Source organism: Callionymus lyra, chromosome 17, assembly GCF_982586985.1.
Source record: "Callionymus lyra chromosome 17, fCalLyr1.hap1.1, whole genome shotgun sequence".
NCBI lineage: Eukaryota > Metazoa > Chordata > Actinopteri > Syngnathiformes > Callionymidae > Callionymus > Callionymus lyra.
The window spans coordinates 17,203,963-17,276,051 of record NC_141834.1 but is presented as its reverse complement, the minus strand read 5'-3'; the positions used below and the strand labels follow the sequence as shown (position 1 = coordinate 17,276,051).

Sequence of the window (72,089 nt, the reverse complement as noted above, 5' to 3'; positions counted from 1 at the left end):
GCTAAATATACAATTTTAATCACAACAGCGAGGGAGTAAAAAAAAAAAAAGAAGTACACCCGAGTAAATGTCCCATTGTTTCACTCTTCAGCGACTAATAATCTCTCTCAGACACCCACCCGATTCCTTCCCTGTCTCTTCTTCTCTGCCTCTAATGAGCTGTGGTCTGTTATCAGTCATTACAGGAAGCCTGATTATTCGACTGGCATTCTGCACACGCTCGCACAGAACTTCCTGAAGGTGACCTTTTCCACGTCGCCATAGAAACCGTCTCTCTCTTTGCTCCGAGATGCTCATGTTGTTCACACACAAGCGAGCGAGATAAGGGAACGCTTTCTTCCAAACATAGGGGCATTAGTATGCCGCGACGCGATGCCGGAGACATGTTATTCCGGAATTGACATGCCTGATTATTTCACCTCTCCTTTCCAGGTAGATTTGAACCCGCGGGTGATTAGAAAACAACCTCATGTCTCATGCATTATATTAGGGAAAAGATTAAAAAGCATAAGGAAATCTCAAAGAGAGAAATGCATTATTAATTTGTGCCATTGGTTTGATCCCGTTTACGAGAATACGACAGACAGCATAGATTGAAGATACTTCTTTTATTTAAGCAATTGTGGAAATAAATAAATGTAAATGAATACGTTGTATACCGCCACCTGTATTTTGTAAAGTGGTACTGCAAATTATCAAACCAAAACACAAGTTTTGGCTGCTTCATTTTAATAAAAAAATAATATCCTTCTGCTTCTACCAGTGTAGTTTTAAGACAAAAAAAAGTGATTTTCAAACCATTTGACCAAATTTCAACTTTATACTTGTGTAAATGTATGGAAATTTTCATGAGAGTACTGATTACAAATTGTTTACATTTTAAAAAACGTAAATAAATAACAAAAAATAAACATACAAATGAAAAACTTTCAACGCTCATCCACTCTTAAAGATGATTACAATGATTGTCATATTAAAAGACGTGGGTGAATTTAAGGTGACATACGATTAGACTTTTTTTTTAAATTACTTTAATCATTTTTGTTTCACAGAATATTTAATTTTTCCACTGAAGGAATAAAAACCAAATCTCAATATCAGAATCATTTTAGTTTAGACTTTTTTAAATCTCCTACATCAATTTGTGGACAAGAGCAAATGTCAATTTAGCTGCAGATTGATATTTATTTATTATTTGGTTATGCAAGGTTTTTATTACACTTTTTAATTATGCAACTCATTTACAACCAGAAAGTTGTGAAACTGTGACGTATTTAATAAGCGTTGCAAACATCGTAAAAGCTGATCCAGTTTGACAGAAAATTCCTTTTTTTTTTTAATCTTTTGAATATGAACCGAATATGTGCACAAATTTAAAACGCAACCATAAAAGTCATTTACACCTGAAGCTTCATCAACAACCAAGAGAAATCTGGATTCACAACAAAAAAACAAGAAAACGCTTTCGAAATAAATGTATTACCTGTTTATATGATATATGGTCAATACATTCTTAAAGTAAAGCAAATTACAAATTAAATATGATGGATGGAGGCTCATATACATCTCAATATAAACGGAGACAAACAAGTTTAATTAATAATATATAACCTGATTTAAAAGCCATTGTATTTTGAAGGTTAAACAAATTGCTTTTATTTTTATTGTTAAAATCTTGACATTAAACTAATTTGATGTGACAGTTTCACTCCCACGGCACGATGGTGATGAAATGGAACATATTAGTCAGTAATGAGGATTAATTAGGCTGTAAAAATGGAGGTAAAAACTATTCAAAAATACAAATTAAACAGTGCTGAATATGAATTGAACGTCTCATGTAAACTCAATGCAAAGCCTGGATTAGCCAGTGCTACATTAGCATGTAGCATCCAAACAAGCAAGATAAAAAAAAAGTTCTAAAAACGGATTTAAAAGGGAATTCCTGAGACCATTAGTTACACAATGGAACCATCACCAACATCCTCAAAAATAACATTAACACAATATGCACAACATTGCTCAACCACAATGATTTTTAGCAAAAGGTATGTTAGCAAACGTTAGCCAAGCTGCTAACCTATGCTAATGCATGAAAAACAAAATGTCCTACCTGGTGATGCTGTTTCTTCTTCAGGTATTTCCACCTTTTTTGGGGCTTTTACTCCAAAAGTTCCTTTTTCAAAACCAGCCGATAATGTTTTTATTGTCCATGTGTGTAGTTTAAATGCTTATTTTAAGCTTTTTTTTCTCCAATATCTCCTGTTAGGAGCAGCCATGTTTGACACAGGAGAGCCACAGGTGTGCATGAACTGCAATCAGTGGATCAGGGTTTCAAAATAAAAGCAAAGGTAAATCTGAAAAAATATGAGCAATAAGACACAAAGATCGACACACTAGTAATGCCGTGAAATACTTAAAGGTTTTTTTTTATTAGTCAAGATGGAAAAAAGAGAGAATTCTTTTAAGAACAAGCTTTTATTCTCTTATCTGTTCATTTATCAGGTGTTTCCTTCTGGAAGTGGAGCGCCGAGCTCTGTGCGCGTCATCGCAGGTGCTAAAAATAGACAGCGCCGGAATGTGACGGGAATCCTTAAGGAAAATGTCAGACGCCAGTATGGATGACTCAGTCCTTCCCCTCGGAGCCCCCCTACCTGAGTCAGCCGATCGCCGATCAATAAATCAATGCGTCCATTCATGCGTCCATTCATTAGTTACTGTGGTGATGGAAGTGTGGCCCCGGAGTAGAAATGCAGTCCCTTGGTGTGACCTTTGAGGTCAATAATCATGTTCTTGGTCTTGAATTTGTATTTATATTGAATAATTATCAGCTCAAAGTAGAATCAGAGAAGAAGACGGTTGTTATGGCTCTTTTGTTGTTATCTTTGTCTCTGTGAGGGCCTCTTTACCTCGGTTGCTGCCCCCTCGATGATGAGATGTAAATATGTTTTTTTTATATATATATATATATATATATATATATATATATATATATATATATATATATGTATTCATAGCTAGTGTGAAAAGCTAAAACAGAGTAAATGAGATGTGTTCTAGATCACTATTTTATTTTAATTTGTTTCCATAACAAATTATTTTGTTTGTATGTTCTCACTGTATTATACAAGTCTCTTATTTTTTCATCTCTATTTATATGTATTTAATTTATTTTTGTGTGTACTGTCATCACCACAAACATTCCTGTGTTGTTTTCACAACACTCGCAATAAATCTGTTTTTCACCGCGGACCAGTTTATGTCAGCATTATTGTTAATGTACTAAAATTTTGTTAAAATAAATTATGCAGGGTCGGCTCATGTTACATCAGACAAACCTATCTTAACCTAACCAATTTTCAGTAATAATCAATATATCAGAAATTATATCATTCATTTTCTTCTTTCTTTTAATCCAGGTAATAAATGTTACTCGTCCCTTGACTTGAGATTTGGAACCTTTGAACAATATTATTTACAAAACGTGGAATTTAAAAAAAAATGTTTTTAATGATTAATACGAATATTTAAATGTTTGAACATAACATTTGGGGTCTTTTTTACTAATACCTTTAATTAAATAAGAAGATTTAGTTTGGATCGTGATGGTATACGTTGTGTATATGTTTATTTATTTTATATTATTTATATGCCAACTGTAATTTACGAATTTAATTATATTTTATTTCGTTTTTTTTTGTTTGTTTTTTTATATAGACACACCACAAAAAAATGTCATGTTTTGGCAATAAACGTTTTTTTTTCTTCTTTTTATTTTGATATATCAAAGATAAAAACGGCAAAAACAACAACAACAAATAACCACCAACAATATCCACGGAGGGATCCTATGCAGGTTCTCTATTCATGCATCCGAGCTTGAATGAACGCGTGACACAAACCTCTCCTGGCGCTTTATTTATGTTCGCCATTGACTCATGGTGTCATGGACGCGGGCGCATGCGCGCTGGAGCCTGGACGGGGCGAGGGAGCGTAGAGTGATGGGAACCGGCTGAAGGATCAGCAGCGAGCGTTCATCTCCGCGCAGGTAAATTCTTATTTTTTCTTTAAATAATTCACTCCATTTACGACACTTTCAGAGATATTTGTACGGTTTCATTCTGGTCACATGATGAAGGGTCGCGTGCATCGATGACATCACAGTGTCACCTTGCACATCTGGAGAAAAATAACAATATTTTCATTTATTTTATTTTGAATATGCAATTGAATTTCCTCAAAATCCATGTGTATCGCCTTAAATTCAGCATCTCTGGTTAATCCCGTTATTGTTGGGGGTGAAATTGTGAATCGAGTTTGGTGTTCTATTTATATTTGGAGGGGGGGGGGCGCGCATGGACACTGTGTTTTCACATGAGCGTCATTTATGACGTGTGTTTTCCTGCTGCCCTGGGTGGTGGGGGGGAGGTTGTAATGGCGCCCAGCAACCATGGACCAGTTCCTGGTTACACGAGGAAAAACCTTTATTACTTTGATGTGTTTACAATCTTTCAATAGAACATCTAGTTTGGATTCATTGTGCGACCCATTCAAAGGCACAATGTCACTGTGCGCTGAGGGCATCCACGCGATTCTGGTTTTAATTCCAGGGAAAAAAACAAAAAACCTTGTAGTACATGTTGCGTATGGACTATTGTTGATACTTAAAGTATAAATATTTATAAATAAACTGTTTATATAGTGTGGAAAAAAATGTGAAGGTCATTTGAAAGTATTTTAAATATATCTTATTATCCAAAAAATACATTTTGTTTGATATATTTAAATCCTACATTTTTTCTTCAGCTGTAAGTTACTCCATAGAGAATTTGCATTATTTGAACAAAAAATAAAAATAAATAAAAATAATAAATATGTTATTAAAATAGAATAATATGCAAAAAACTTCTCAGGACTTTTAAATTCATTAAATTAATGTATACAGTATTTTACTGATATAATAAAAGTATTAATAAACAACAATATGTACAGTATTTAGTGTTTCAGGTAATAAAAAATAATAATAATTAAAATATTAAAACTAATAATTCTTTTTTTTTGTTTTAAAAGATATATACTGAATATTTGCATTAGGTTTTTAAATGATAAATAAATAAATAAAATTGACTAGGAATCGTAAAAGCATATGTTTTCCTTACTTTTGGGAGAGACACATTCTTTACAAAAATAATAAATACATAAAAAATAAATGTATTTGTTGTACATATATAAACAACATGAATTGTTATAGAGACATTAAAATAACTATGGTGTATATGGTGTACAGTATATAATACTTTTAAACATACTATATATACTCAGAATATATATAAGGTTTGGAATAAAAATAAAGAAACAGACACCAAAATGAAAACCAAAAATGAATAAAAAAAGAATCTATTAACATTTATTTATCGTTCTTTGAGGATAGCTTCGTTAGAGGTACCCTATTTTATTTTTAATGTATTTGTTAACATTTAAAAACAACAAACATTATTACGGAGACATTAATATATTAATAGGAAATGATGAAATGTATATCTTTTTTTTTATATACAATTTAAAAAAGTCTTCCCTAGATTCTGGAGCTACTATAGATGTTATATCTTAAACATAAACATCTGAATTCTTGATGGACAGAATCAATCGAAGCATCTTAAAAAAAACGCCTCAGCGGGATGTTCCTGCCGAACTAGGCCCCATTATTAGCCTCTATAAATAGCATCTAATTGTTCGAACTGCAACTGGTGCGTGTTCATCTGTCAGGAAACGAGGTTCAGCGGTGACCTGGACAAGGGTTTTTAAGCACCTGCTGACCCCAGCGCAGACCAAGAACAATGATTAAATGGATGAGAGGATGAAAATATATATGAATCAGTCCTAGTAAGGGGGGCAGAAAGCCTATATTTGTGGTATTAATAAGTTCAAGTGACGCTTGTTTTTTTTTCCAAGTACAGAACACTTAATTAAAAATGTATGAAAAACAAAATTATTATTTGAGACGGCGAGTAAACAGCTGCGAGGGAGACGCATCGTTCATTTTAATCCACTAAGACAAGTGAGCCTTTGTTGTGTTATGTAACCGCCCCCAGTGCGTGAGCCAGGAGGAAATCTCAAGGTTGTCGGAAAGCGTTTGGGTCGTCGCGTGAAAGTGTGCAGTCATGCAGTCCGACTCACTGTCTCCGTTGACCTCCGACAGGTAGACAGATGTGAAGGATGACTTCCTGCGCAGAGATTTGTGGCTCGGAGCACAGCGAGCAAGCGCAGGCCAGCAGGAACTACCAGCAGTACGGGGTCCGCTCCTACTTACACCAGGTAGAACACACACCGAGGGGTAGGGGGAGGGGGGTCCCGATTCCTTTCACTAAAACGACACTTTACAACCCTAGTTCTACGAGGAGTGCACCGCTTCCATCTGGGAGCGCGATGAAGATTTTCAGATTCAGAGATCGCCGAGTAGGTGGAGCTCTTTACTCTGGAAGGTAAACGGAAGCCGCCGCCACCGACTCCAGTGAGAGTTGGTATGACTGAAAGAAAAACGTTTCTATTCCAGGTCTGTCTCGCGTTCGGCACTCTGATCCTGTTCGCTGGCTTCGTCGTCTTTCTGGTCGGCTACACAACCCCAACCAGGACGGAAGCATTCGGTGAAGCGGATCTCCTTTTCGTCGACAGGTAGTGAAGGAAAACCATTACATACTTTCTTCAATGTACTAAGGCGTCTTTAAAATGTTCATGGTAGTTCGAAGGACATTTCTTCAAACTATACGTTAAACCACAGGTGTCGAACTGGTCCAGAAAGGGCTGAGAAGGTGCAGGTTTTGGATCCAACCAGTCAAGTAAATGTAGTTGAACCAATGAAAAGTCTGAAGACAGTAACCAGTTGATTGTCAGTCAGGTGATGCTGGCTTAAGTCGACACCTGATTCGTTAACTCCTGTTTGCTTGACTAGTTGGAAACAAAAACCTGCACCGTCTCGGCCCTTTTCTGGATCAGTTTCCCAGACTCCCCCTGCCCTAAACCATCGGTATCTTCTTATGTATTCACCTAAAATAACCTTTTATGAAAAACCATTCTCAACCTAAATACTTGTTTTTAACTTTACCAGATTCTTATCATTATTGTACCCACATCACCCAATCTTCTAATAGCCATTACTTACTTACTAGTTCAATAGCAGCTAAAGTCGAAGCAAAGATGACCAGACCTGTTCCCTTCCTACGAACAATCCTCGTGAAGGAACGGGTTACTATGCCAACAACAAAATGATCTCACCCTTGTGACCTTGTTTTGTCTTGAAGCCTTTTTCAGGTTGGAATTTGTAACACCTTCCTATACCTGAGCTGAAACCTCAGGCGGTTTATCTGACTTTAGGATTACACTTCTTTCACACTAGCTTATTTGAGAGTCTTGCATTTCCTCCTACCTTGGGTTTTAACCAGATGAGTCTCCGTTTCTTTCCTTTAACCAATCGGCCAAAGTCCAGGAGAAGCACACATATTTACTTTTGAACACAACCCAAATGCTTCTGGTGGAACCACTGTGTAAGGGAAGGATCCATAAACCCCAAGAGGAAAATCTTCTTTCAGTTTTCCATATCAATAAGTGTTCTCCACAGTTACCTACATTTAATCTTTATGTCAGTTTAACCATGAACTTCATTGGTTGCCCTGTGGGGAAAATGATACTGGCCTATTGAATCTTAATTTTTATACCAAATTACAATATGTGAGGGAAGTACAGTCCGTCAGTGTCAAACGTCATACTTCCTTAGAGGATTCAGCAGGGTGGAGCCACCAAAATGCAAGGAGTAGGTATCCAGATGGCTGTCAGTGAAAAACTAGCCCCACCAGAGTTGCATAAACATCGAGCATCAAATTTTCAAAATTCCATTTTTCACCTTCATAAATCCAAAAAAGAACAAGGCCTCTCCCTGCCTCCCATTTTATCACAGCTATCTTTGTCTTTCACCGTTTAGAGAAAGGGGGTTCCCTCTTCCACTTTAACCTATCTTGTCTTTTTTCCTTTTACTCAATATCTTAATTTCCAAAATTCACTTATCGCAATATCTCTTTAAATAAGACGGTTACCTGAAACCCACTAATCTATCCGGTTATGTGTATAAGTTGAAAAGTACCAAGGGTGGTGCCCTGTGCCATCCCATATCCGATTCCTCTCTCAAATAGCCAAAAGGAAACACTAAACCTTCTACCCTGCTTAGAGAGCCTTTATAACAGGACCAAAGGTACTCCCTTGTGGCACACCATAAATTATAATTAGTTCCATTGACTGGACGCTCCTAGCTACATCTCTGGGGATTGTTCCGGTTTCCATTGACAAGAATGTCTATCTTCAACAGCCACGCCGTCAGCTTCAACCAAGCTTTGGACGTGTGCAAGCTAACCGGTGCTGTCCTCTTCTGTGTGGGGGGGACCTCCATGGCGGTCGGTCTATTGCTGTCTGCCTTTGCCAAAAGCTACTCCAAAGAAGAACTGTACCTGCAGCAGAAGTTTAAGGAGCGGCTGGCCGATCTACACGCTACAGTCGGTGAGTCCAGACGAGTCGAGCGAAAAGATCAATGCCGGGCCGAGCAGATGCCAATAACGGTTCTGTCGCAGGTACCCCTATCATGAGAGCGCCGACCCCCGGGGAGGGAAAGGTGCCGGTCACGCTATCCAAAATCCAGAACATCCAGCCAGTGAAGTCCGAGACTTGACACCAGCTACGAAGTGAAGACGTGTGCGAGTGTAGCGTGTGTGCGCAAAAAAAGTGTGAATGTATACACAAGTGTTTTGTTATCCACCTCTGAAAGGTCAGCTTACATAAGTGATTGTTCGTGTCGCTCCGCTTGCCGTGTGTTTGAAGCTCGATTAGAGAGCCCGTGAGGCTGAAGACTCAGCTCGACAAAGCACACCACGGCAACAATCACACAGACCACAGCCGCCGAACAACATCAGCGTCGTTTTCACAGACCATTTTGTCTCGCAGCGCGTCGAGGGGAAGCGACCGCCGGAGGGTGCGGAGAACATTGTCATGTGTTATTATTGATGATAAGCTCCCGTTTCTCAGCTGATGATCAAAGCGCCGAAAACACAACACACATTATCTTGGATCGACGACGGCAGAGAGGAACAGATTACACTGTGTTTACATGCAAGGAAGCGAGATCCTGACAACATGCCGCGCTTTTTTAACACTACTTTTAGCGAAGGCAGATCTTTCATCACAAATCGACGTCATATCCTTGACTACCCTTGTCCAAGAAGGACGTACTGAATCCATCCACATGTCACACGTGAAAGTCGAGCTGCTACAAAGGAACCACAATGTGACCGTGTTATATAACAATCATGCTAAGAACACATTAACATTCATTAACACACTAGAAGACAGTTCTAATTATAACTAAAAATGCAATAACTTTCCCACGCTCAAAGGAAAACCTCATTAACAACATGAGTTATGATCATGAATTCAATCTTAATATATATAAATATCATTTAATTTGATGTTAGATCACTTTATAGGATAGTTTTAATTCATTCACTTGAACATTTTAGTAGATTTTCCTCCATCTTTCACTTAAAAAAGGAGGAAAACCAAAATAAATCTATACATTTCCTCAGCAAAAAATTAAATAATGTATTTTTTTGGCATAGATTTATCTTTAAAGAATTTCTCTTGAATATTTATTTTGTTAATCAGAGCTAAATCTTAAGTTCAGAAGGAAAAAAAAGCAAATGTAAAATTGCAATACTTCTCTAACAGAGCTATATATGATATACTAAATTTAAAATCACACCTAGATGACCTTCCTTGTCGCTCTTCTGTTCGGAGAACATTCATTTTAGATGTGCCACGTGTGGAACTGCAACTCTCCGTAGACGAAGGCGTTGACTGTACGAAGGCGTGTCTGTGGTCAGAGTAGGTTAATGTTCTGATTTGTAGTTTCATGCTGTGAGCTTTATTTTGAAATCCATTAATGGTCAGAGGTGTGTTGTGACATCAATAAAAAAAAAAGTTTCTCCCAGGTTATCTGTTTGTTTTTTTCATTTTTCTACGGATTATTATCGTTTTATTTGGGGACAGAATACATTGACGTCCCTCTGGTGGTGGGATGCCATCATTACACACATCAAGTTAAACAAAGAGCGTTTGTTTAGTCAATAAACATTTCAAATCCGACTTTAATTAACTGTTCATTTATTCTGTTGTATTAGATTTGTAATAGAATTTCAGGATAATAGCTAAGAAAACCAAAGCTAACACTCGTGAAACTTGAGTTAGCCGTTAGCTATCAGTATTTTATTGCTTTAAATAAAAAAATAAAATAAAGTTGCCTATTTAGCGTTCAATTCTGTAGAAACACTTTCATCTAAAGGGAGGCCGCTGGGTCCCAAATCGCACACTTCTACGAGTGCACTGGTTTATAGTATACATTAAGACAGTGCACGTACTTGGCCAGTGTGCCAATATTTTGTCTCAAATCAAACTTTGTCGCTACACACTTAGCGGAAATGACGCAATAGCTTCTTCTTCTACTACTTTTTTATTACTGATCGCAACCGGAAGTTGAAACACTATTGCCCACACTTGACAGCACTTTTTGCTAATTGAAACAAGTTCTTAGGTTGTTTAATTGTGTTATTATTGTTGTGTTGTTTTGTGGTAAAATAAGTGTTTTCTCAAGACATTTATATCAGTATCTGATCCGAAAAAGTATCGTCAAAGACGTATCTTTTGTTTAGCGTCATCTACGTCACTAAGATGGCGGCCGTCGAGGGTGGAAAGTGTCCATCGATCCACACTTAATTTTCGGGCCAATTGAGTGCTCATTGCGCACTACATTTTCGCACACTGCTCATTGGGACGCACTTGTGCACTCAAAATATTAAGTGTAAGTGAAGAAGTGCGCGATTTGGGGCACACACCCAGCGATCAAACTTAAGCTAGCAGTAACAGTTAGCGTCTAGCTCCAAGCTTTATTTTGAATTTGTCGTTCATCTTTGAGTATAAATTAATTTATATTTTTCTAATGTTTTTGACCTGATCTATGTGAAATTGTTGTTGAAAATAACACACTCTGTTAAACATTGACCCGGAAAGGTGGAAATAGTCGGTTAAACAAGTTAAACACCGTTAAACAAGTCACATGATGGTGTTTCCAAATGCATTGTGGGAGTTTTTGCTCATGTTTTGCCCACAAGCCACAAGTACATGACCGAAATGGAATCAAATCACAAAAGGAACCCTCAAAAGATCAAACTTTACATCAACATTTACCATTTATTGATATTTCTTTTAGATATTTGTTGGTTCCACACAACAGATTCAATTAAATGAGTATTCTGTGCTTTTTAATTGAGGTTTTGAATGTTTCATAAAAGCATCAGAAGAGGCTTTTACTGTAATCAATCAGGAGGGTCGTTTTAAAGAGGGCGAGGCACAGGAGGGTGTCGGCGCTACTCACAACCTTATTAACACACCCACAACACACACACGCACACACACACTTGCAGGGTCCACCGGAGGAGATAAAAGAGAATTAATGGTAAGTCCAGAAATAGCTCTGTAAAGGATCATCACCTCGAGACCAGTCAGCGACGGTGACTCATACGTAGCCTCCCACCCCCTCACGCGTCGCTCTCTCCTTCTGGCCCACCATGTTGTGTACTTCCTCCTCAGGGGGTGGTGGTGGTGGGCGGGGGGGGGAAATGTTGTTGAACAAAAAGGATGTTTTGAGTTGCCGCTTGTGCTGTCGACATTTATTTTTAACAAGCTACTGACGGCGGACGAGGATTAGTGTCCCTCTGTGGCCCCGGCTAGTTAAAGCAGCGAACAACACCAACATCAATATCATTACTGTTGTGGTCTGGACTGGAAATAATGAGCGCTTCCTTAATGGGTTTGTGACCCGGGCGCACTTCTTCTTCTCGCCTTTTTAAATCTGAATCGGTAAGCTGGAATTTCTCAGGGAAAGCCTTGTTTTTAATTAAAAGCTCCTCAGATACACATAAAGGTTTTCTATGTTTAGATGTTCTCAGAAGGTTGAGCGCCCGAGGGCAGCACAAGGTAGATGAATCCCAAAACTAATTTGATAATTTAATAAAGGTTTGTTCAGTTAAAAAAAACAACACTTCAATTAAAACTTGTGATGTGTCTCAAATAGCATACTTGCGTACTTATTAGTATTTTTAGTGCATAAGTGCGTCACAATTCTTAGTATGCAAAATGTAGAGCGCCATGCACACTAAATTGTCACTAAAACGTCCTCAAAACTGAATATGGATCGATGGACACTTTCTACCCAAAACAACCGCCATCTTAGTGACGTTGACGTTGTAAACTTATACTTACAGGTGCATTTTCAGCAGCAGTAGGAGGATGACACGTGCTGATACTGGCGTAAATATTTCACTAATATTTATTTTCTCATATTTCTTGATCCAAACAAAACGTGCTGCCAGCAGGTGGTGATAGTGTTCCTTCAGCTGGTTGCAATCATCGTTAATTAGTAGTAGAAGAAGATTTTGCGTCATTTACGGTTAATGCCTAGCGGCAGTGTTTGATTTGAATTTTCGTACTAGTAAGTACTATCCTGATGCATACTAACCGCCAGTGAACTAAGGACTCATCTGGATTTTGGCCCTTTTTTCCACTGTACAGTTCCTATTCAATTCACTAGCGGTGGGCGGAGCCAACTTAAAATGGCACCGCGAAACATCAGCAACCAGACACATAGAAAAAAACATCAAGAAAAAAAAGAGCGTTTGTTTGTTGTTTTGGGGATTTGCCCTGATGACCAATCAGTGGTCGGCAGTTGGTCTGTGTCAACTTTTTAGTCCGACCTCGGCTAGTTTTGGTGCCATCTGGAGCAGGTACTGAAAGTAGTATCTTCTTAGTCGTACCATGATGGTGGAAACGCAACACAAATAGTAGTTGCGTAAGACGTGAGCCGTGGGGAAAAGTGGCCATTTAAATATTGAAGTAAGAATAAAAAAAAAAGGATTTTCCCTGCAGTGTCTGGACTCTTTCTAATATACAGATTAAGATGTTTTGGCAACCTGGAGAGATTTCTAAATAGAATGACTCCTTGTATCTCTGTATCAAGAGGCCAGTGGTGTTGAAGCCACCGGGTTGACCCAGATCCCACTGGAGGTTGACCTGGGAATATGTCAGTATTCTTCCAGAAGATGGCGGATGTTTCAGGAAAGAGGAAAGTCCTGGAATCGTTGATGACCTTGGATAAGTCAAAGGACTTCTTGAAACCAAGAATCTTGTCCTGTGTTGCAGAATTTATTCTTTTATTTCTTGGGTTTCTTAAAAAAAACCTGGCTGTAATGAAAAAACTTTTAATTTGGTAGCTGCTGTAGTAGTCTTTTGCTGACGTTAATACAATTTTGTTTTCAACTGAAATGGGTGTAACATCATGATGGTACCTGAACAGTCTAAAGGGGAGCACTAGCGATGGTCTGATGAAGCTTCATGAACCATCAAAGTAATTTTCAGAGTCCACTAGATGGCGTCTCTGCACTATTTTCCTTTGTTTTGAACGTGTAGTGTGAAGTGGTCTAATGAAAAATCATTTTTAAACTGATGGCGCCACCTACTGACCTCCAAACAACATGCTTCATGAAGCTTCGTCGGCACTCGTTTTGAGTTAATGGCTACAGTATTAAAAAGTGTTTTATTTGAGGTTGCCGATTGTAAGAGAAGAAGAAATCAATCCTACTACTAACGCCATCTGTGGATGTTTTATTTCGCACCGGTCGACGCTAACGACAAAAGAGTGATGACAAAACTGAGACAAATGAACTACAAACGTTGTCACCCTTTATTTGTGTATCTTTTCACCTCATTTTTAATTGAGTTCGCCCGTCTCGGTCACGAACCGCCGCTGATAAATACGACGGCGGTTCGTGACCGCGGCTTCTCGCGACTGCTGTTTACGGCATTAGCGTCGAAAGCCCAAACACCTCGTTTTTCATTTAGTAACCATTAATAAGTCCGACCTTTTCGCTCCGACTACTAACTGCTCCTGCTATTATCTAGATGGTGCGATAATTACGGCGAGAAACAAACGACACGGAGGTTGGACGCGGCGGCTTTTTGTTTGCATACAAGTCGGTCACAGGTTGTGTTTATTCTCGTGGTTTGAACTATCTTTGTTACAAAAACTTGAATACAAAATAATTAAAAAGCACTTAATGAATAACAGTATATGTCAACTATTGGAAAGTCGGGGAATAAACATTTGACGAAGTCTAAAAATATTCAGGTATTGCTTTTCTATTCCTTGATGACTTTGATGTCTTTTTCCGCGTCACTCTCTCCCCCGCTGACCTCTCCGTTCTCCCGCCTCTCTTCCGCCATCCCCTCTTTTGTTTTGCCGTCCTCCTGGTTACCGTTGCTACACTCGTCCCTCTCGTCGGCCTCGTTATCCGACTCGTTCTTCTCCGGCTCGTTTCCTTTCTCTTCCTCCCCCGTGTCTACATCATTAACTTCGCCGCCGCCGCCGCTCTCGCCGTCAAACGCTTGCTTCTGTTGCTCGGCACTTTTGTCTTGATCATCCCTTTCTAGCCCCTCGTCTTCCCTTTCTTCAGCCTCCTCTCTAACCTCCTCCTTCACTTCTCCTTTAACCGACTCCTTCTCTTCGAGCACGGATGCTTCTTCTTCCTTTTCATCACTCGGCTGTTCCTCGTCCTCCTTTGCCGCTTCTTCGGTTTCATTATTCGTCTCGTCATTTTGCTCCTTTTTGTCATCCGAAGTGACTTCTTCTTCTATGGTGACTTCGGCTGAGGCCTCCTCCTCCTTCTCCTCATCCTCCTCTTCCTCCTCCTCTTCATCCTCCACAGGCTTCTCACCAGTTTCCTCAGAGGGATTATCGTCAGATGCAGGTTTCTGTGACACAATTAAAGGAATAGATTTGTAGATCAGAGCGAAAAAAAAAACACAAACACCCACAAATGAAACGTATTTAATCCAAATATCTTGTTACTTTACTTGAATATTGAGCCTTTAGATTACATTCAAAGCCGATAGAATTCCCTAGGACAGACTATAACATGGCATGACTTCTTGAATATTGTAATATATATATGTAATACACGTTTCTATTAGGTGTGTGTATTGGCAAGAATCTAGCAGTACGTGTCACAATGCAGGGACAACGATACGATAAATTGTGATATATATACAATGATATATATACAAAGGAACATTTAATTAAATGTTTATGGATCCACTTATTTAAATAAAATTAATATTCAAACAAAAATAATAACTTTTTCAGCATTTAATTTTGTGCAACACACATCAATAGGAATGTGTATGGACAAGAATCTGTCGATACGATACAGGGGCAAAGATGCGATATATGGTGATACCGTAGGAACACGGATATATGTGTAGTATTGTCCAGTACTTGACTCTGGTGTTGCAATTTTACAGACCACATGACTCTTGACGAAGTCGTAACTGCTTTAATTTGTTTTGAAACCAAAATATGTCCAAACATCAGCTTCAAAAGCTTCGTGAGTCACTGTATCCTCTCGTCCTTAGTTTAATTGCAACAGAAAAAGGAACGACGTGAATACTTGTAAATATTCAAGCCGAAAATGAAAGAAACAAATGTATATATACACATTTATATATATATATATATATATATATAGATAGGTATATGTTTTATTTTATTTTACATGTACTGTCAAACACTTATTTGGTATCGTGGAAAAGAATATTGCGATGTTTTCTAACACTAGTTTCTTAATATTATACTCAATTCATTAATTTAGTTAAGTAGTAGTTGTAGTACCAGATTTATTCATAAGAAAAATTATAAAATTGAAAAAAACAACAACTAATATCACAATTTCTAGATTATTTGTTTGTAATAGTAGCAAATAATGCAGTAATAGATCATTTAAAAGTAGAATCATTTTAAACTTAATTTATATAATTAACAGATTTAGTGAATTTATCCAACGTTGAGTTGGGACGCAGCAGCTCTAATCTTAGTATCTCATAGGTGACTGAGGTTCTCACCCAAGTTATATGAATACTTATTATATTATATTACTACATTTTTTTTGTTTTGTTTAGAACGCATCCACAACCGGAACCGGATGCAAAGGAAATTTAAAAGTAGACAAACAGGAAACGTGTCAATCTCAGGGTGAAACTTGGCTCTTCATGAGTTTTAGAAATTTGTCTCAACATTCACCAAAATCTAGATGACCTTTTTTTGCAGGTTGACACATCGCGACAAGTTGTTGAAAAGGATTATTTCGGATTATCAAGACGGGAGGAAACGCAAATGGATGTTGTTGCTTCAATGTGAAAAAATAATTTGACTTGAGGTGAAAAGTACTTAGTAGTACTGATGGTCTGATGAAGCTTCATGAAGCAGTGTCATTATTTTCAGAGCCACTAGATGGCGTCTCTGCACACTTTTATTTTGTTTTGAACAACTGTTCTTATGAAACATCACATCATTTTTAAAATGATGGCGCCACCTACTGACGTGTAAACATCATGAAACTGTTTCACGAAGCTTCATCAGCCCTTCACTCCTTTTTTTTACGTATTTTTTTTAAGTTTTAAGCCTCAAACAGTAAAATATTTCTATTATTTCCAACTAATTTAGGGGTTAGTTTGGTTTGTGTTTTGACAATTATTGGCCAATTACTGTTTTTAAAATGTCACCTCATTGCAAAAAAAGGGTTTTGACTCCCTAGTCTGGAGTCCTGACTCCACCACTGATAATAAAATAGTTAACTTAGCTTTTTTCTTTGTAAAATTGGCAATACTCATGATTCAAAAGCCAAAACATGTCTAAGGATATCTGCTCTCATCATGTGTGTGTGTGTATATATATATATATATATATATATATATATATATATATATATATATGAGAAGCAGATGGAGTGCAGAAATGCTCCTCCCATGATGCAACACTAATAGACTCAGGGACCCATTCATTCCTCGCGCTATTAGACTTTATAATTCTGAGTTTGGCTTTGCTTTGTGCTGGAAAAACAATTTCCCGAAGGAGACCTTCAGAGGGATCAATAAAGTTTATCCATCCATCCATCCATCCATCTATCTATCCATCTATCCATCTATCCATCTATCTATCTATCTATCTATCTATCTATCTATCTATCTATCTATCCATCTATCCATCTATCCATCTATCCATCTATCCATCCATCCATCTATCTATCCATCTATCTATCCATCTATCCATCCATCTATCCATCTATCCATCTATCTATCCATCCATCCATCCATCTATCTATCTATCCATCTATCCATCTATCCATCCATCTATCCATCTATCCATCCATCTATCCATCTATCCATCTATCCATCCATCTATCCATCTATCCATCTATCCATCTATCCATCCATATATCCATATATCCATCTATCTACTGTATCATAGAAGCCTTTAAATATATATATTTTGTAAATGAACAAAAAAAAACATACCTGGTCGTCTGGTTCGTCTGGTTCGTCTGGTTCATCGTCTTGGACGGACTTCTCCGTCTTCTCCTCGTCAACCTTCAACTGTGGCTCGTCTAAAGGAACACATGGAGAAAAATCACATGAGGAATCAAAAATCAATTTTCTTTCACCGTCATCCTGCAGGAAGGAATTCAGAAAAAGTTCAAACTCTCTCTCGTCAGAGACGCCAAATATTCAAAGCAGTCGTTTTAACATCAACGGGGGAAAAAAAAAGTACAACAAAAAAAAAAAATAAAAAGGCACTTTGAAAAGAAGCTTAGAATCTTTGAGTCGCTGGCTGGAATTCAAAAGGACATAATTTTGTTTATCCTCTCCTCCAGCGACGTGTCCTTGAGCAAGGCTTAATAGCTCTTGGCGACATCATATGGCAGCTTTCACCCATTTGGGTATTATTAAACTGTAAATATTACACCCCCTTTATTCCCATCTCACAAGTTTAATGACCTCATATTGTTTAAAAATGCAAATGACCGATTGCAGAATCTCTAAAATACTTTTTTTTTTGGGGTGGGGGGAGGATTTAAATGCGTTAAATAATTTTGTTCATCCCTCATTAAGAAAGTTGTTTATTACGTGATTAAGGAGGTGAATATGGAGAAGGTGGCACAAGACTGACACCTCGTGGCGAAGAGATGGAAATGCATCAAGAGAGAAATAAATGCCAAAAGAAAGCAACATTTAAAAATACTTTAAATGCGTTAATTATGTCTTAATGTAACGCTTTATTCGAAGATAAATGTTCTGCAAGTATCTCTCAATTTTTTAATCATGATAAGAACAGAATGATATTTATAATAAAAAAAGTAAATAGCTGCTTAAAGAATCCACTAAAGTAGTTTTGAAGGTTATATAAAAACGCTAGAGGATTTCTACACATCACTTTTTCGCTGTTCATCAGCCAGGTAAGTAAAGAAAAAAAAAAAAAAGTCTGTAGCCCTGACTCCACCACCGCATAGAGGCAAATCCTTCCATTTTTCTTAAATATCGATGATAAATTTAGCTTATTTGGTAGCACAGAGGGATGGAGAAAGTAGAATGTGTTCAGATTATCTAACTAAACTTTCTTAGGTTTCCTAAGGCACTCTGGTTTCCTCTCATGGTGCAAAGAAAAAGGGTTAATTGACTGTTAATTGTGTGTAGGTTTTAAGAGGTTGTTGGGTCCTTCGATGACCTGTCCGTGTCCTCTACCTAACTAGCTGGGACAGCCTCAGGGCCCGTCATGACCTCATTAAAGGACTTAAGTCAATTTATCAATTAATTTAATGAGCATTTAAAGAAAAGTATCTTAAGAGATTACTTTCATTTTCGCTGTCTTGAAAATAACCTTAAAAATCTGTACAAAAACTTTTAAGTCATGATTAATTATTTAAATGTATATATAAGGTTAGAAAAAACTTGAAGAAATAATAATAATATCAAATCTATTGGAAAAATGATCTACAAAATAATAAAGATAGAAACTTATGGAAAGTACATATTAAAATAAAACTCAGTCTATCTTGACACTTTTCATACAAATGATTTTTGTTGTTTCAAAACCACAACTTCTTTTATGTTTAATCAATATATCTTGGCTCGATAGATAATGCCTGTGACACAGCTTTGCCACATCAAGAAGGGTAATATTTTTACACGTATAATAATGTAGATTTCCAGGATTTTATTTAATCCAAATTAAATTGATTTATTGATTGATATACATTTATTATTCTCACATTTTTATTTGTTTCAATAGTATATCACGACACACATCTTAAAAACAATAAATAATAACCATTATAAAAAAAAGCATTATAAAAATAAGTAAAACAACAATAATACATTAAAAATAATAAATAATAATATTAAATAAAACATTATAAATAATATATTAACAACAATAAATATTTATAATGTTAGCATCTTTTAGACAAATAATCTAACTGAACTTAACTCTTTTGGAGTTATTTAGTTTAAACATTTATTTATTATTCATCCTCTGTCATTGCAATGTTTTCATTCCTATTTAAGTCATTGAATTTTTTTTCCCTCAGATCCTTTCTCCCAGCACGTTTTTTTATGACCATTTTACAAATGGTATGTCTGTAATTAAAGTCTTAAATATTAATCAAAATGATGTTTAATAGTGATGTGCTGATGAAGCTTCATGAAGCAGTGTCATGAAGATCGATTTCTATCCTCTGGTCCGTGTTCAGGAACCATCAGTAGATTCTGATCCACAGACCTCAGAGCACGGAGGATCAGGAAAAATGTGAGTTCTTCTACTAGAGCGGGTCAGAATTCTCGCTGCAGAGTTTTGTATGAACAGCAGGTGAGACGTCCTTCTTGTTTAGACACGAAAATAAACTGTAACAATAGTCCAAACGAGGAGACACAAAAGCTTGGATTATAATTATATTATATATATATTATATTAGTATAAAGAGACTTCCAATAACTGTAAAACTGTTGAATTTAATGGTCCATGTTAAATATAACATTTGAAAGTGATACAATTATTAAGTTTTGACACCTATGATCTAAACTCGGTAGAAATTTCAAAAGATAGCTTTTTAAAAAATGCTATGAAGATTAAAGCTAAAGCGCCTGCTGAGGTAAACACTCGGGTCATTATAAGGAAGCTGTGGACGTGACACATCCTGAGCTTTGGGAAGAAGAGTCGGACGCCACACACGTCTTTACCCGGAGCAACCAGCGGGAAGTTTTGTCGGAGCAGAATGAACGAGGGATTTTTTTCAGTTTTCCACATGTGCATCAAAAGACCTCGCAGTAATTAACCCTAAACATCACAAGAGGAATTCAACACGCTCGAATAAACAACATAATTACACACTTTTTTTTTTTTTGGAGAACACTGGCTGAGAGTGAAGTTTCCAATCAGAAAAAAAAAAAAAACAGTTTAATTAATGTCTTTAATACCGGTTTCCTCCACACTCCAGTTACGGGAGAAAAATGACTCGGGCAAAGATTAGAAGAGTTTATGGAGACATTTAATGCATTTCAAATGCAAAACTGATTGAAGTTTAGCTATGGTGGAAGATGAAACGCTATGGTAATAATTGTGGACCTCTTTAGGAATATTTTATGGAAATGTCTGGCAGTCATTAACAGAGTATTGCAGTAAGCAGAGGATGAGCTGCAAACATCTTAACGTGATTTACGGAGCGCTGGCGAAATCCTATATCAAATAAAGATAATATTTACAATCCCCCTCTTCATTATAGATTTGGTTTTCACTCTTGTGTGTAGACAAGTGTACGTCATGTCTTCCTTCTTAATCAGGGGAAAAAAAGAAAAAAGAAAAAAGGTTCTTGGTATGAAAATACAGAAGAATCTCATCCGTCAGGGAGAGATAAAAGTGGCCGTAAAGGGGAATGATTACTCATATAAATGGCTCCCACAGCTATTTGTCTGGAAGGTGATGTTATAAATGGGTGTTTCTGTGTATTAAAAAAAACAACTGAGGACAAGCAACAACTCCATTTGTCACCTTAAAGAATATGCAGATTCACCGAAGGGAATATATTTACGATAAAGTTGATTCAGGAGCTTGTTGTTATTCAAATGTGTGAGAGAAGAACTTTTGAATTTTGAATTATTTTTATTGTTGGATTTTACTTTTCTATTGTCCGTCGTTTTAGTGTTTGTTTTTATCAACGAATAATCTTTTTGACAATTTCCTAAATTTCCTTAAAGCGGAGAAAAAATGTTCATCATTATCAATTTCTCTTGTAATTTTTTGGTTTAATTTTCGAACAGTTGTAAAATTATCTCACCATTATTTTTAATATGCTCTTCAACTATGACTGAGACACTTTAAAAATTTACCATGAAGATAAAATAAAACACACTTTAAGACACTTTAAAAATTTACCATGAAGATAAAATAAAACACAACACAAGTCTTCGAACAAACCAATGACACACCGTTTCTCACACTGGAGGGAGCCAAAAACAATGTTTTTTATTTTACATATTGGTGCTTTAATGAAGAGATGAATACTTTTCCATATCACGATTTAAAAGAAAAAATACTATTGTTCACATCCCAGATGTGAGGATAATATATTCATAACATTTCTTACTTTGATACGAAATATTGACTTGTTTTTTCAGAGATTATCGGACAATCATTTGAATTTGCCTTTTATTCCTACTCTTAAATGCATAATATCGGCGAACATATACCACTCTTTTATTGATTATACATTCATTTAAACACTTTTTTTTATCCATACTGAGATATTTTAATAGGTTCCATAACTTCTTAAAGTATGATTTTATCCCAGTTATGTGCTACAATTATAACATTTTAATAAATAATTCCTTCAAACAGCAGCAGTTCATTGTGATGAAAAAAAAATCATAATTATTCATTGAAGTTTCCGGATGAAAAACAACTTCCTTTTGTTCCATAAATCCACATTCCTTTCAAGTTTGGATCAAACCCTCGGAGAGAACAAACAGAGAGAACACAAGCTCACTGATGTATAATCCTACGAGATATAAACGCACGTTAATCCGATCATCAATTAAAGGTGACGATGAATCGGAGCTGTGGAGGCGAAACCTCGCACGACTCTCTGTCCTCAGACAAACTCCTGAGCTGTGATCGCATGTTCTCTCGACACTATAGCGATGTGTCGCTGCCACGACTACCTGTGAAGCTCGTGTGGAGGTGTGACCTGAGTGTTCTGTTCAGGGAAACAGATCAGTTTGAATAAGAGACGGTAGAAAAACAACAACTAATAATGAATAATAATACAGTTATTTCAAGATAATCCAGACATTAAGTAAGAAAGTAAGTAAGTAATTTTTATTTATATAGCGCTTTTCCAGACCAGGGTCTCAAAGCGCTTAAACAATCAAACAATCAATAAACTATATACTTCAAGATAAAACTGATAACACAACAGGAGTTCCAGACAAGTGCGCCACCTTGTGTCCCAATCTTGGATAAACAATACAAAACAGATCGTTTTACAAATGAGTAAATAGTACAAGTCGGGTTTAAAGTGGAGAAGAAGTGGTAAAAACAGTTAAAATCTCAAGGATCAATCAGCAAGAGGGAGGGTCAGAGGTGAAGAAGAGAGTGCAGCCAGGGTGGAAAGGGAAAAGACGACTCCAGGGGGCAGCGATGAGCTTCTATGTCTGAAGTTTGAAGACACATTTCGGGAGACTAGAATGTTGCACGAAGAAAGTTAGAGATGCGAAGAAAAAGAAGATAATGAGGTGTCAAAAGGACGTGAAAAGGATGGATGTGACTTGCTAAGATGATCAAGAAGATGTCAAAAAGACTTGTTGTGTCAGAAGAAGATAAAAAAAAATGCGATACATCACTGTGGTCAACAACCGCCTCAAATCTAATTCCTTTAAATCGTTCGAGGAGACACCGACTCGTAAACACATCTCTTCGGCTGTGATGGGTTTTATAACTACCGTAATTTCCTGACTATAAGTCGCAGTTTTTTTCATAGTACGACTTATACTCTGGAGCAACTTATGTGTGAAATTACTAACACATTATTACTGGTATATCATTTCACATGTTATTTTCACATAAACCGCTAGAGGGCGCTCTAGGCCTGTGTTGATACTTTCGACGTAGAAGAGGAAGCGCCGCATCTTCTACCTCAGGAGTTAGCGGAGTCGTTTAAAAGTGACACAGAGGATGAAGATTTAATTGGATTTTAGTTATTTGGAGTTACATGGATGGTTTGGTAAACTTCTTAGCATGTTATTTATGCTATAGTTATCTGAATAACTCTTAATATGTTACGTTAACATACCAGGCATGTTCTCAGTTGTGTCATGTAACGTAACGTACAATTATTCAGCCTGTTGTTGCTTCTATTCTATTTTGATTTTAAATTGTCTTTCAAGATGACATGTCTGTTCTTGGTGTTGGATTTTATCAAATAAATTTCCACCAAAAATGCAACTTATATAAGTTTTTTCCTTCTTTATTATGCATTTTATGGCTGGTGTGACTTGTACTCCGGAGCGACTTATAGTCCGGAAAATATGGGACCTGCACTTTGTAATTCAAGACAAGCTGCTACGCTATTAAAAACACAGTATATTCCTCACTTACACCTGCCGTCGTAGTTTTTCTACCTTTTAAACACAATCACGACAGTTAAAAACTCAGAGTTGGATCATATTTGACAGTGTTGAGGTCGCGACCCCCACACACCTCTTCAAGTATTCATAAGGTTTGTTTTAGTGCGTCTGCTTTGTGTTGATCGTCCTCCGGAGTCTCTGCCGTTATGAGACGACTTCCACCCGGAGCTCTGCTCAATAATGAAGGAGCCGAGACTTGCAGAGTGACGTTAAAAAGGTCACGGTTTCCGTGAAATCTTTTAATTATTCAGCTCAGCGTTTTCAGACGCACGAGTGAGTGAGAAGACGGAGGAAAATGGCTCAAAAGAGCTTCCAACAAACAACTATTGCTTTAAAAAAATTCTTCTGTTTAAAGTTTTTAATTGTTAAAATATCAATTATTTTTACCTGAAGATTCATGACATATAAGTAAGTAAGTAAGTAAGTAATATTTATTTATATAGCGCTTTTCCAGACCAGGGTCACAAAGCGCTTAAACAATCAAAACAATACTCAAAAAATTATATACTTTAAAGATCAAGATAAAACTGAGAACAACACAGGAGTTCCAGAAATTCAAGGAAAAGCCTGAACAAATAGAAACGTCTTAAGATGTTTCTTAAAGGAGTCAGTAGATCCATCAAGCGCAAAGAGAGAGAAGATCGTTCCAAAGCTTAGGAGCAACAGCCTGAAAAGATTTCTCTCCTCTGGTCCTGAGCCGTGTGCGTGGAACCATAAGTAGATTCTGATCCTCAGAGCCCGAGCTGGGGTGTAAGTCTGGATCAGATCACTGATGGAAGGTCTGACCATGAATAGATCTGAAAGTAAGAACCAGAATTTTATAGTTGATCCTGAAAGAAACTGGAAGCCAGTGAAGAGTTTTAAGGATCGGAGAATTTCATACGTCGTCTACTGTGCACGTCTTTCCCGAGGATGGTTCGGAGCTCATGTGTCATACTTGTATAAATAAGTATGCAAATTTCACTTGTGTAATCCCCACTAAGAACGCAAATCTTTCCCTAAATCGAGAGTTTCTACAAGGAGTGCATGACAAAAATGCTTGAAGGCTGGAACGGCCGAATGACTTGAATGGCCAAATTCCCGGAATGACCAATTGCCAAAATGCTCAAATGCTGGAATAGGCAAAACTTTCCACTATATCCAAATGGTGAAATGGCAAAATTTCATGAATGACCTCTTGCCCTAATACCCGAGAGCTGGAATGGCCGAATTGCTGAATGACCAAATGCTGAAATTCAGAATGACCGATGTCCAACTGAGTGTCGGAATGTTGGGAAAAGACGGAATTCCGAATGCTGCAATGGCTGAAAGCCCAAATACGAAATCTAAATGCAGATATTTCTGAATGTCTGAATGGCCAAATTACTGCATTAGGAATAAGTGGTTTCCCAAATGCCTAAATTACTAAAGGCCCAAATAGCCTAATGCAGAATGACTGTGAGACGAACTGCCCGAATGTCAGGAAGCCTGGATTCAACGCTAGCAGATTGTGTCTCCCGTTGTTTTCAAGACACAAGAGTCAAATATTGAAAACATAACAAACCCAAGAGCATATCAAGCTAGTCACCCCAACATTATCTCTGGACCAACAACTGTCCATCATGCATGATGACAGTCATCCTCTGAACACTTATCATTGAGCAGATGTAGTGCACGAATGCTCCTCCCATGATGCAACACTAATAGACTCAGGGACTCATTCATTTCTCGTGCTATTAGACTTTATGACTCCGAGTTTGGGGGCAGAAGAAGAGTGAAGGGATGTTGATAGTCTATGTTTGTATCCCTTTAGGTTTTTGTGTCATTTCCTTTGATCTACGCACTTTAAATTTACACTTTATGTCTTTCCACTTTGTTCTTTTTATTTGCACTTTGTTCTTGTTCTTGCTTTGATGAAACTCGCTGTACCTTCCATTGTCTGCTGTGAACTGGGAACCTAATTTCCCTAAGGAGATCTCCAGAGGGATTAATAAAGTAAATCTAATCCAATCTGATTATAGCAGTAAAGCCAGCAGCTATTGTGAAACCAGTAGATTCCAATCAACCACCATCACATTTTCTTTCCTCATCATTAGGGATCTTTAACGCTCAAAGTTGAAACAATACTTTTTAAAGTGCACTACTGATGCCATCCGCCTCCTCATTTACCGCAGATTAAGGTCGCGGCGTGTGTTTCTCCCTGTCAACCCACTGCCTCCGGTGTCGTAGAAATGCTACCTCTGGGAATAAGCCGTGTTAGCATGTGCGTCTATAATGCCTGTCAGCGAGTTTGAAATCACGTCGGAGGGCAGGAGGCACAAAGAAGAGCGGCGTCAAAGAAAGAGGATGAGACATGGCTGGGATCCTTCTTCCTGGAGACATCATGTTCCCGTTTGGTCTCGCATGCCACATTCCTGGCAAAGCAGACTTCCCCACCAATCTGTCGCTGGTGCTCTAATCACTCTTTTTTTTTTTTTTTCATTGCTGCATTAGAGAGAACGATATCTCATGACCCTTTGATGCAGGCTTACTGGATTAAAGAGCAGCGTTGCCGTGCTAATCTGCCACATTAATCTGTTAACAAGTGTTTCGGCTGCGACATACACAGTATGGGTGAGTCTGACACGTTCTCACAAACGTCTGTCATGTCTAATCTGCCCTGATGTTGACTTCTACTTTTACGTGGGAAGAGCGGTGGTTAGAGCTCGTCATTTAGAACGACTCGGGAAATGATGACGATCTAAAGGTTATGAAGCGCCTTCTGTGACTTGAAAATGGCTGAAAGATCGGTGGAAAGAGACTAGGAGGAAGAAGAAACGTATAGATTTGACAATAAAATTGACATTTGAAATATTTTATTACTCTTAACTATTGCGCAAACTGGCCTTAAGTTCAGGGAGGGAGACGGATAGAGTGCAGACATGGTGGAATGATAGGGGGTTAACAGTAAAGAACAGATTTGAGGGCTGCCATGAAATGCACGGATATAATCTTAGTCCTAGGAGCCATTTGCAACCCCCAAATGTCATGTGGTCCAAAACTTCTGTTAACAAATATTCTATTTGTGTCTCGTCTGAGATGTCGACATTAGATTGTTTAAAGTTTTAACTCGACCAAATGTCACTTATCTTTTACTCAACATTATGTCGACTACGGGTTGGAATTATTTTCAGAGAAATCTGTTCCTTTTTAGAGTTATAGACAAAAATGTTTATTTTTCCTCACTTTATCGCTTGTTATTCTTTAAACTTCTCCTACAAACAAGCTTAAAATATAGTCTTGTTTTAGCTTTTCCGGAACAATTTCTTATGTGGACGAGCAGTATGGAGGTATTTGGATGTTTTTAAGTGTCTTTTTTGTCTATATATTGGGTCACCAGAGGTCAATTGTTGTGGAGACTGTTTTTTTTTTCTGACCATTTTTGAGAAGTTTTATTTAAATGTTGTCTTTATTGTGTTATGGAACCAAACTGTGCATTTGTTTCCAACTTTACATTTTATTTCATTTTTAAAATGAGTTCCATCGTAACTATACAAACAAAGCTATACAAATGATAGTATTTGATGTGATCATCATCTATCCATCCATCTATCTATCCATCTATCCATCTATTAATCCATCTATTGATCCATCTATCCATCAATCTATCTACCTATCCATCTATCCATCTGTCCATCCATCTATAATGTTGCTCTGTCAGTTTGAGACTCCTGTACTAAAGGTTTTACCTTTGCATCGTTTTTTTATTTCTTTCCATTTGTGTTGACCTCAATTGAATTCTTGGCAATTTGTTAGTAGATCTTTATTACGGTTTGTTACATTTTTAAGTAAGTAAGCAAGTAAGCAAGCTTTATTTTTACAGCATCTTGTACTAAATTAATAAATACATGTTCATTAAATATCTTAATTTTAAGTAAGAAAAGAAGTGTTAACCCAACTAATATAGTTGATATGGTTAATGTGGTTGACTTTGGACTCTGGCATCGAATGCTGAGTTAGCGACAAGATTTTGAGGTACTTAAGATGACAATTCTGAGGTTTCAAGAAAGTACAAGATCAGAAATAAGTATGTCACTAAGACAGATCATTTGATTAAAGGATGCTTTGGACCCATGGAGAGGAGAAACTGTAGAACTATGTTGAGTGACCCCAGGAAAAATGTGGTGAAAGAGGAAGGTGGATCTGGAATGGTACAGTAAAAAAAAAAAACATGTAACGTCTCTTTAGTCCAAAAATATATTGTCCTTGATCATCGCTTCAAGATAAAAAGGAAGTTACTCGTGTTGCGTTCAGGTGTCCAAGAGGCATAACTTAATAATGAAGTGAAAGTATTGACTTATCCTCGTCGTGTGATTGAGTTCAAGGCAACAATAAATTGCGATTGAAAACCTGGCAAACCGTCGCTAAAACGTTCCCCATTGAACATGTTTTCATCAGCATACTTTTTTTTCATTTTTTTAGCCTGGAAGCAAAACTACCTTTAGAGACAACAATAAGACAAAATGTGACCCATCGTGTGCCATAAATTGGCTGCGGCTACATTGAAAGCAAAAATACCAGCGGATGAAAGGAAACGGCCAACTATTCAGAACATGGCAAAAAAAAAAAGACGACCTTGAAGTTTTTAAAGCTAGCTTTGTGTTTGAAAGACCACAACAATCCCGATATAATATTAAAAAAAAAAAAAAATCAGCCGAAACATTTCAGGGGCGGGGGGGATTGAATAGAGGTTCAAAAAGGTGTGCGGAAAAAAATGCGGCCCTGGATTCTGGAACCATTTTCTAACACAATGATTGGAGTTCTGGATCAGGTGTCCGCGACTACAAGAACATCCATTTCAGACGCGGTGACTTCCTTCTACCTCGGGGGTCATTAAAAGGAGTAGTTCTATTTTTTTTTTTTAGCAGCGTCAATCATGTTTAAAGTAGATAAGATTAGCCAAGAGGCACAAGCGTTCTACGAGAAAGCCTCCCGGGCTTGAAGTCCACTTATTAATCCTCACGTTTCCGTCGCCGACAATCAGCGAAACATGTTTGTCGCTCGGTAAAAAGGAGGCACTCAGTCTCACCTTATCCTCCGTCTGTCTGTCTCTCCATCCAGGCTCTTTTGTTGATTTGTAGAGCAGCAATTTGGTCTCAGCGAGGGGCAAGGCAAGTAAATTCTGCTTTGATGACTCTAAATGGAGAGATTATCCAAATGAAAGGCAATTATCCCAACCTTGCTTCTACCCTTCACTATCTCGCCGCATTCTATTTAATCCTTTCACAACTCGTCATCTCAGGCTATTTATCAGGATCTAACATTTGATTCCAGGGATGCTTTTTTTTTTTTTTTGCTTTTTCTTTCCCTATTTGCACACCAACCTTTTAACCTTTAATTCAATGTTTTTAGCTTCATTCACGCGTGAATACACGGCTTGCATTCCTCCCTGCTTTCACTCATCTTCGCCTCTTTAATGACACCGTTTAACTTTTAATACCGACATTCCAAAAAGCTCCGATCATGTTTTAAGATATTCTTTTTCCAACTTCTTCAATAATATTTTCTATGTTACGAATTACGCCGACTTGTCTCCAGTTTCCGAATCAATCAATAAAACGGCAAATTCACCTACAAGAGCAAACAAATTACACCAAAATGAACCATAAAAACAGTCCCGGTTTTCCAGTAAAAAGAAAGCAACCATTACTATTTTGGGTAGAAAATCCAAGGTGTAAATACAAAATAAATTGAATTTGTTCTACCTTTATCGCTACAAAAACATAACTGGTCGTATCCACACACCTTTTATGTCGGCTACGTCGGTCACAAACACGAAGACGACCATTTTTATCTTTCTTAAAGACATCCATTGAGCGTGTAGCAACAATCCTACTCCATATGTCTGGCCACTAAACCAGGGATCTCAAAGTCAAATATATTCTAATCGTGGCTGGGTTCCAGGGTCTTTTGGTCGTTTTGGTCGTTTGATGCCATTTTCAAAATCTGTTTTATCTCAACAATGTATCAAATCCATACAAATAATGACATTTTAAGTGATTATCTTTATTCTTTAACCATCTGACAATGTTAAAGATGAAATCCTTTTCTCGACCCGCAGTTACAAGAACCCTAACCCTTAGAAGTGTGAGTCTTTAATAACAACTGAACACCACATACTGACGTGGCATGTCGTTTCTTCAGTATCACGTGGATGTCTGATAGATTACAAAAAAACAACAAGAAAAAGTAGTAGATAAAATAAAAACATTACATTTTGTGGAAGAAGTATTTGGTCCTGGACTTCTCTGGGGATAGAGCAAGGGTGTGATATTTTGCCATGGACAACTTGGTACAGGACGGAGGAAATTATATCACCAATTAGACTAAAAACTATAAAACTATATAAAACAAAGTGTTGTTTTTGGAGAACTGAAATTATAATCAAAGACTCCAACGAGATGATCCCATCTAGTGGTGACGGAAGGCAATGAAACTTTGAGTTTTGTACAAAAGTGAAGGAAGGGTTGAGCGAGAGCTATTAGCGCTCAATTAACAAAAAGCAGATTTTTTTCATTTTTGTCTCAAATTCTTGACGAGCCAGAAAAATTCAAGGCACTGAAATAAGAAACAAACACTCTTGAGACGTAAACCCTTAACATTTCTTTCTTTGGAAGGTTTTCCGTACGAATTCCGTGAATAACCTCAATATTTCCTTAAAACAGTTTTTAAATCCATTAGCAACACAGCTTTTATCAATCCAAAAACGATTTCCAATAATCTAAAAATAAAGAAAACCACTTAACGAATGATAAGACAATATTAAACATCATCTTTTTTTTGTCAAACTGGTCAAATTTACAAAGTAAACTTCACCTCTTTAGACCAGATCAAATTATTCTTCCCTCAAGATGTTTTCATTGAGCAATCAGAACCCTTTAGCTCATTTCCTAACTTCCCATCCTTTAATTCCAGTTCATCTTCATCTGCGGATTTTTCAATTATAAGTTGAAGTAAATGTTATATTAGAAGATTAACTTTCTGACAAACCATGATTTAAAACAATGTCTTGACGATGATGTCTTCAGCTCATTCTACTTGGCTTTAACTTCTATAACTTCTGACGCGAGGAAAAACTTGTGAATTAACGAGCGCTTAAAAGCCAGGAAACGACGAGCCACGGAGTCGGTCGCGGGTTCATCCACCTCCGGGGCTATAAGTACAGTTGGTATTTCGCTAATGTGGGCTGAGTGACACGCGCGGGGTTCCGGAAAAAAAAAACCCAACAGTGGCATTTGGGCGGGTTGTGGAGATAAAGCCCCGTGTGTGTCTCGTCGGTTAAAGCCTGATGTCTTTGTTATGTAGCGGGTTCAATTTCATCCCGTGACCTTTGCCGCATGAGTCGTCGCGCCACCTTCCCCTCGCCTGGGCTGTCACTCACCGCCGCGCTCGTTCTAATGAAGCAGAAAAAGTTGCGATAATACGCCAGACGGATCCTCGCCACGGCCAGGCTGACGGACAGCGAGTAACGGGGGCCGACGCACCGACAGATCTGACCCCGCCTCGGAAAAAAGGGAGATCTCAGGGGTCACTCACTCGTCTCCGTCGACACAGAAGCTAACAGCTCTCGGATTCATCTCCGAACGACACCTTCGCTCGCCGCCCTTTTTGTTTTTTTTATCCGATGACACACATCTGAAAGTGCGCTCGCTCTCCTGCCGCCGCTGCCAGTTTTGACAACTTTCTGGCGCCGCTCCTCCTGGCTAGCCGGCGAGAAGTGTTTACTCCTCGCGCAGCCAAGCGCAGGATTTTCCAAAAAAGCAGTAGAATAACAGCAAAGCCTCTCGGAAGTGACTGTGAATACGAACACTGTGTTCCTGCGGCGGCGTAATGCTCGCAGCTTTAGAGGAAGCCGTTATTTGTCTTTGAGAAATGAAGGGGTTTTGAGCTATTACGTTCAATATTGGGGATTGTTTTTTCGGGGGTGGGGGGGGGATCAAATGAGCTATTAAATCCTCAGATCATGAGTTTTGGCTCTCGGCGTTCTTCTCTTGTTTGGCTTTTTCTCGTTAAATGTTTCTAAATATAAGAGATTAATCAGCTTTACTTCTTGTTTTTTTCAACAATTTCATGTGTTGCTAAATGTTTCTCTATGGTTGTCATTTTAGCCAATGGTCTCATTTTTTAGGGCATTTTTCAAACTCACCCGCACAAGGATTTTATGCGGCCCTCAAGAGCTAGAAGTGCGTATGGTTAAAAATACTAAAAGGTACTTTGAAATTCCATGTGTTCGTGTTGTTTGGGCTATTGTAACAGTTTATTTTCATGTCTAAACAAGAAGGATCTGTCTCGTCTGCAGTTAATACAAAACTCTGCAGCGAGAATTCTGAGCCGCTCTAGTAGAAGAACTCACATTTCCCCTGATCCTTAAAACTCTGGTTTCGACCACGAAACAAGCATAACTTTCGATGCCATCATTCAAGACCTGTTGCCTTATATGCAGTGAAATGCTCATGAAAACTCAGATGACAGTGACATCAGAGCTTTGCTCATTGGACAATGGTTCCGTTGTGACTATATGGCCTTGATAAAGTGTAACTGAAAATCAAACGTGCAGAACGAGACCAGGTTGGTTCTGGTTAGAACCGGTACGATGGATGGAAAAGGGTCATATGCAGTGAGGTCCCACAGTATGACATATATGAAATAATCTAAGAGTATTTTCACTCCTAAAACTTCACTTCTATAATGATCCAACTATTGCTCCGTAAAGATGTGTCCTTAACTCATTGGTCAGTGAGGAGAGACTCTGGTTGTTTGTTGTAACAAAGGTCATGAAGGTTCAGAATTAAGACTATGTGGATGTTTTCAACCGTGGAATCCCTTTAGAAAACAAACTTTTATAGACTGTTAACCCTTAACTGGATCATTTAATGTGTTTTTATTTTGTTTTAATCATTTAACTATGTATATTTTTCAATGATAAAGAATTGATTGTAAGTAAGTAAGTAATATTTGTAGAGTGCTTTTCCAGACCAGGGTCGAAAAGCGCTAAAACAATCAAAAGAATACTCAATAACATAAATACTCAAAAGGTTGAGGTAACACAAAGAACAACACAGGAGTCTCAGAAAATCAGGGAAAAGCCTGCACGAATAAAAATGTCTTGAGATGTTTCTTGAAGGAGTCAGTAGATCCATCAAGCGCAGTGTATTGTACATTATTATTATTATTATTATTATTATTATTATGTGTATTGTGCATTGTGTCTTTCATCATATCATTACACTATTTTTTTATTTTTCAAATGAATCACTTTTCTATGTAAAGCATGTTTTGACACTAAAGGCCCAACAGGTGCTTTATAAATAAAGTTATAATGATTATCGTATTTTCCGGACTATAAGTCGCAGTTTTTTTCATAGTGCGACTTATACTCTGGAGCGACTTATGTGTGAAATCATTAACACATTATTACCGGTAAATCATTTCACATGTTATTTTCTCACTAAACCATAAGAGGGCGCTCTAGGCCTGTGTTGATAATTTCCACGTAGAAGAGGAAGCGCCGCATCTTCTACCTCCGTAGTTAGCGGAGTCGTTTAAAAGTGACACCGAGGATGAAGATTTCATTGGATTTTAGTTATTTGGAGTTACACGGATGGTTTAGTAAACTTCTTAGCATGTTATTTATGCTATAGTTATCTGAATAACTCTTAATATGTTATGTTAACATACCAGGCACGTTGTCAGCTGTGTCATGTAACGTTAGCATACCGTACAATTATTCAGCCTGTTGTTGCCTCTATTCAATTTTGATTTTAAATTGTCTTTCAAGATGACATGTCTGTTCTTGCTGTTCGATTTTAACAAATACATTTCCCCAAAAAGAGCGACTTATATATGTTTTGTTCCTTCTTTATTATGCATTTTATGGCTGGAGCGACTTATAGTCTGGAAAATACAGTAATATTTTAGGCCTGTGAGCCTGGTTCCCACCAAGGAGTCTGTGGTTTCAGCACCACGGACAGCGACGTCGAGGCCCAGGACGAGAGACAAAACGATGCATCTCTTCCATCCATTAAAACACACCGTGTAGGTCGAACATTAACGTCTACAGCAGGAACATTTAAATGATTGTATCAGGCTCCACCAGAGCCGCCGTCGACTTAATCTGCGGTCAAAGTCACCCCCGGGGGAGCCGCCATCATGCCGGGGTCTCCTGCGCCTCCATCACCGGCGACAGCCAGGGACGTCAACGTAAATAAGAAACGAGGCTTCTTCTCCTCCACCCGCACACACACTCACTCCATCATCATCATCATCATCATGACGTCATCTTGAACCGACCCCTCACTAAACATTCTGTCACAACATCAACCCGTCCAATAATCCAGGAACGACCCCCATAATAAGGATTCGTTGGGAAGAGATTACAACGAGTCAATAAAAGTTCCTGAAGGACACTGGAGTCTTGAGAGATGACGTAATTTATTTCTTGTAAAAATGGGTAATGTCATCATTCTGAACGGGTCGTACTTATGGAGCAACAGCGCCACTGTGCGGTTCGATGGAGGAGAGACACTTATGTAAGTTTTACAGGGAGAAAGTATTACGTCATGACATGTGTTTGGGAATGACATTCAGGTCATTCACTCACTTCCTTTGTTGAATCCATTTAATAAGTCATGTTTACCAAGAACATGCTCCTCGTAAGAGAAGAACCAAAGATATTTATTTTTAAAAAATGTTTGAAAAATGTACTAAATTTAGTCTGAAAACAATATATTATTATTTAACACATAATAAGTAAGTCATTTATATTTATATAGCGCTTTTCCAGACCAGGGTCACAAAGCTCTCAAACAATCATAACAATACTCAATAAAAAATATACTTAAAAGGTCAAGATACGCCGATCCTGAAAAAAAGTATCAACTAAGGTCTATTAACAGTAAATAATGATGATTTGATGCATTAAAACCGTGTTTAAAATAACTATAATTGTGATTATTAGCATCAAATGAACATTTTCATTTTATTTCATGATTAAAATAATGCTCTTGGTATTATGTGTTGTGTGGGAAAAAATAAAAATAAAAAACACTATAAGCCTGTTCCAGAGGGTAGTAACATCTGACACGTACTTGACACTGTCTTAATAAGTGGTATCAATCAAACACTTAAAGGAGCCAAGGCCTCAAGCAGCAAGAGTTTTTACACCGATGAAAAGATGAATTCGATATTTTTTAAATATGTTTTGAAGAAGATTTTAAACTGAAAGCAATATTTTTGGCTAACCTAGTTGATAACAAAGCTAGCTACAGAGAAATGTACATGAATAATTTTTCAGATAATAATCTAAATATTTAAATCTAACGTTAAATAACAAATCTCTAATTTAGAAAAAAAAAGGCAATAATTACATTTTTATGAAAGGAAAACATATATTTTTAATTTCAATTGTGTCTTAAATTAGCAAAATGTTTCGCATTGGGGTGTTGAAGTTAAATAATTACGTATGAATGGTTATTGTTTATTATTATTTAAGAGAGCGAATATTTCAAAATATACTTAATTTCTTTTTCAATTCCAAATCAGATTTTGATGTTTTATCTTGAAATAAAAAAGAAAAATCAATTTGTTTATTTTAAATGTTATTTGGTCATAGGGATACACTACATACTGGGAAACATTGTAAATTGTATTTCAGGTTTTAAGTCATATAGACTAAAAATATAGTGGAGCTAAAAGAATAATTTAGTTTTTTAATCATAAATTAAAATTACTTTTTTTTTTAAATATAATAAATATTTGAGGAAAATACATTTCTTTATTTTTGTTTAATTTTTTTCTGATCATAATGTTTGCAATTTATTTTTATTATTATTTAAGGTTAAAGGTTAAAGGTTAAAAGTGTTTAAAGAAATCACTACCATTTAGGTTATACTGTGTATATGTTAATTTTCTTTCAAGTAGTAATGAATTTAATATTTCTGGTAATTGAAAACATGTATATAATGGTCTTGAGACGAGTCAAAATGCACGATAATTCATCAATAAATTATGGATAAAATCATTGTTTTGATGCTAATCTCTGGCCATTAAAACTGTGAAAGTGTTACCGTTGTCAGGGACGCTCAGACTCATGCTCTGTCCACTCCTCTTCCTCCTGAGCGACAGAAGCCTGGCCTGAGAGATTTCTCTCACGATGGACGACAGATGCTCCTTGCTGCTGTGACTCGGGGGCGTGACCTTTGACTCCTCCTCGGCGCTGTGACCGCCGCTGCGCACCTTGTTCGCCTGTGAACCCCCGGAAATCAAAACCGAGGAAAATAAATACAAGAAGTTCACGGAAAAGTCTCTCACGTTTCCATTGTGTTTGGTGAATCTGTAGATGGGCGGGAGGGACGACGTCTTGATCCTGGAGAGACGAGAAGATTATTGGATGTAGTCGTCCATCTGTGGCTGGAGACTCGGAGGGAGATGATCCTCCTCGCGGGAGTCATTAGACGACACACTCGTGCATAAACAAACATGAGCAATCGCTCGGTCGTCATGGAGGACGAATGTGTTTCCACAACTTCAGACGCCTCGTGATCAAACACTCACTGATCCTGTTCAGACGCATGTACGGATCAACTAATGAGTTGGAAATATTTAATTAACATTACTTTACAAATCAAACTAAAAACAACTCTTAAACGTTGATATGAAAAACCCCTTTTTTTTTAAAGATCACATGTTTTAAACGATATTTCAGTCCACAGACCTCCTCCAAGCAGCTCAATCTGTTACTTCATCTTTTATAAAATGACTTCAGGCTGTGATAAACATCCGAACATATGAGAAACAGCACCATCTCGTGACAGAATATGAATATTACAACATCAGGAATAAAAGCGAAAATATTTTCATTTTAATTGTTCGTTTGAAAAATATATATATATTATAATTTGTTATAAGTTGTAAAATTTTATTTATATTGTTGATTGCAACATCTTTTATTGAACCAAGATGTTTAGCAAAAATAAGTTTTTTTTAATAAAACAAAATACAAAAAGATTTATAAATAAATATTATTCATTACAAATTGTATTGTTCTAGTGTTTACTAAATATCTAAACAGCGGCATCTAGTGACAAATATGAATATTACAATATAAGGAATACATCGAAAATATTTTTTATTGGAATTGTACGTTTTATAAAATGGAAAATTAAAGAAAAATATTAAAAAATTTTGAGGAGTTTAAATTACAAATTGGTATTTTTGAAAGGAAAAATAACGAAATATTATTTATTTAACGTTTATATTGTATTTATAGTTTTCTTCTTTTTTTAAAAGAAAAGCAAATAACGAAATATGAATGTTAATTATTTATATTGTCTTATTTGTAAATCATAATCACATCAAAGTGATGTTTAATTCGTTTATAAGATAAAAGAGTAAATAAAAAAGTGACTTTAAGAGTGAGTCGGTGATGTAACAGCTCATGGATTCTTTAACCAGATCAGTTCCTTAAACGAGATCCATTTAATCTCCTGCTGCAGCAGATCTGGACCAGGATCAAGGTTCAGCTCAGTTCTACTGCCCCTGGTGGTGACTCTACGACACGTTCCTGGTTCTCACCCGTTCACCCTGCGGGTTCCTCTGGGTTTGCTGAAGAGCAGGTCACTGTAGGGAAGCTTCTTGAATCGTTCTCGTCCGACGGCCACGTAGAGTTGACCGCTTTCTAGCTGTGACCCCTCGCTGACCTGCAGGCCTTCATACGTGAAGATGCTGGAAAACATATACTCGTCATTTTTTACATCAAAAACATATTTTAAAAATGTGATTTGTTCATTTATTAATATTGAATAGTTTTAGATTCATTTATTTTTTAATTATAATTTAAACGTAAATTTCGAATCAGATTTTTTTTTAAATATAAAAAATATTTGAAAAAAATATATATATTTACCTTAAAATGTTATACAATAATATTTTTGGGGGAATTTTTAGTTTTTCAATTATTATTTAAATTAATTTAATTTTGGCTTTTCTATAATTTAATAAAAAATATAAGGTTTAAAGAAAAACAATGTTATTCTATGTATATGTGTTGAAATGGAAGAGAGAAAAAAATTATAGAAAATATTTTATATATATATATATATATATATATATATATATATATATATATATATATATATATATATATATATATATAAAATATTTCATCATTTTTTTTCTTTTTATAACGATATATATATATATATATATATATATATATATCGTTATAAAAAGAAAAAAAATGATGAAATATTTTTTGTAATTGAAAATACGTAAGTGATAAAAAACAAACATTAATCTTAGTCGAAATACACAATAATTTATCAATTAATTGGGGGAAAAAATAATGATAATTTGAAATAAAAAATACATTTAAAATTGTAAATATAAATATTATCAGACGCTAAAAGTTCAAATCAAATTAAAAAGTGAAAATGCAATTAAAGCAATAATATTTAGAGCAATTTAACTTGATAATATATTTTTTGTTGTATTTTTTATCACATTTTTTTAATATATTAAACAATAAAGTGTAGTACCATGTTAAACCACAAGTGTGTTTTGGTTCATCCAGCATTCAAAGTACACTTGAATTCTCACCCTTGACTCGATATCAAATACATTTTTTAACATAAGGATTTACCTCCTCACGCCGCCCAGAACCTTCAGACCCATCTTCTCCGTGATCATCTCCAGGATCCTGTCGAACTGTCCCAGCATCCTCTGGTGGATCAACAGCCTCACTGCGGGATTCAGAACGTCGCCGTTCGCCACCACGCTGAGGGAAAACAGTCAAGAACTTCAACGAAGAAACTTTTGGACCGAAGCAGAACCGAGAGCGTCGGACTCACAGTATGGGACACGGCTCCTTGATGGGTTTGAGGAATCGTGCCGACACCATGATGCGGTTGTGATGCAGAGGCTTGGCCTGATGGAAGACAGACTTTTTTTTTTTATGTAAATATTAATTTCGTCAGCATCATTATTGTCAGAGTCCACTAGATGGAGTCTCTGCAGTATTTTCCTCTGTTTTGAACAAATGTTCTAATGATAAATCATTTTTAAACTGATGGCGCCACCTACTGATCTTTAAACAACATGACACTGTTTCATGAAGCTTCATCAGACCATCATTAGTTATATGAGGAAAGATTAATGTTTAAAATAATTTATTCAATTCGTAATTCAAGACATTTGTCCATTTAAATTGTGATGCTGAATATATAAAAAACATATATTCAAATTAGGATAAATGCTGGTAATAATTATATTATTCATATTAATATATATATATATATATATATATATATATATATATATATATATATATATCTGTATATTTATGTATATTAAATCAGAAATATATATTTAACATATTTCCAAATAATGATGCAAAATATAAAATATATAACATTTTATAAATATATTAACAAAATATATGTTTAAATAAATGTATATTAAATTGGTGATGGACAAAAACCCTCATAAAAATTGAAATAATTATTGTAGTAAATCTAATGAGTAAAATAATAGTTTTAATGATTATATGAGAAAAATAGAGTGTGTGTTTAAAATTGTACTTTTTAATTTATAATAAGATACAAATTGAAGAATGATGCAAACTATTTAATATACAATGAGAATAATGCATGTATAAAATAAATGTTGCATGTAAGTAGTTTTATGGTATTATATTATTATATTAAATTTGTAAAACAGAAAACGTAAAAAATAACATAGAATTATTGGTATGAATAAATAAAAAATAAGAATAAAGTGTTAATTTTTTCGTTTTTTACAAGACAGAGCACACAGACTACACATAAAGTAGATAATCTGACAATAAAGGAAAAAAAATTCTAAACATTCTTTCAAAGTCTGAGTCGCCGTAATCTCCTGGCATTGATCCGGGGTCGACTCCGAGATAACCTCTCCCGCTGCGACTACTTTCACCGACCAGCAGGGGGTGAATGAAAAGTCTCCCACAGAGACTCGAGGGCCTCGAACTCCCCCTCGTAGCAACGCGAGCGTGGAACCATCAACACAGAGTCTCTGAGGAGGAGTCGTGTAATAACCTGTTCATGACTTTGACCATCTTCGTTTTAGTGTTGCCTCAATGTCAATGTTTTCATGTCACAGGGTTTTAAATATGGAGTTGATTTGGAAGTATTTTTTGAAATGAATACTAATAAAGATGAAAAAATGAACGGAAACATTGAGAAAAATACGTTAATAAATCCACTTATTTAGATGATATCCATATTTATTTTTTTGTTGAACTTCAAATCAGCATTTAATTGTGTGAAACATAATTAATAGGAGTGTGTATCGACAAGAGTCTATTGATACGATACACATAACGATACAGGGTCAACGATACCATATATAGTGATACTGTAGTAACAAGGATCTATGTGTAGTATTGTCGAGAACTTGACTCTGCTCTGGTTGGACTTTTGAAGTTGTAACTGCAAAGAAAGCTACTCGAGTCGACTGTATCCTCTCGTCCTCAGTCATGGGTTTGCTTCTTTGGCTGCTGTGATCTCGGGGGATATATTCTGATAGTGTAGTAACAAGGATATATTTGTAGTATTGTCGAGTACTTGACTCTGTTGTGTCAAGTATGACTTTTGACGTTGTAACTGCAAAGAAAGCTACTCGAGTCGACTGTATCCTCTCGTCCTCAGTCATGGGTTTGCTTCTTTGGCTGCTGTGATCTCGCGGAATATATTCTGAGAGTGTAGTAACAAGGATATATTTGTAGTATTGTCGAGTACTTGACTCTGGTGTTGCAGTATTTACAGACCACATGACCCTTGACGAAGTCGTAACTGCTTTCGTTTGGTTTTCAAATCAAAATATGTCCAAACATCGGCTTTGAAAGCTGCTGGATCCGTCTGCATCCTCTCGTCCTCAGTCATCGCCGCGATCTCACATGGATTTTATAGTTTCTTTAGCTGCGAAGGACGTAATGTCTGCTGCCATCTAGTGGCCGAAAGTTGAATTACAACACAAAAATGACTTAATATTTGCATGTTAAATTAACTATTAACCATAAAACATAAAACAGGATTTTGCTGATGAATATCAAAAAAGAATCATGGAAAAGAATATGATAAAATATTGATATTTTCTAACACTTTTCTAACAAGACTCTTGTCGTCCTAGTTCCACCGTGCCTGCACTCTCTTCTTCGCCCCCGGCTCTTCATCATCACTCTTCCTCTCATTCACACACATTTCATAGTTCCATTTTTGTCGTCTAAAAATCAGCGTGATGAGAGGATGACTCGAGAACGTGAATCACAACAAGAACACGATCGAGAGTCCTTCAAAGATTCTCTTATCTTCACTGATGAGGCCGAAAGAGGTAAAAATGCAAATATTCACTCGGACCGAGCGCGACCTTCGAAGCGTCGCTCCTGACGACTCTTGCTTTTGTCCGATGGTGATTAAAGATGCATTGAAAAGAGGGAGGATTATGATCTTAACATCTATAATTCATGGTCACCGAGACGAACACGAAGTGATTCAGCAAAAGCTCAACATAACACCTTTGCTCGAGGGAACGTTAGGTAAACACCTGAGGGAGCTTCGTTCCACAGTCTGTTCTTTAGCGTCCGATCAAAGTTTGAACTCAAATATTTAAGATTATTTTCTCACCTGAATTGGTGGCGTTTGCATCATTCTCTTCTTTCTTGAGCCGATCTGTAAGTAACTGCAATCAAAGATCAAATATTATTATTATTAGTAGTAATATTGTGTTCAGATGAGTACAATCCTCTTCAATAAATATATGTTTTAAGGTGAATTTCTTTAATTCAATGAATAAATATGAGGTTAAAATGATTGAAATTAAATTATAAAAAGAAGAAATAAATACCATAGAGATTAAAAGATTTTAAAAAAAATACAATAAAATATTTAAAAAGAAGAATTCAAAAATTAAATGAATGAAATAAACGTATTCAGCCTAAAATTATTATGGAAAAATATACTTATATTTTTAGAAATATGTTTAAAAATAAAAATAATAATTTCTAAATAAATTAGGGATATAATCATGTAAAATAAGATAAATAGAATATGAAAAAAAAGATAGAAATTAAAATAAACTTTATTATTCCCTCTGGTGAACTCCTTCGGAAAATTGGGCTTTCAGTTCACAGCAGACGATAGATTCATAAAACAAGAAAATGAACAAAGTGCAATAAAAAGAACAAAGTGCAGTAGTGACGTCTGAAGTGTACAGTAGATGGTGAAGAGGAGAGGGGCCAGTACTGTCCCCTGAGGTGCTCCTGTACTGCACACCACAGTGTCAAACCTAAAATAACAGGCAAATTAAAATAATAATTTTAAAAAAGTCAAAACATCTTATCATAAAGTGGAATCTAAATGACAAAGCCAAATTCTATAGTCGTTTTAATAATTTTGTATTATTATGTATTGTATTTTTGTATTACATTTTAATATATAACCCTTGAGAGTAGCTTCACCTTAGAATATATAAGTTTTTAAGGTATATGTGTCATAATTTCAGGATGAAAAACCCACAGCAAATGAAAATTAATAGTAATAAACTTGAACTTGATTTACTATATAGTTGATAATCAATTGAATCAAAGTATAAAAAGTGATTTCTCTTTAAATAAAACATGATTGAACGATGATACAATAAGAACAATAACATGCAGGCAGTTGTCGGGTTGCTCAAGGGCACTCCAGCTCCAGGTGAGCGTCACCGGTCGTATTTAACCGGGTTGCTTTCTGAAAGTAGTTCAATCTCATTACCTGTCATCCGGGATAAACTCCCGGCGTGACTCGGCATCTAAAGTCAAACTGTCGAGTCATGGTTTAAAAAAAAAAGAAACGAGATTAAAAACTCACTCCATCTTCTTGAACCTCTCCCTGCCTGCGGCCACGTACTGCTCCCCGCTGCGGATCCCGTCCAGGCAGTCCACCCGGTGACCCGCTCTCGGGGTGTAGATGTTGCGCACGGCCCCGAAGGGCGCCTGGATCCCGCCCGTCACGTCCCGCAGCAGGGTCTCGAAGTTGCACACGCGCCTCTGGTTGATGACGACCCGGCGCGCCTCGTAGTACGGATCGCCGTTCCGGTACATGAACACGCTCTTCACCACCGGCTGAGACAGGAAGGTGGGCTTTTCCGAGGAGCCCATGGTCGAGGGAAAGACGCGAAGAAAAAAGACGCGGGTAAAAAAGACGCGAAATAAAAAAAAGACGCGGGAAAAAAAGACGCGAAAAGTTGAAGAAAAAAAAAAGGAACGTTCGATCAAGCGGCCCCTCGGTGCCGAGTCGAGCCCTGACGTTCCATCATGAAGACTTTAAACTCTCTGGTCCAAAAGTGAAAGCGTTGATCTGCAGTCGCGGGAGAAGAACCTTTTTAACGCGAGATCCTCGCAGGGTCACCATCACGGGATCTGTTAGGGCGTTGCCATGGAAACTCACTGATTGCCAGGTACGGACTTAATCATTCATCCGGGCAGTGGTCAGGAGGAGGAGGAGGAGGAGGAGGAGGAGGAGGAGGAGGAGGATGAACATCGAATTAGGATAAAAATAATCTTTGGGAATCACAAACGTAGGAGCTTTAATTGGACCTCAGGAGACCAGGATCCGCCCTCAGTTGCCAAGGACACAAAATTAAAAAAACATGTTTGTGAGGAGATATAATTGTGTGAAGATCCTCGACTGGAGGATTAGAACCAAGTGTTCCGAACATAATGTCTCAGATCAATTGTTCCAAGATGAGTCTGAGACAAACAGAAAGTCTAATAAGACCAGAATTTAATTGAAATTAAGTACAGATATCGGTTGTTGTCTTATTAAACAGGCTGGACAACAGACTGCAGGTTAATCACCAAGATTGAGCGTGTGAAACCACAATAGCATTATAATATAAGAATATAAAATAAGAACATACATTTTGAATTTGTAGTTTTTGATTCGAAGTTAGTTCCTTGACGGAGTTTTTGTTAATATATTTTTTTACTACGAGATTAAAGTTGTAGGAAAATAATTTATTATGTGATTAAAGTCATAAAACCTTTTTTTTTTTTTTTTACCTTTTTCAAGTCAAACAAAATACATTTCCACGAGATTAAAGTCAGAAAAAATACTTTTTTACAAGATTAAAGTCAGACAAAATACTTCTTTACGAGATTAAAGTCAGACGAAATACATTTTTACGAGATTAAAGTCAGACGAAATACATTTTTACGAGATTAAAATTCAGACAAAATACTTCTTTACGAGATTAAAGTCAGACAAAATACTTCTTTACGAGATTAAAGTCAGACAAAATAAAATTTTTTATGAGATTTAAATAATAAAAAATACTTTATTACGAGATAATAGTCGTACAAAATACTTTATTACGAGATAATAGTCATACAAAATACTTTATTACGAGATAATAGTCATACAAAATACTTTATTACGAGATTCAAATCGTACAAAATACTTTATTACGAGATAATAGTCATACAAAATACTTTATTACGAGATTCAAATCGTACAAAATACTTTATTACGAGATAATAGTCATACAAAATACTTTATTACGAGATAATAGTCATACAAAATACTTTATTACGAGATAATAGTCATACAAAATACTTTATTACGCGATAATAGTCATACAAAATACTTTATTACGAGATAATAGTCATACAAAATACTTTATTACGAGATAATAGTCATACAAAATACTTTATTACGAGATTCAAATCGTACAAAATACTTTATTACGAGATAATAGTCGTACAAAATACTTTATTACGAGATAATAGTCATACAAAATACTTTATTACGAGATTAAAATCGTACAAAATACTTTATTACGAGATAATAGTAGTACAAAATACTTTATTATGAGATAAAAGATTTAAACAGACCATATACTTAATTTTAGCCGAAAAAAGTTTTTCCTTTTCATGTCCAAGCTCATCTCTGGGATCAATTTCTAATCTTCTTCTTGTTCTCTCTCCTCCTCAACTAAAACCTGAGCAGCTTCAACTCTACTTGTCTTTGTGTCATTCCACCTTCTGCACTCTCCTCGTCACTTTTCCTAATCTCCGTCCATTATTCAGTTTGAAGGATGTCAAAGACTTGCTAATATTTAATTGGAGGAAAAGCCCACAAAGGTTATTCTATATAACTTGGACTGTGCTTTGAATTGTATCCATTAGCACAAATATTTGCTCTTTGAAGCTTGATATTAAAATGTAGTTAATTAAATATCTGGTGTAAGACTTTAATCTCGTAATAAAGTATTTTGAAAAATAGTCTTAACACCAGATATTTAAATAACTACAATTAAAACTATTTAATCAAAGCCTAATATTTTCATCTGAATCAAATAATATAAATTCGTTTATTGTTTGCGAAACTAATGCAACGCTCAAAGAATGGCTTAAATTGCAATGCTTTATATCAGCCACAAGAGGGCAGTGTAGCTATTGGCGTAAGAGGAAATCATCTGTTTTATTTCTCAATAGAATCAGCATCGATTCACTTAATTATTATCTAAAGTGACATTTTTTTTAAATAAATACATAATAAATTACTAAACTTTTCTTCATGAACAAAAAATAAGAATTATGAAAGCAGGTTTGTGGGTTTTTATTACTCAAATACGATTTGTTTGATTAAATGTCAAATTAATTCAGTTAAAACACGTGAAGGTGGCACAATATGAAGCTATTGGAACGCAGAAGATGAAGCAAGAAGAAGATGATTCAAGATAATGGATCAAGAAGAAGATGATTCAAGATAATGGATCAAGAAGAAGATGAAGCTAAATGATGTAGCAAGAAATGAACTAAGAATAAAAGACATAGCAAAAAAGGTAAAGCAAGAAGAAGATGAAGCAATGAGAAGAAGAAAGAAGAATCAGGAAAAGGAAACAAATGTAAGAAGAAGCAAGAAGTGAAGCCAGATGAAGATGAAGCAGGAAGAAAACTAAGCTAGAAGATGATGAAGATGAGGCAAGAAGAAGGTGAGAAAGAAGAAAATGAAGCAAGAAGAAGGTGGAGCAAGAATAAAATGAAGCAGATATAAGACGAAGGTGAAGCAAGAAGAAGATAAGGCAAGAAGGAAAAGCAAGAAGGAGGTGAAGCAAGAAGAAGAAGCAAGAAGATTAAGCAAGAAGAAGGTGAAGCAAGAAGATGAAGTAGGAAGAAGAAGAAGCAAAAAGAAGGTGAAGCAAGAAGATGAAGTAGGAAGAAGAAGAAGCAAAAAGAAGGTGAAGCAAGAAGGTGAAGAAGGAAGAAGCAAAAAGAAGATGATGAAGCAAGAAGATGAAGTAGGAAGAAGAAGCAAAAAGAAGGTGAAGCAAGAAGATGAAGAAGGAAGAAGAAGCAAAAAGAAGGTGAAGCAAGAAAACGCAGAAGGAAGAAGAAGCAACAAGAAGGTGAAGCAAGAAAACGCAGAAGGAAGAAGAAGCAACAAGAAGGTGAAGCAAGAAGATGAAACTGGAGAGAGAAGAAGCAAAAAGAAGGTGAAGCAAGAAAACGCAGAAGGAAGAAGAAGCAACAAGAAGGTGAAGCAAGAAGATGAAGTAGGAAGAAGAAGCAAAAAGAAGGTGAAGCAAGAAGATGAAGAAGGAAGAAGAAGCAAAAAGAAGGTGAAGCAAGAAGATGAAGTAGGAAGAAGAAGAAGCAAAAAGAAGGTGAAGCAAGAAAACGCAGAAGGAAGAAGAAGCAAAAAGAAGGTGAAGCAAGAAGATGAAGTAGGAAGAAGAAGAAGCAAAAAGAAGGTGAAGCAAGAAAACGCAGAAGGAAGAAGAAGCAAAAAGAAGGTGAAGCAAGAAGATGAAGTAGGAAGAAGACGCAAAAAGAAGGTGAAGCAAGAAGCTGAAGAAGGAAGAAGAAGCAAAAAGAAGGTGAAGCAAGAAGATGAAGAAGGAAGAAGAAGCAAAGAGAATTTGAAGCAAGAACATGAAGCCGGAAGAAGAAGAAGTAAAAAGAAGGTGAAGCAAGAAGAAGGTGAAGCAAGAAGAAGAAGCAAAAAGAAGGTGAAGCAAGAAGGTGGAGCAAAAAGAACATGAAGCAGGAAGAGGAAAAGGAGCGTAAACAGGAAGACGATGAAGCAGTTGAAGATATAAAATCCAACAGAATTATTTAAGTGAGTAAAAATAGAAACAACAAGTGAAAGTGATGTTAAGATAATGAATGACTTGAGGTCGTCATCAGAATCTATTTTCTCTCAACTTCTATTTTCACCCTCAGAACATTCAAATGACACCAAAGTGTTTAATCTTCGCTCAAAGTGCCTCCGAAATTGCTCTTCGAGAAGCTGACGGAGCGAACCTGGGCTCAGACTCACAACACGTCGACATGAAAATGAAGACGACGTCCGTCGTTTCCTCTGCGGCGCCGGAGAAGAAATCCAAGAAGCTATTTCTGGGGCCGAACACCTACGACCTCAGCAGGAACCTGTTCACGAGCGGCTGCTCTTCACCGAGAACGAAGGTGAGAAGTGGAAACTTGAGGGAAATAAACCTCTCGACGAATCGCTGTCATGTCACGTCTGTCCAATGAGAAGAATCTATGTTTGAAAGTTATTGACACGTGTTTGTCTCTGGTCTCGAAAAGCGCTATATAAATAAATATTACTTACTTACTTACTTACTTTGTTACTGGAAAATGTAGTTATTGACATTATTGAACGATGGATGATCAATTATAGTAAACGTGAATGATTGATTATCAATAAAATAAATGTCCTAGCTACAATTGTCGATAAAGATTTATCTTGCTAAGTGACCGTCACATTTGAAAATATACCTTTTTTTTCCTCGGTGTAAAACATCATTGATGGCAATGAGCTCAGTCGAACAGTAGGTGGCAGTAGATACACAGTTAGCAAAGAACTGGCGCTGTAGTACATCACCCCACGATTGTCAAAACCTTCAAGAGATTCGTGAGTCCTGATGACTTTACTATCCTTTCAGCCGATCAACAGTTTACCAAAAATGTATTAATGTATGTTTTGAAGCTGCTTATTACTAAGAAAGGTTAAACCTGGTCAACAGTGTGAGCGACTACATGAGGTAATGCTAACTAGCAACCCAGCAAATTCCTAAAAATCCATATTCAAAGTACTGTGTGTTGCAGCATTCTGCACTTTTAAGAAAATGCAAAGTTTTTTTTTAGTTTTTTTTAACATTTTCACTAATTTTTAGCAAAAAGAAAACCTACATTAGCCTCAGAAATCCAAAGCAAGGTTGATGTGCATTTCTGCTTCGACTTGTAGATTTCAATAAACGTACATTTTGTACTACGAGCTACTTGGAATGTGATTTGATTTTTTTTATTAATTGTAGCCATTAGCTAGCAAGCTGGACGCAGAATAAGCTGTTATTTAAGTTTGGTTAGAAAACCGAGTCTACGTTTCTGGTCAATGCTGTGAGAAACTCACATCTGTTTTCATTTCTTTTTTGCCAACAGAAAGATAAAATGTACTTGTAAATAATAACGTTTAACCTGGTCAAAAGTGTGAGCAAATCCCATCTGCTTTTACAGATGGACACACTTTGAATATTACCAAGAGGTTAAACCCGGTCTATACTGTGAGTGACTCATAATACCCGCTTTTTTTTTTCAACTTTTTTTTCAAACAGATGGACAGAGCTCACCTAATAAAAAGGAGGTTAGTAGGTTAAACCTGGTCTACAGTGTGAGCGACTCACGTCTGCTTTTGCTTTTTTATTTTATTTTTTTGTGGCTGGAAACACATCATTTACTTGTAACTTAGGATGTTAAACCTGGTCTGCAGTGTGAGCGAAACCCATCTGATTTTTACAAATAGACAGTTTTAATATTACCAAGAGGTTAAACCCGGTCTAGGGTGTGAGCGACTCATACCTGCTTGTGTTTTATTTTATTTAGCTAACAGATGGACATGGCCTACTAATAAATAAGGAAGTTAGGGGGTTAAACCTGGTCAAAATAGTGAGTGACTCACACCTGCTTTAAAAAAGAAGAATAATAACAACTTTTTTCTAAAAAGGTTAAACCTGGTCAAGACTGTGAGCAGCTCATATCTACCTGTGTTCTTTAGACTTTAACGTCTGACTCACTTCCTGTATAGCAAAAAAAACTTCTCTCTCACCAACTTTCACTCACTCAGCTTTTTCACGAAGGAATTCCTGGAGTCGACTCCACGAGAAAGAGGCAGATTCGAGTCACTTGCTGCTAGAATATAACAATCAATATCTCGAAAAGATGACACAAGAATGACATGGTTAGATCTGGATTTACCTTCTCGGCGCCCCCTGGTGGTCACTACTAAGAACGTAGGCAGAAAACATCAGGAAAGAAACCACTAACTTGGCGAGTCTTTATTGACGGTACAAAAAACAAGTCACGGTCACACGGCACAGGACAGCTGGACGTCATGACCCTTAAATACGTCACGGGCACAACGAGGACATCGTATATTACGAAAAGGAGGGGTTTTCAGTTTTCAGGAAATCGACGACCTCACTGCTCGGCAATGGCACGCACGGACGTCCACAAAAGTAATACTTTATTCGTATATTTGTTTACTTTATATATGTAGTACTATACGGTACAATACTAGCCCCTCTACATTACATTTAAACATGTATATTTATATATATATCTTAAGTCAAATAAACAATAAATCCATTTAAAAAGAGCAGCGTTTTTTTTTAGAACAGTCTTAAAAGAAGATTTTTCTGCAAATTTTTGCGTTTAAATCACGATTAAATCATGATAACGGAGGCGGTTCTGTTAAGTCTTTGGTAAGTACTTTTTTTTAAATTATTTAAAACAAGATATAGCAATATATTTGTTAATATTTATGAGATGGTTTTAAATTGTATTTACAATAAATCAAATATTAAATTCGGGTTTTAATTCAATGTCTTTCTTGCTTGTTACATAACATTTAATCATTTATAATTCATCATTGTTTGTGATAAACTGTGGCATCTTACGAAAATAACAGTCAAGAATAAAGGTCGATAATTATAATAAAAAATAAAACAGTTATTCTCTTGCTCGTTTTCTACCGTCATGTTTTTCTAGCAAACCGAAGCTACGTTTTTGTCTAGTTTTCGTGGAAAGGGTCAGCGATTCACACTCACCATCGTAAAAGGTAAAACACACAACAATTTTCTTTTTTTTGTCGCCACTTTTTGAACGACGCCACCAAAATTTTTGCTTTTCGTGAAGACTTTTTTTTTCAAATAATAACCTTCATCTTGTAACGTTCAGACCACCAGCCAGTGTTGCAGCTGCGAAGACAAACAAACACGTTGGGGATGAAATCTTCGAAAATAAAAGCCACGTACCTCGAGCCTGAACTCACCGTGAACTGCCGAACTTCTCCGTTGTCCACCAGGTGGTGCTCTGACTCCGGAGTGATGGCGTAGGCGAGTCTCTGTCGACGGTAAAAAAAATCAAGATCAAACCAAAAAGATGGAGCGTCGAGTCGAGCGCTGGACTTACGTCGCAGAATTTCCCGGGCAGGATGCAGAGTTTGTAGATGGCGTAAAGAGGCACCATGGACATGGAGGAGATGGCGAGACACCATCCCACCATGTTGGCCCACGGAGGGAACGAGTACGAGCCGTAACTCGGGGGGTTGAAGGTGGCGAAGCTGACGACCACCATGAACTGAGAAGAACAAGATTTGATATAAACTCAACACATCCCATCGTTTTCTATTTAATCAGGAAGAATTGGCTACAGATACACACACATCAGTACAACATACACACACAAATTACACAAACGTATATACACGTATATCAGCAGGACATACACAGCATACAAACACATGAGCACGCATACGCACACAAAATGCACGTACACAAAATAAACACAAACCAGCTGAAATACAGACACACACATAAGCACGACATACACACACACAAATTACACACACGTCAGCACGACATACACACACAAGTTATACATAACACACGTAAGCAAGGCATACACACATACAAATTACACACACATCAGCACGACACACACATAACATACACTTCACTACGACATACATACACACAAATTACACACACATACGCACGACTACACACACACATATCACACACCTCAGCTTACATACACACACAAATTCACACACATACGCCGGCATACACACAAATTACACACACATACGCATGACATGCACAAACACTAATCACACACACATCAGCACGACCCACACACACAAATTATACACACATAAGCACGGCATACATGCGTACAAGTTACACACACATCAGCACGACATACACACACAGATTACACACACACACACATATCACACACATCAGCTTATATTCACACACATATGCCGGCATACACACACATAAGTGACACACACACAAATTACACACATAAGCACGATAAACACACACAAGCTGACACGCACAAACACATCAGCTAACATACACACACACAAATTCACACACATATGCCAGCATACACACAAATTACACACACATACGCATGACCTACACACACAAATTAAACAAGCATTAGCAGGACATACACACACATCAGCACGACATGCACACACACAAAATACACACACATCAGCACGACGTACACACAGAATTAACACACACAAATGACACAGACATCAGCAAGATATACACACACAGAAATGACACACACATCAGCACAACATATATATGATAGATTTCATTGAATTTTTATCAAATTGTTTCGACTGTTAGCATAACAGGCTTTAGCATCGTAGCGACAACAGTTAGCATCTATGCTAACAGTAACAATACTTGGACTCACCAGGAGGAAACAGGGACTGACGAACTTCCAGCACAACCTCCAGTACCAGCCGGGTCTGTGTCCGATCATCTCCTCGATGTCGTCGCTGAAGCGATCCACGCCTGCAAAACACACGCTCGGGAGTTTGAGAATCTACCAAAAAAAGCAGTTTTCAGATCCAAGTTGGGAGAGCGATTCCTCTGCCAGAGCGCAATTCGTCGGAGCCACATGTGGGAAAGTAAATCTGACCGTGGGTGAAAGGTTTCGGTCAGAACTTATGAGGACGAGAACACGTTTGATTTATCGGGCCTGCCAAGGTGAGCTCCCACCAAAGCAACTAGTGACCGGCCCTCCACTCGCCTCGGGCCTGGTTCGTGTCTGGCCTCGTGTGACTCTCTCTGGAATGAAAGGACGTCTTAACTGGAACCTCAAGAGACAGAAGTTCACATCCCTGACCTTTAGATTGTTTTCAGTCGCATCTCATGCCTGCAGGTGTTTCACCGAGTCCACCACGGACGGTTCCGGTACCGAGTATCCTTCATTTAAATACAGCTACAGTTAAACAATACACACTACTAAGATATCTTCTAAAATGTCAGTAAGCTACGAAGCTGCACCGTAAAGCCCATCAGTATGACTCTTCGTAGTATTACTCCAAGAGGCTTTGTGGTATTACTTTGTGAAGCTCCGTAGAATTACTGTTCTAGACTCGGTAGTCTTTCTCTGCAAGGCTTGGCAGTTTTACTCCATGAGCTTTTGTTATATTACTCTGAGGGGCTCCGTAGTATTACTCCGTGAGGCATCATAGAATTATGCCGCAAGGCTCGGTAGTATAACTCTTCAAGGCTCAGTAAAGAATACTCCACGCGGCTTGACAGTATTACTCCACAAAGCTGGGTAGTATTACTCGGCAAGGCTCCAAAGTATTACTCCACAAGGCTGGATAGTATTACTCCGCAAGGCTGGGTAGTATTACTCCGCAAGGCTCGAAAGTATTACTCCACAAGGCTCGATATTATTACTCCGCGAGACTGGGTAATACAACTCTGCCAGTCTCTGTAGTATTACTCTGCAAGGCTCGATAGTATTACTCGGGAAGGCTTTTTAGTATTACTCAGCAAGGCTCGATAGTATTACTCCGTGAGGCATCATAGAATTATGCCGCAAGGCTCGGTAGTATAACTCTTCAAGGCTCCGTAAAGAATACTCCACGCGGCTTGACAGTATTACTCCACAAAGCTGGGTAGTATTACTCCGCAAGGCTCCAAAGTATTACTCCACAGGCTGGATAGTATTACTCCGCAAGGCTGGGTAGTATTACTCCGTAAGGCTCGAAAGTATTACTCCACAAGGCTCGATATTATTACTCCGCAAGACTGGGTAATACAACTCTGCCAGTCTCTGTAGTATTACTCTGCAAGGCTCGATAGTATTACTCGGGAAGGCTTTTTAGTATTACTCAGCAAGGCTCGATAGTATTACTCCGTGAGGCATCATAGAATTATGCCTCAAGGCTCGGTAGTATAACTCTTCAAGGCTCCGTAAAGAATACTCCACGCGGCAGTATGACAGTATTACTCCACAAAGCTGGGTAGTATTACTCCGCAAGGCTCCAAAGTATTACTCCACAAGGCTGGATAGTATTACTCCGCAAGGCTGGGTAGTATTACTCCGCAAGGCTCGAAAGTATTACTCCACAAGGCTCGATATTATTACTCCGCGAGACTGGGTAATACAACTCTGCCAGTCTCTGTAGTATTACTCCGCAAGGCTCGATAGTGTAACTTCGCAAGGCTGGGTAGTATAACTCCGCAAGAGTGGGTAGTATTACTCTGCAAGGCTCGATAATATTACTACGCAAGGCTTGATAGTATTGCTCCGCAAGGCTGGGTAGTAGTACTCTGTAAGCTCGATAATATTACTCCGCAAAGCTGGGTAGTAGTACTCTGCAAGGCTGGGTAGTAGTACTCCGCAAGGCTGGGTAGTATTACTCCGCAAGGCTGGGTAGCAGTACTCTGCAAGGGTCGATTGTATTACTCTGCAAAGATTCAAAGTATTACTCCACAAGGCTCGATATTATTACTCCGCAAGACTGGGTAATACAACTCTGCCAGTCTCTGTAGTATTACTCTGCAAGGCTCGATAGTATTACTCGGCAAGGCTTGATAGTATTACTCAGCAAGGCTCGATAGTATTACTCCGCAAGGCTCGATAGTATAACTTCGCAAGGCTGGGTAGTATAACTCCGCAAGAGTGGGTAGTATTACTCTGCAAGGCTCGATAATATTACTACGCAAGGCTTGATAGTATTGCTCCGCAAGGCTGGGTAGTAGTACTATGTAAGCTCGATAATATTACTCCGCAAGGCTGGGTAGTAATACTCTGCAAGGCTGGGTAGTAGTACTCCGCAAGGCTGGGTAGTAGTACTCCGCAAGGCTGGGTAGTATTACTCCGCAAGGCTGGGTAGCAGTACTCTGCAAGGGTCGATTGTATTACTCTGCAAAGATTCAAAGTATTACTCCACAAGGCTCGAAAGAATTACTCCACAAGGCTGGGTAGTAGTACTCTGCAAGGCTCGATTGTATTACTCCGCAAGGATTCAAAGTATTACTTCGCTAGGCTCGATAGTACAGATGGTTCCGGTACAGAGCTTCCATCATTCTGACCCGTTTCATCCAGTCTTTCATGGACTCAAGTGGCAAAAGCCATTATCGGGAATCAAACCTTTTGGCCGCACGTCCTAATAGGAGAGCGAAGGCTGTCGGCACAACACATCTGCGCGGACGGATTTCTCATCACCGTCTTAATACAACCATCCTCATTGCTCGCCATGAAGACCAGAACTTCTCTCACCGTAGAACCAGGCGATGCCGATGGCTTCAATCAAGACCCCGAAGAGAATCGATGTCCCGGCAGCGTAGTGGTCCAGCAGCGTGAACACGTACATCCCACCCTGGAGTGAAGACCCATGTATGGAAGGAGATCAGAGCCACAATGTTAGTTAATGGTTGAATTTAACATTTTAAATGTTGAAAATTGAATTAATTTAAGAATGAAAGTGTTTGTTTTTAATTGCATTATTTTTTTATATTTCAATTTAATCATTTCTGTATTGAAAGGCTGAATTTTCTTTTATTTAATTATTTAATTTAATTATTTCTTTACTGAACGGTTGAATTTTCTTTTATTTAATTATTTAATTTAATTATTTCTTTACTGAACGGTTGAATTTTCTTTTATTTAATTATTTAATTTAATTATTTCTTTACTGAACGGTTGAATTTTCTTTTATTTAATTATTTAATTTAATTATTTCTTTACTGAACAGTTGAATTTTCTTTTTTTTTTAAAACTGAACTAGACAATTTGAATATTTTCAGAATAAATGGGTTTTCACCAATTTAAATAATCCCAACATCTTTTTCTAAATTCAATATTTTTTCAATTTTTAGCATTTTAAATTCAATACAAAACTTTATAATAGTGTCACCAGACATGACACCAAATGAGTACCGAGCCAATTGATCAAACATGATTGGCTAAAAATAGGCTCTCAATTTTATGTTGAATTTAAAAGGGTATGAATTAAACATTATGTATTTATGAACATTAATTTTAGAATTATTGGATTTAGAGTATCAAACTCTATGTGTAAAAAAATATATATGTATATATATATATATATATTAAAAATACTCCAAAAAAATACATTTTATTCAGTTATCAATGTTAAAAAACTATATATATATAAAAACTAATAGAAATAATTCAATTGTTAAATTCCATATTGTGATGCTTGACATACTTAGAGTTCCAGGTACATCATATTGAAGTATTACTCACGTTGGTGACGCAGAACAAGGAGATGAGGAAGGTGGAGCTGACGATGAAGAGGGTGAACAGTTCTCGGTGCTTGTGGAGGCATTTGAACTCGTCGATCAGCCCAGTGATGACGGACTCCATCCCGCCCATCTGGGTCCAAACACAAGAAGCTTGTTCGGCACCTTTTGGACTCGTTTTAGAATCGTAACATGATACACGTTTGAATCGGTAGTGATTGTTCAATAGGCAGACTAAGACATCAGCTTGGCTAAAAACCGAAAGTGTATTTATTTTTTTGCTTTTCTAAAAGGTATTTGAGCAGAATTATTGTTTTATTATTCATTAAAATATTTTGGAAACTATTATCCAGGAAATTGTAAACCCTTAAAGAAAACCCCCAAAATAAAGTAACAAAAATGATTCAAAACCACCTAAAAAAACATGTTTTGTTGTAAATTAAAAACATGTCCAAAATAATTAAGACTTTGTTTAAATTTATGGCGGTAATAATATGGGATGCAAAAATGTATAGAACTTTTCAATAATTTAATTTAATTTTTATTGATAATTTTAGCTAACATCTGTTAGTAAAATAAATCAAAATGTAGTTTAATTTAGATTTATAAACATTGTTAAGGTATTTTAGTGCAGCTAGTAACAAATACAGTGGTCACAGCATAGTTTTAAATAATTGAAATTTAATTTAATTTGACTACAAATAAAAAATATTTTCTTCACTCAACGTTCTAAACAGAGTTAATGTACCCGAGGATTGTTGTGGAGTCAAATTAATTCTTTTTTGTTTAAAAAAAAATGTTATGCCGTGTTTTTAAAGACACTTATTTTTTACTGGCACTCAACTTTATCTTATTTTGAAAGAGCAGGAAGTGTTTGTACTCACGGCACTGTCAATCCCCAAAGTCAGCAACATGATGAAGAAAATAACGGCCCAAACCGACGATCCAGGCAACGTCGCAATGGCTTCTGGGTAAATGACGAACACCAGCCCGGCACCTGGAGAAGGTTTTTCTTTGTTTATGTTTTTTTTTGTTGGGCAGGGGATATAAAGGTCAATTCCTAAAGGGGGATAAGTTCCTACCGTCTCTGGCGACCTTGTCCAGGTCCACGTTGTGCTTGTGCGACATGTACCCCAGGAAAGAGAAGACCACGAAGCCGCTGAAGAAGCTGGTGAGTGAGTTGATGGAGCTGGTGATGATGGCGTCCCTGCATCACAACCGAACAACAAAAGGAGTTTTTTTTTAGTTATCTTGAGTTATGTGTGTGTGATGAGAGCCCGTGATTGAAACCAGTAGAATATTCTAGTGAGTATTTTTCATTCTATATAAGGGGCACTTTGAATCCTTTAATGTCCTGAAAAATCAACATTTTACCGCAAAGCTGATTAGTATGACTCTTCAAGTATTAATCGCTTGAAAGGAGGGAAGTATTGCTGTGCAGAGCTTTGTAGTATTACCCCACGAAACTCAGTAGTATTACTCAACGAGGCTTTGAGGTATTACTTTGTGAAGCTCTGTAGAATTACTGTTCAAGAGTCTGTAGTCTTTCTCTGCAAAGCTTGTCAGTATTACTCAGTGAAAATAGGTAGTATTACTCCATAAGCTTTAGTAATATTGCTCTGCGAGGCTCTGTAGTATTACTTAATGAGGCATAATAGCATTACTCCGCGAGGCTCTGTAGTATAACTGCAAGGCACTGAAAAAATTACTCCACGGGGCTTGATAGTATAACTCCGCAAGGATCGGTAGTATTACTCTGCCAGGCTTGATAGTATTATTCTATGAGGCTTGATAGTATTACTCCACAAGGCTTGGCAGTATTACTCTGCAAGGCTTGATAGTATTACTCCATGAGGCTTGATAGTATTACTCCATGAGGCTTGATAGTATTACTCCATGAGGCTTGATGGTATTAATCTGTGAGGCTCGATAGTCTTGGTTTGCAAGGCTCAAAAGTATTACTCCGCAAGGCTTGAAAGTATTACTCCGCAAGGTTTGAAAGTATTATTCTGCAAGGCTTGATAGTATTACTCCATGAGGCTTGATAGTATTACTCCGCAAGGCTTGATAGTATAAATCTGCAAGGCTCAAAAGTATTACTCCGCAAGGCTTGAAAGTATTACTCTGCAAGGCTTGAACGTATTACTCCGCAAGGCTTGAAAGTATAACTCCCCAAGGCTTGAATGTATTACACCGCAAGGCTTAATGGTATTAATCTGCAAGGCTCAAAAGTATTACTCCGCAAGGCTTGAAAGTATTACTCTGCAAGGCTTGAAAGTATTACTCCGCAAGGCTTGAAAGTATAACTCCGCAAGGCTTGAATGTATTACACCGCAAGGCTTAATGGTATTAATCTGCAAGGCTCAAAAGTATTACTCCGCAAGGCTTGAAAGTATTACTCCGCAAGGCTTGAAAGTATTACTCCGCAAGGCTTGAAAGTATAACTCCGCAAGGCTTGAAGGTATTAAACCGCAAGGCTTAATGGTATTAATCTGCAAGGCTCAAAAGTATTACTCCGCAAGACTTGAAAGTATTACTCCGCAAGGCTTGAAAGTATTACTCCGCAAGGCTTGAAAGTATAACTCCGCAAGGCTTGAAAGTATAACTCCACAAGGCTTGAAAGTATTACTCCGCAAGGCTTAATGGTATTAATCTGTGAGGCCCGATAGTCTTGGTTTGCAAGGTTCGATAGTATTACTCTCGATGGCTTCATAATATTACTCCGTAGCTCCGTAGTATTAATCCACGAGGCTCGTCAATTTTCAAGACTATGGAATATAACTGCGAACATTGGTATTATCGATCGGCTTTGTAGTATTATTCTGTGAGGCTCCTCATTATTACTCTGTGAGGCCTTATACCACACCGTGGTAATGTTGCATCTTCAGTCCTGATGATCCCTGAAAACCTGCCATCTTTGTTATTGAACCCTGAGCTCAGCCCTGAAGCGACTCGATCACCTGTAGCAGTTGTTGCTGAACTTGTTGTAGCTGGAGAAGGCGATCAAGACGCCGAAGCCGACTCCCAGCGAGAAGCAGATCTGCGTGGCCGCCTCGATCCAGACCTGCGGAGCAACAGAGCGACACTTGTGTGAAGCGGCCAACAAAAGGCACAAGAGAGGGAAAAAAGCCATTATTAGGGATAATTGCAGGAAACTCATTCAACGGCAGCAGATGAAAGACGCCGCTGAATACGAGGGTAATTTGGCAAATTACTGCTCCATGCATCTATTTAATCTAATTCTGTGACTGTGGTTCACATTTCTGGATGGATCTGCTTTCTGGCTGCAGCTCCTCATAACTGAGGCGTTTAGAGTATTTACTCGACGGGTTATTCTTCTTATTTTGACGTGTGAGAAGTAAATGGAGTTGATCATTATAAATGTTTAAAAATACAGCCTTAATATAATGGTTTACAAGCTTCGGTGTTCTTAACATTATGACTATCATTTAACACAATATTCTAACATAATCCTTTGATCTATGTTCTTTATATTTGCACTTTGTCATCCCTTGCACTTTGTTCTATTTATTTGCACTTTGCTCTTTTTTTTGCACTTTGTTTTTGTTGTTTTATGAAACTATCATCTTCTGTGAACTGGAAACCCAATTTTCCTGAAGGAGATCTCCTCAGGGATTAATAAGGCAGAGGAATCTTAATCTAATCTAATCTATTTTCCTACAATAAAATCTCCTTTATAACACAAGACAATAAATACATTTTTTAAATTGACATAATGTTATGATTATTTATGATTATTTTTAATTCATTTTAAACTGTGTACTGGATCGAATCTATACAATGTGTTGAGAGTAAAGGTATATCTTATCTAATCTTGTTAATAATGTTGTGCGGCTTTTAAACAGGGCAATATTTAAAATAATAATAATAATTTAAAAAGATTATTTATAAAGCACCTTTCAGATATTCATTTCTCGAAAGATGCTTTACATAAATATTTTAAAAATAACATGATCGTCATCAAATGTATTCGCGAAAAAATAAATTAATATGAACAAACCAAGTTAATTGTTTTATTCAATATTTAAAACGTTTTTATTTAAACCTTATAATGGTCAGATTATAAATTTTATATATATATAGTTGTTGTTTTTTCCTAAAAATAAATATAAAAAAGAAACATTGTTATCATTAAATTACACAATTAAATTGAGAAAATAATATAATTTTTTCTAAATTTAATTACATATTTATTAATTTTATTTAAAAAAATGTAATGGGGGGGAAAAAATAAAAATATAATAAAAGAAGAACTTATTATTTACAAATAACGTCTATTTACTTACTTACAGTTCAAATACTTAAAATATTGTTATATTATATATATATATATATATATATATATATATATATATATATATGTTATTTTCTGGTTTAGCACACCTCAGGTTTAACTCTCACTTCATGAGGGCCAAATAGAAAAAGCAAAATTGTTGTATTTGGCCCCCGGGCCACACTTTTTCTGGGTCTGATTTGTGACTTCAAAGTCAGAAAGACACCAAAATAGACGCAGATATCATGAACTCAAGACAAAATATCACATAAACTCCTCGATGGTTTTGATTCCAAAAAGTCCCATTTGTGGGACGAAAATCCCTTCTGCAGTAAAACCCCTACATTTGTCCACGTGTCCCCGTCTCTCCTCCTACCTGCGCCTCACAGAGTCTCAGGAAGTCCACGGAGAGGTAAGCCTTAATACCATCGATGGCTCCGGGCAGAGTGACCCCCCGCAGGAGCAGCACAGTCAAGACCACGTAGGGCATGGTGGCCGTGATCCACACAACCTGCCGAGAAGAGACTTCAACTCAATGCAGATTCATGTGGACGGTTGAGAACGGTTCGCCCGACTCACTTTTCCAGACGTCTTGACTCCTTTCCACAGACTGAAGTACAGAAGCACGATGACCACGCCCAGGCAGGAGGTCAGCTGCCAGCGAGGAAGACCCAGGTTATCGATCCCGTTGCTTTCCTGGATGTGCAGAACTCCTCGTCTTGAAAAAGAAATAAAAACATTTTCATTATTCAGTTGAAATGTTTTCCCTGAAATCAACTCATGATTGAAAATAGTGTTTTTTAAAAACCTAGGGAGTTAAAAATAATGATTTATTTTGGTGTATTTGTGAGGAGTTGGAGCAGAACTTGAGCTGATCTGTGACTGAAATTACATGTCATTACTCCATTGAAGCAAACCTTCCCTCGCGGATGACTGGACTTAACCTGAGACCTGAGACCTGAGACCTGAACACATCCTGAGGACTTTAGCCTTGAATGTACATGAGTGAGTTTTACATTGATGTCAAATGTCTTTCACTAAATACAAGCCTATATTAAAATATATACATATATTAATGCTTGTTACATTTACACGTATTTACTATTTTTCTTTAGTGACAATTATTTATTCAACAAATATTATTTATCTATTTTTATTTAGATACAAGCACAACTTATTAATGCTCTCTGATGGTTTTCATTTACATTCTTCATTGGTTGTTATTGAATAAACTCACTTAGTTGAAAATTGTTTGATTATAGTTGAAAATTGTTTGATTATAGTTGAAAATTGTTGATTATAGTTGAAAATTGTTTGATTTTAGTTGAAAATTGTTTGATTATAGTTGAAAATTGTTTGATTATAGTTGAAAATTGTTTGATTATAGTTGAAAATAGTTTGATTATAGTTGAAAATAGTTTGATTATAGATGAAAATAGTTTGATTATAGTTGAAAATTGTTTGATTATAGATGAAAATAGTTTGATTATAGTTGAAAATTGTTTGATTATAGTTGAAAATTGTTTGATTATAGTTGAAAATTGTTTGATTATAGTTGAAAATAGTTTGATTATAGTTGAAAATAGTTTGATTATAGATGAAAATAGTTTGATTATAGTTGAAAATAGTTTGATTATAGATGAAAATAGTTTGATTATAGTTGAAAATTGTTTGATTATAGTTGAAAATTGTTTGATTATAGTTGATAATTGTTTGATTATAGTTGAAAATTGTTTGATTATAGTTAAAAATGTTTGATTATAGTTGAAAATTGTTTGATTATAATTGAAAATGTTTGATTAAAGATGAAAATTGTTTGATTATAGTTGAAAATTGTTTGATTATAGTTGAAAATTGTTTGATTATAGTTGAAAATTGTTTGATTATAGTTGATAATTGTTTGATTATAGTTGAAAATTGTTTGATTATAGTTGAAAATTGTTTGATTATAGTTAAAAATGTTTGATTATAGTTGAAAATTGTTTGATTATAATTGAAAATGTTTGATTAAAGATGAAAATTGTTTGATGATAGTTGAAAATTGTTTGATTAAAGTTGAAAAAAGTTGACAATTGTGTGCTGCCACCATAAATCATTGATTTGAGTGACGTATATGAATCTGATCGTAATTGTAGAAAATCATTTCGACGGCGGCGACAACTATCCGTTTCCAAGCCCGGGCGACAAAGGAAGGCGTGAGAGCGACTCACTCAAAGTACTCCTGAGCAGGCGTGGATTTATAAATGTCGCTGATGGAGCTGTTGTCCGCCCAGTCCGAGCAGTTGGGACTGTTCCAGGTGTTGTTGCAGTGAACCCAGGGCAGCTCGCTGGTGAAGGACGAGAAGAGGTAGAAGAGCGCCCAGGAGATGATCACGTTGTAGTAGAAGCCCACGTAGAGGGAGATAAGGATCACCGTGAAACCCACGCCTGGGAGAAAAAAATGTACATTAGTTCAGGATGTTTACTTCAACAAACAGGAAGTGATTCATGTCTCGTAAACAACGTTTTCTCGTCGAAAACCTGGCATTTAAAAACGCTCTTTGATTCTCCGTGGAAAAATCCACTGCCGGGAAAGGAAAAGGTTCCCCTGATTATCTCCTCATCTGCTCTTTCTGTCCATCACGAGCGGCGGCGTCCACTCCTCTCAAGTGAGATTGTTAACCTTTGCCAAGAGGCATGACCGCGACGCTGCCATATTGATTCCCCCGTCATAGCGTGCATGTGATATTTAACCGGTGGATCGGCGACGCCTCCAAATAAGCGGCGCGACCCGGACCCTGCTCAGCCTCGACCCGTCTTCACCAGGCATCGATCAGGAGAGGAAAAAATCAGCTCGTTGATCGGAAACGATGGCCGTCGATAGCATGTGTGCGAGTACTCTTGAGTGATTACAGTCGTTTGATGTAGTTGTTTGATTGTAGTTGAAAATTGTTTGATTGTAGTTGAAAATTGTTTGATTACAGTTGAAAATTGTTTGATTATAGTTGAAAATTGTTTGATTATAGTTAAAAATTGTTTGATTATAGTTGAAAATTGTTTGATTACAGTTGAAAATTGTTGGATTACAGTTGAAAATTGTTTGATTATAGTTAAAAATTGTTTGATTATAGTTGAAAATTGTTTGATTATAGTTAAAAATTGTTTGATTACAGTTGAAAATTGTTTGATTACAGTTGAAAATTGTTTGATTATAGTTGAAAATTGTTTGATTATAGATGAAAATTGTTTGTTTATAGTTGAAAATTGTTTGATTATAGATGAAAATTGTTTGTTTACAGTTGAAAATTGTTTGATAATAGTTGAAAATTGTTTGTTGATAATAGTTGAAAATTGTTTGTTTACAGTTGAAAATTGTTTGATTATAGTTGAAAATTGTTTGATTATAGATGAAAATTGTTTGATTATAGTTGAAAATTGTTTGATTGTAGTTGAAAATTGTTTGATTATAGTTGAAAATTGTTTGATTTAAGTTGAAAATTGTTTGATTATAGTTGAAAATTGTTTGATTATAGTTGAAAATTGTTTGATTACAGTTGAAAATTGTTGGATTACAGTTGAAAATTGTTTGATTATAGTTGAAAATTGTTTGATTATAGTTGAAAATTGTTTGATTATAGTTGAAAATTGTTGGATTATAGTTGAAAATTGTTTGATTATAGTTGAAAATTGTTTCATTTTAGTTGAAAATTGTTTTATTATAGTTCAAGATTGTTTGACTACAGTTGAAAATTGTTTGATTATAGTTGAAAATTGTTTGATTATAGTTGAAAATTGTTTGATTATAGTTGAAAATTGTTTCATTTTAGTTGAAAATTGTTTTATTATAGTTCAAGATTGTTTGATTATAGTTGAAAGTTGTTTGATTATAATTGAAAATTGTTTGATTATAGTTGAAAATTGTTTGATTATAGTTGAAAATTGTTTGATTATAGTTGAAAATTGTTGGATTACAGTTGAAAATTGTTTGATTATAGTTGAAAATTGTTGGATTATAGTTGAAAATTGTTTGATTATAGTTGAAAATTGTTGGATTACAGTTGAAAATTGTTTGATTATAGTTGAAAATTGTTGGATTACAGTTGAAAATTGTTTGATTATAGTTGAAAATTGTTTGATTACAGTTGAAAATTGTTGGATTACAGTTGAAAATTGTTTGATTATAGTTGAAAATTGTTTGATTATAGTTGAAAATTGTTTGATTATAGTTGAAAATTGTTGGATTATAGTTGAAAATTGTTTGATTATAGTTGAAAATTGTTTGATTATAGTTGAAAATTGTTTCATTTTAGTTGAAAATTGTTTTATTATAGTTCAAGATTGTTTGACTACAGTTGAAAATTGTTTGATTATAGTTGAAAATTGTTTGATTATAGTTGAAAATTGTTTGATTATAGTTGAAAATTGTTTCATTTTAGTTGAAAATTGTTTTATTATAGTTCAAGATTGTTTGATTATAGTTGAAAGTTGTTTGATTATAATTGAAAATTGTTTGATTATAGTTGAAAATTGTTTGATTATAGTTGAAAATTGTTTGATTATAGTTGAAAATTGTTGGATTACAGTTGAAAATTGTTTGATTATAGTTGAAAATTGTTGGATTATAGTTGAAAATTGTTTGATTATAGTTGAAAATTGTTGGATTACAGTTGAAAATTGTTTGATTATAGTTGAAAATTGTTTGATTACAGTTGAAAATTGTTGGATTACAGTTGAAAATTGTTTGATTATAGTTGAAAATTGTTGGATTATAGTTGAAAATTGTTTCATTTTAGTTGAAAATTGTTTCATTTTAGTTGAAAATTGTTTGATTATAGTTGAAAATTGTTTGATTTTAGTTGAAAATTGTTTCATTTTAGTTGAAAATTGTTTGATTACAGGCGGCGCGATGCATCCGTGGACACCTCCGACCCGGACCCTGCTCAGCCTCGCCCCATCTTCACGATGCATCGATCCGGAAAAAATCAGCTCGTTGATCGGAACGATGGCCGTCAATAGGTGCATGTGTGTGTGTACTCTTGAGTGATTACAGTCGTCCAGGGCTGACGGACGGCGACAGAACCGTGTGATTAGAACGCCAGGGTTTCTCTGTGACCACCTGACAGACGCCGTGAAGGCACCGTGGGTAACTTTCAGAGGACGTTATGAAAAAGGATCTAAAGGACACAAACTGTGGAGCAGATGGTTCCGCTTGTCATCTTCTGCTGCCGTCGCAATGCATTGTGGGTTTAAGATCTCGTTACACGTCTTATACACGCGTCGAAAATATGAAAAGCCTCCCGAGAATTTAAATAACTGACAAGATTTACGAATAATTTAAATGTTTTTTTTTTTTTTTAACCAAGATGATGTTATTCCTGTATCTATTGTTGGCATCTGCCAACATTACATTTTTCAAACAAATCCCACAAAAAACAAACTGTATTTCAACTTTTAAATTTTTTAAAACTATTGAAAGTGACATTTAAGAGGCACGTAAATGTAAATAAGCTTGTCCGCCATTTTGCTGCTTAAAAAGGAAAAATCAGGAAAAGTGTCTGAATAAATGTCACATTTTTTTAGTTTTTGGAATAACCATCTGGATCCACAAAATCGTTTAAAGAATGAGTCACTGTCTATAGGCAAAAACCTAAAGAATGAGGCATGCTAGCCGTGTTGCAACTAAAAACAAATTCAGGAAACGTTCTAAATTAAATGTTACATTTTGTGGGTTTTCTGAATTACCATCTGGATCTTCAAAATCCCTGAAATTCAACCTTTAAATGTTACTATTTAAAAAACTTTTCAAATGAAATTTTAGAGGCAGGAACGTTAAAATAACTAATGTTGTTCGCAATCTTGCTGTTTTAAAAAGAAAAACCAGGAAAAGTGTCACATTTGGTGGGCGTTCTGAATTACCATCTGGATCTTCAAAATATTTTGAAGGATGAGTCACAGTCTAGAGACAAAGACCCCAAAAAAATGTTTACTGTGTTGCAGCTTAAAACTAATTTCAGGAAACGCTAAAAATTAAATCTTACATTTTGTGGGTTTTCTAGATTACAATCTGGATCCACAAAACATTATGAAGGATGAGTCACAGTTCAAAGGCAAACACCTAACAAAAATCAGGGATGTTAGCCGTGTTGCAGCTAAAAACTAATTTTAAGAAATGTTGCAAATGAAATGTTACATTGTGTCGGTTTTCTGGATTACCATCTGGATCCACAAAACATTTTGAAGGATGAGTCACAGTCCAAAGGCAAACACCTAAAAAGAATTAGGCATGTAAGACATGTTGCAGCTAAAAACAAATTTAAGGATAGCTCGAAATGAAATGTTACACTTTGTGGGTTTTCTGGAAAACCATCTGGATCTACAAACATTTTGAAGGATAAGTCTTAGTGTAGAGGCAAAAACCTAAAAAGAATGAGGCATGTTAGCCGTGTTGCAGCTTAAAAACAAATTCAGAAAGCTTTGGAAATTAAATGTTATATTTTGTGGGTTTACTGGATTACCATCTGGATCTTCAAAATATTTTGAAGGATGAGTCACAGTCTAGAGGCAAATACCTAACAAAAATTAGGAATGTTAGCCGTGTTGCAGCTTAAAACAAATTTCAGGAAACGCTAAAAATTAAATGTTACATTGTGTCCGTTTTCTGGTTTACCATCTGGATCTACAAAACATTATGAAGGATGATTCACAGTCCAAAGGCAAACACCTAAAAATAATTAGGCATGTAAGACATGTTGCAGCTAAAAACAAATTTAAGGATAGCTCGAAATGAAATGTTACACTTTGTGGGTTTTCTGGAAAACCATCTGGATCTACAAACATTTTGAAGGATAAGTCTTAGTGTAGAGGCAAAAACCTAAAAAGAATGAGGCATGTTAGCCGTGTTGCAGCTTAAAAACAAATTCAGGAAGCTTTGGAAATTAAATGTTACATTTTGTGGGTTTTCTTGATAACCATCTGGATCTACAAAATATTTTGAAGGATGAGTCACAGTCCAAAGTCAAACACCTAAAAAGAATTAGGCATGTTAGCCGCGTTGCAGCTAAAAACTAATTTCAGGAAAAGTTTGTAATGAAATTATATATTTTGTTGGTTTTCTGGATTACCATATGGATCCCCAAAATATTTTGAAGGATGAGTCACAGTAAAAACCTAACAAGAACTAGACAAAACAATTATAATACAACTGTACTTTGTGACATCTTCATTTTATAAACCGCGGCTCACTGTTAGCATTTAAAGTTAAAGAACGAGAGCAAATTCCAGCGTCAAAAGTGAGACGACAAATTAAATTGTGGGTAAAAAAAGTCGATATTTGTGCGACTCTTAACACAACTTTAAGCACGAACAAGAATGGATTTGTGCGTCTCTATTAGCGTGTGATTGACAACCCCTTTAACTTAAATCATCGATGTGTTCGGTCGAGTGTCCTCCGGAGTTCCCCGTCGATGTTCCGGACTCTTAACAGCCCAATTTTCCTTCCATTTGACAAAAAAACGTGACGTTCTCAGAAGATAAACAATGGCTGTCGCCGGAATAATCAAAACACTCCGACAGGGAGACAAAAGCCGGCCGAGGGCGGGACGAGGGAAGTGGGCAGCGGCAGGGTTTAGAAGAAACTTGAAGGATAAAGAACGAGTTCCTACCTTTGAATATGGGACAGATCTTCCAGACTCCTGCTGCTCCTTCTCGGTTGTACTGACCCAGAGCCAGCTCCATGTAGAACAGGGGCATCCCAGCGATGACCATGAAGAAGAGGTACGGGACCAGGAAGGCTCCTGGAGACACCAGAAGATACTAGATATTAGGAATACTGTGCCCAGTGGTAGTAAACCTTGAATTCAATAATAAGACCATAAGTAATACAATTGAAAGTACAACCATTTCATAACATTTTGGTGGTAAAATTCAATTTTATAGAAGCAGAAAACTAACAAGAACTAGACTTGTTAGCTAATGCTTAAAGAAATGCTAGCCATTGTCACTGGCAGTTAGGGGGGTGAGAAATATCGATACAACGATATTTCACCGTAGTTTTTGAACGATACTAAATCGATATTAACCCTTGTGTTGTCTCTGGGTCAAGGTGACCCGAAGGCCGGAAAACAAATATGTTTGAGGTATCCCTTGTGTTGCCTCTGGCTCAAGGTGACCCAAAGGACAGAAAACAATTGTGCTTGTGGTATCCCCTGTGTTGCCCCTGGGTCAGGGTTACCCCGAAGGACAGAAAACGAATGTGTTTGTGGCATCTCTTATGTTCTCTCAGGGTCAAGGTGACCCGAAGGCCGGGAAAACAAATGTGTATGAGGTATCCCTTCTGTTGCCTCTGGGTAAAGATGACCCCGAAAGACAGAAGACGAATGGGTTTGTTGGATCCCTTGTGTTGTCACTTGGTCCCTGAGATAACTTGAAGGTTAAACAGCACCATGTCTTTTTGCTTTATTTATTTCCACAAAATCAATAACACTATTTTAGATTTTTTTGTTTTGTTTACATTTCAATAAAGTGTGTATAGAATTCATAAAAAATGATTTTTATATCCAATTAACATGCAATGATTCACAGCGTTTGTTCATTTTTGTGTTGCAATTCAACTTCCGGGCGCTCGTTGGCGGCAGTCTTCAACAGCTAAAGGTACAATGAAATCCCCTGATATTCTGGTGATGACTGAGGACGAGAGGATACAGTCGACTGCAGTAGCTCTCTTTGCAGTTACAACTTCGTCAAAAGTCACGACACACCAGAGTCAAGTACTCCACAATACTACGAATATATCCTTGTTCCTACAGTGTCACTAAATATAATATTGTTGACCCTGTATCGTGATACGTATCGAATCGCCAGATTCTTGCCAGTAAACACCCTTTAGGAAATATGAATACAATTTATTTTTAACTTATTCTTCATCACTGATGTAAGAAACATTCAGATTTTCAGACCTTTTTTTGACGAGTTGGGAGAAAAATACCATCTCAAGGTGAAGGACAGAAAACAAATGGGTATGAGGTATCCCTTCTGTTGCCTCTAGGTTAAGGTGACCCCGAAGGACAGAAAACTAATGTGTTTGTCAAATCCCTTGTGTTGTCACTTGGTCAAGGTCAACGACCGCCACCACTGCTTATGTATTAATGGAAGCCAGGGAGGTCGTTCATCTTGACCCTGAGATAACTTGAAGGTTAAACAGCACCATGTCTTTTTGCTTTATTTATTTTCATAAAATCAATAATAATATTTTATATTTAAAAAAATAAAATAGTTAAAATTTCCATAAAGTGTGTATAGAAGTAAAAAAAAAGATTTTAATATACAATTAACCTGCAACTATTCACAACTTATTCTTCATCACTGATGTAAGAAACCTTCGGGTTTTTCAAACATTTTTTTTGACGAGTTGTGAGAAAAATACCATCTCAAGAACTTCCTAAAATATATATATATATATATATATATATATATATATATATATCTCAATGCAATCCTCACTGCCGGCACCATTTTACAGTAGTTATGCTGCAGGAGCAGGGTTTTTTCTCCAATAGCTTTTGAGTGTTCATGACCTTCGGGATCATAACTACTGATACAAATGGGACTAACGTGTGTTTATAAACAAGCTAAGAGGCTAATAACTAGGATGCTAACTGCTATTAGCGCGTTATGCTACCTATTCTAAAAAACATAGTTTTTTTTGGTATTTTTTTTACAGTTTAAAGAACGTCAAGAACCTTCTACCAGTGGCCGACACGTCGGTAGTTTGAATTCAAACGCATGTTTATTTGAAAGACAAGCTTGTCTTTCGAGAGCTCCGGCGTCCGTCAGCGGCTCTGATGGCTGTTATTTAGCGAGGCAGCTCCAGCTCTATGGTAAACAGCTGTAATTAGCGATTGTTGTCCATAATCTATTCGCAGCAGCTGCGGTGGTTTCTCTCCTAGTTTTGATCTCGGGGATGGGGGGTAAAAAGGGGCTTGAAAAAAAACCTGAGAAGGAAAACGCACACCTGGACACCATGTGTTCTACATCAGAAGGTGTGACCGACCTCCTCCGTTCTTGTAGCAGAGGTAAGGGAACCTCCAGACGTTGGCCAGGTCCACGGCGAACCCGATGACGGAGAGAAGGAAGTCGATCTTCTTCCCCCAGGTCTCGCGCTCGGCCTCCCCGCTGAGGGTGGTCTGCGGGGGGACCACCAGCGTGCTGGAGGTGAACTGGACCCCGTTTTGCTCCTTCACCAGGATCAGCTCCACCTGAGGAACGAAGAGGGAACCAGGGCGCTCAGACGGCAGAAGCGTTCGGGACCCCCGAGATTCTCCATCTCACCTCTTTGGGGCCCATGGTGCCCGAGCTGGGCTTTTCCGGGGCTCCGACGAAGGACATGATCTCCGTCGGCTCAGGTCTTCTGGGGGGAGATGATTGTGGCTCTGGGAGGAACACGCAGCAGCTGGAAGATGAGATTCAAGCAATAAAAGAAATTAAATCCTGCACAGAAGGAGAAAGAAAAAAGATTGAAAGACAATAATCGTTTGTTTTTTTTACATGTATTATTCATCCAATTTAAAAGGCTATAAAATAACTTCTTTTAATAGCATTTTTATGTTTTTTAATAATAATAAAAAATGTGTGTGTGAATTAAAGAGGAGAAGGCGGATGTTTGTTCAGAATTAAGTACAAACATATATTTAAAAGTATTTATTTGAATTTTACAAGTGTTTTTTAACCTTAAAAACGAAACAGATAAAAAACATGATTTTAAAAGGATGTAAATATTAAAATGACTACCGATATAAATAATGGATGATAAAAGAAATAATGATAATTTTGAATATAATATAATTAAAAATATTTTAAAAAAACGACAGGAGAAAGTGGAGATAATATTTATATTTTATCATTTATAAATAATTTTTAAACACCGTTACAAGAAACATTGATGATAAATATCACTTTATTTGTGAATTTAATTACAGTAAATATAATAAAAATATATATTTTTTATTTATTTATTCTTGTTTACAAGTAAATCGTTTTATTTAATAAGACTTATATAATAACCTAAACAAAATAATATTGCCTCATTATTAACATAAACAAATATAACAAAAAATAGATAATTATAAGTATAAAAACATGATTAACATAAAAAATACATACTAATTAATTTAAACATACAGAATATTAAAAAACAATCATGTTATATTTGATTGATTATTTTTTACAATATAAAGATCAAAACATTAAAAGGTTGAAATGATTGATAAACAAAAGTTAGGAAATCATGACGTAAATAATAAAACATCGTTTGATAAAATATTGATAATAATTATCATTATATGTATGAGTAGAAATTTAATAACAAAACAAAATTTTCTGTAAGAAAACATTTTGGATGGAATAAAAAGATTTAGATTATTTTATTGTCATTTAAAAATCACTTTAAAGAAAAGAAGAACAGAAAAGATTTTTAAAAAACGTCGCATCGAAGAACAAAACTCACCTTTACAGACGGACAGGTGAAAATTTTTCACTCCAGATTCGATCCAGTCGAGCCTTTCGTGAAACTAAGCATCTTCTCCCTTCTGCAAAGTTGGACCTCGGACAGGAAAGAAGACGGCGGGAGCAGAGATGTGACCAAAATAAAACAGCAGGAAAGTGTCAAGAGAGAGAGAGGAAGTGGTCGCAGAGAAGCCTCACACTCCTGCTGTGTGGCAGTGACACACACACACACTCACTCACTCACCCACACACACACTTGCAGAGCTGAGGAGCTGGTGGTCTGCTGAGGTCCGTCGGTGGGACCACCCTTGAAATATGGGCGACGATACACCTCCCCGAACACTTCTCTCTCCTCCCTCCTTTTTCTCCGGTTCCTCCTCTCCGTCCATCTCTCTGTTGTGAGATGTTGATAATAAAAAACTGTTAAAGAACACTTTAAGATGAAGAAACTGCAAGAAAAAAAGAGAAAATGTGGTTTATTTTGTGCAAAAAGTGTTAAATTAAATGATTTTATTATTATAATATATAATTAAATCGTATTTTCCAAGGCTAGAGGTTACAAGCAAAGGTTATAGGAAAGCTATAGACTACAGCTATAGTATAGAGTTTCCAATAACTCTACTATTGCTATAGTACAGAGTTTACAAATAACTCTATACTATAGAAAATAACATTTGGTAAAAGTAATTCTTAAGAAATACTTCCGATTAAAGATTTGTATTTTATCACTATTGGCTTCATGACACATGTTGAATATGTACAAGAATATACTTTACATTTTTTTTGTAGCTATGCTCGTCCTTCCTTGTAAAAAATGGCACAATTCATTCATTCATTCAAGTGCTCAATTACTTTATATTGTCATATTTATTTAATCATTTCTTGACAAATATATATCTTTAAAAACAACATGTTGTTAATAATGTTATTTCTCAACCCACTTAACATTTTTTAAGACGTATAAATGTTTTTATATATAGTTGACCATCGTTTTTGTACTATTTTCTATCTCATTATTTTGTATTTA

General features: G+C 36.5%; 3 protein-coding genes across 3 annotated transcripts; 1 reads left to right on the top strand and 2 right to left on the bottom strand.

The window, feature by feature from the left end:
- The first annotated feature begins 3,988 nt into the window (after window positions 1-3,988).
- nrsn1 (neurensin 1) lies at window positions 3,989-10,032 on the top strand. The gene is made up of 6 exons (XM_087812732.1): window positions 3,989-4,048; window positions 6,200-6,315; window positions 6,390-6,482; window positions 6,554-6,672; window positions 8,357-8,544; window positions 8,616-10,032. The coding sequence occupies exons 2-6, from the start codon at window positions 6,217-6,219 to the stop codon at window positions 8,711-8,713; spliced, it is 597 nt and encodes a 198-aa protein (XP_087668858.1). The 5' UTR covers window positions 3,989-4,048; window positions 6,200-6,216; the 3' UTR covers window positions 8,714-10,032.
- A 4,005-nt stretch (window positions 10,033-14,037) lies between these two features.
- On the bottom strand, window positions 14,038-43,067 carry LOC148062827 (doublecortin domain-containing protein 2-like). Its single transcript, XM_087812925.1, has 9 exons — window positions 42,555-43,067; window positions 41,331-41,385; window positions 38,520-38,596; window positions 38,312-38,446; window positions 37,246-37,395; window positions 35,983-36,037; window positions 35,739-35,916; window positions 17,497-17,585; window positions 14,038-14,898 (listed from the first exon to the last, which is right to left on the bottom strand). The coding sequence occupies exons 1-9, from the start codon at window positions 42,842-42,844 to the stop codon at window positions 14,287-14,289; spliced, it is 1,641 nt and encodes a 546-aa protein (XP_087669051.1). The 5' UTR covers window positions 42,845-43,067; the 3' UTR covers window positions 14,038-14,286.
- Window positions 43,068-49,011: 5,944 nt separating this feature from the next.
- slc6a3 (solute carrier family 6 member 3) lies at window positions 49,012-71,333 on the bottom strand. The gene is made up of 16 exons (XM_087779011.1): window positions 71,064-71,333; window positions 69,890-70,010; window positions 69,612-69,816; window positions 67,225-67,356; window positions 61,795-62,011; window positions 60,164-60,302; window positions 59,961-60,095; window positions 58,251-58,354; window positions 56,373-56,497; window positions 56,175-56,287; window positions 55,295-55,423; window positions 54,305-54,404; window positions 51,473-51,573; window positions 50,162-50,329; window positions 50,022-50,093; window positions 49,012-49,947 (listed from the first exon to the last, which is right to left on the bottom strand). The coding sequence occupies exons 2-16, from the start codon at window positions 69,944-69,946 to the stop codon at window positions 49,924-49,926; spliced, it is 1,821 nt and encodes a 606-aa protein (XP_087635137.1). The 5' UTR covers window positions 69,947-70,010; window positions 71,064-71,333; the 3' UTR covers window positions 49,012-49,923.
- Window positions 71,334-72,089: the final 756 nt, after the last annotated feature.

Coding starts and splice junctions, on each gene's coding strand:
- nrsn1 (XM_087812732.1), top strand. CDS start 6,217: ATGACTTCCTGCGCAGAGATTTGTGGCTCGGAGCACAGCGAGCAAGCG. Junction 6,673..8,356: donor GATCTCCTTTTCGTCGACAG/GTAGTGAAGGAA, acceptor TATCTTCAACAG/CCACGCCGTCAGCTTCAACC. Junction 8,545..8,615: donor CGATCTACACGCTACAGTCG/GTGAGTCCAGAC, acceptor GTTCTGTCGCAG/GTACCCCTATCATGAGAGCG.
- LOC148062827 (XM_087812925.1), bottom strand. CDS start 42,844: ATGGGCTCCTCGGAAAAGCCCACCTTCCTGTCTCAGCCGGTGGTGAAG. Junction 38,447..38,519: donor AAGGAGCCGTGTCCCATACT/GTGAGTCCGACG, acceptor GTTTTCCCTCAG/CGTGGTGGCGAACGGCGACG. Junction 37,396..38,311: donor GTTCTGGGCGGCGTGAGGAG/GTAAATCCTTAT, acceptor TATGTTTTCCAG/CATCTTCACGTATGAAGGCC.
- slc6a3 (XM_087779011.1), bottom strand. CDS start 69,946: ATGTCCTTCGTCGGAGCCCCGGAAAAGCCCAGCTCGGGCACCATGGGC. Junction 60,303..61,794: donor CCTGCTCAGGAGTACTTTGA/GTGAGTCGCTCT, acceptor TTCTTTTTCAAG/ACGAGGAGTTCTGCACATCC. Junction 60,096..60,163: donor GAGTCAAGACGTCTGGAAAA/GTGAGTCGGGCG, acceptor TCTTCTCGGCAG/GTTGTGTGGATCACGGCCAC.